This window comes from Papaver somniferum, unplaced genomic scaffold (assembly GCF_003573695.1).
Source record: "Papaver somniferum cultivar HN1 unplaced genomic scaffold, ASM357369v1 unplaced-scaffold_115, whole genome shotgun sequence".
Taxonomy (NCBI): Eukaryota; Viridiplantae; Streptophyta; class Magnoliopsida; order Ranunculales; family Papaveraceae; genus Papaver; species Papaver somniferum.
The window spans coordinates 2,664,460-2,736,548 of NW_020620492.1; the positions used below are offsets into that span (position 1 = coordinate 2,664,460).

Here is a 72,089-nt window from a genome sequence, read left to right on the forward strand (position 1 = left end):
AGAACAAAAATAATAAAAAAATAAAAAATAAAAATAAAATAAATCTAAAACCCTAAAAACAAGTCCGCGTCGGCGGCGCCAAAAATTGATGTGATTTGTAGATAGTGGTAAAAAATGATTCGATTCTCGAACTTGTGAAGGATAACTTTAGACTTAAATTCAAAACTAAATAGAAAACTCGCTAATAATTATAACAAACACCGACAAAGTTGGTATCAATATTAAAAGAACACTGAGGCTGAGATTCCACTATTTTCCAAGTTCAAAGTGATTTGGTCCAAAAATTTATATTCTTGCAATTTTCTCGTTTAATTTGATTCTAAAATATTGCAACTAATAGATTTTCAAAAATAATAATTGTAAATACCAAGTATGAAGCATCAAGAGTCTATAAATTAAGCATACTCCATCAAAATAGATCACAATCACTCAAATAAAAATCATATTCAATAATAGCTCAAGGCAAATAATCATAATAATAATTGCAATAAATTAAATGAAATAGATTGTACAACTTTTTGTTGGAAATATAGCTTCCTCTATCGCCTCAGCAATGGGGTTTAGCTCATCATATTATTTACGTTCTCAAAATAGGTGTTTATAGCTCAAAAGTGTGAAAGACAAGAGAAAACTAATAAAGCAGACAGTTTGCAACGCTAGAAAGGCGTTACAAACAGACTGTTACAATGGGTTTTGAAATGTTACAGAGAAAAGATGACAAGCTTGTGATATATGAGATATGTTGAACAGCGATACTTCGGTTGTGTTGTTTGAATAAGACTTCCTCTGCGACTGTCCTCCTCTGTCCAATGTTCTTCAGCTTCTCTTCTTCACCAGCAGCAGGTCAATATTCCTGCAACTTCACCTACGCTTCTCTGCTCCGATTCTATCGACCCCAAACTCTAGATTATCCTCTGTGAGACTCGAACATCTCTTTTTTATATCATACATGGCAAAGAAATACCGATTATATCTCTCTTTTTCTTTGAGCAAAAGTCTCGGCAGTTTCTCTCTTTCTCTTTCTTACGCGGCTCCCGTTCAATTACAACTTCCTAACCTTATCAAATCTCACAACATATACTGTCTTTACTGATACTCCACATACTTTCCATTCCAAAAATAACGAAAACCAAACACGAGAAAAACTCTCTTCCCATGTTTCATCGAGATAACTATGGATATTTTCCTTCTTTGATCGACTTAAACACATGTAGACACTCTGTTCTGAGGTAACAAGTTAATAGCAATCTAAATCCCGTGAAACTCTCCTCTCAATTCCCACGTAACTACCATATATAACTCGGAAAATGTATCCCGAGAATCGTTATCCCTGTTTCGTGAAAATCTTCTATCTCTTTGATTCCGAACCTAGTAGAAACCGTGTCTTGATGTACAGGCCCAAAGCGACCCATATCCAATACCGAATCCATGAAAATCTTGATCATAAATTGCCCTGAAAATTTTGCAGAAAACTTAAAATTCAAACTTGCTTTTCCCGCCAAAAAGCTGGGAAGAAGATGTGGCGCCCCCTATCCTATGATGGGGTGCCGATAGTAGTCGCCATGGAAATGAGATGCCTCTTATCCAACTGAGGGGTTCCTTTATCAATTCCTCTTGTGTGCCTTTAGTAATTTTCTCCCACGATCTCAAAAAACACTTTTCAAGCCAATTTCGCCGCAAAAGCTTATTTCTCCAAAAACACCTACGAAGACATAAAAAGCCAAATAAATACAAAATTGATCATTAAAAATACATAGAATTGAGATCATATCAGACACGAAAATGTGTCTATCAGAAGCCTAACAAGCTAAGCTCCAACAATGCACTACTACATAAATTGAACAGGTTGTCGTGCTAACCTACCAGCGAGCCTCATGGGTAATGATGAAAATTTTAATTTTTGTTGTAGTAATTAAGATTCGAACTCTAAGACTTGTGAAGATTAAATTTAAAGATTTAATAATAAAGGGTGAGTTACTGGCTCTAGGATTCAATCAAATTCATATCATAAGGCTCAAATATTTATTCTCAACAATTATCACTCAATAAATAAAATAACATCGACTCTTATTTTTGCCAAGGTAGATTCTCAAAATATTAGTTAAACCGTAAGCATGGGACATCAAACATGTAAGCAAGAATGACCCATCAAATAAAATAATAACTAATTAATTCAAAGTATAATTCTTTTTTACTTAGTGCAAAAGTCATATAGAAAATAAAATAAATTCACCCATGTATGAAGTTCGGCTTCCTCCGTCGACCCAGTGTTCGGGTTTAGATTCTCATGATGAAAACACACTCAAAAATATAATTCATAGCCCAATGGTGTTTTTATTGAAGAAAACTAATAATACAATGAAGATGCAACGCTGTATTGGCGTTACAGAAGTAACCGTTACAAGAAATTGTTGCAAATTCAAAACAAGCATGCCAAACTAATTGTTACGAGTACTGTTAATAAACGACAGTTCTCTGCGGCAGTCAGTAAGCATCAAATGTTCTTCTTCTTCTCTGTATCAGCAGAGAAATCTACTCTGCAACCCTCTGTTCTTCTCCCCAACTCTCGATACCCTCTTCTCTGACTCCCAGCGTTTATTTATAATCAAACATCACATAAATATCACATCATAATTGCATATAGTTCCCTCATTACTCGGAAATGAAGAAATAATATTCTCCCCTTTTTTATCTCCTCCACGAGTTCTGTTGGTATTGATTTACAGTATAGAATCCTTTTATAACTTCTTCATGCAGCTATTTGCAAGATGCACACACCAAGCATGTCACAGATCGAGTCAACATCTTTCCAGCCACACGCCAACCATACTCCCGTATTATTCTTCCTTCCTATTTTACGAGAATAGTTCAATGTTTATCTTGTTCACGCGTCTCTGAGTTTTCCAAACACTCCAAATCTTCCATGACAGAATATATTCTTTTAATCCATACATATCTTCCGAATTTATCCAATGAGAATCAAACACAGTCAGAGAATATTTTCTCTCCTGGTTTATCGATAATCACCGGAAATCTTCTCTTCTTTCCAATTTTAACTCTATTACCATCCCTGTTTTAGTTGAAACTAATACCAATCGTAACTTGCGATTAAATCTCATCAAAACTCGACCACAATCATCATAGAAACTCTCGGGTTTTTTTCATGACTTCCCTGTTGTGTTCAATTCAGTCGATTCGGCCAATTTTATCTGATTCTAAATCCTATACCATTTATGTTAACTCAAAACAAGTCATCCCAAAAAGTTTCAGCCATTGAGCCTCCTTGAATCGCCTTCAAATGCAAACCCTAAATTCTGTTTTTCTGAAGAATCATTTTCCCTCCAAAAACCATAATTTAAAAGGTAGGGGATGACATCCCCCTAACAGAGATGGGGGTGCGAATAGTAGTTTCCGCCCTGGGGTGAAAATAATAAAAAAGGTTCCCTTTATAAATTGAAGTGTCCCTTAGTAATTGAGTTCCCCTTATCCAAAACTGAGAATCCGAATAACACGTGTCCTCCGGGTGCAAATAACTTTTTTCGAGCCAATTTTCCACAAGAGCTTATTCTTCCAAAAACAACTAAAACAAGTTTATTAGTGATAAACTGAGTCCCATCTAATTTATTTATGGGTGAAAATGCGTCACACTTGCGTGCTCATCAAATTCCCCCACACTTATTTGCTAGTCCTCGAGCAAAACGGAAAATTGACCCGCTACACAGCTGGTCATAAAACAAGAGAGAGAGACCCGCTACACAGCTAGTCATTTTTATTTTTTGAAGACCCGCTACACAGCTGGTCATAACATGCAAGAAAAAAAGAAAAGACCCGCTACATAGCTGGTCATAATCCTATCAATAATAATTTTTTTATTTTTATTTTAAGACCCGCTACACAACTGGTCATAATGTATATAAATCTTTTTTTTTGTAGACCCGCTACACGGCTGGTCAACATCTTTCCAGCCTCACGCCAACCATACTCCCGTATTATTCTTCCTTCCTGTTTTACGAGAATAGTACCATGTTTATCTTGTTCACGCGTCTCTAGGGGTGTAAATTGGGCTGAGCCGGGCAGCCCGGCCTATTTATTAAATGGGACGGTATAGGGCGGGCCGGAACATCTCTTATCCATGAAATTAAAAGGGCCGGGCGGGCAGGGTTATTTATCTACAGTAAGTACCCATGGCCTACCCAAGCCTGTTTTGTAATTTGGGCTCGGGCGGGTAGGGCCGGGAGGTCCTTGAATATTACAAGCAAATATATATTATACATATTTATTGTTAAAAATAAAAAGAAAGTAGTAATAATACACAAGTTTTACTTAAAATTAATAATCAAATACGAGAATTGAGATGGGAGTAAGATAAACCAAACTTCCTATAATTTTTCCTGAATTGAATCATCAGAAAAGGAAAGTGCCTTAGATTTTTCTCAATATTTTCTCTATATGGTTAACAAAATTAGACTCCTATGGAATAAAAGTTAAGAAATACATATGAAAACTCTGAGGGTTGACTGTATTAAGTATATGTACCAAGTATATTCTAGGATAAAACAAAATTGGAACAGTCACTTAGGCTAGGTAAATGGATAACACTGGCGGGTAGCATTGACGGGATAATAGGGAGGGTATTGGGCCGGGCAAGAAAATTTGAATTGTGGCATGTGCCCGCCCTCTTATTTAAATGGGCTAGGTCGGGCCATCCCGTAAAGGGCCACGGTCACCCATGCTCTGTCATGGGAAAGGGCGGACGGTACTGGGCCTCAGGCTGCCGGGAAAAATTTACACCCCTACGCGTCTCTGAGTCGTCCAAACACTCCAAATCTTCCATGACAGAATATCTTCTTTTAATCCATACATATCTTCCGAATTTAGCCAATGAGAGTCAAACACAGTCCGAGAATATTTTCTCTCCTGGTTTATCGATAATCACCGGAAATCTCCTCTTCTTTCCAATTTTAACTCTATTACCATCCCTGTTTTAGTCGAAACTAATAACAATCGTAACTTGCGATTAAATCTCATCAAAACTTGACCACAATCATCACAGAAACTCTCGGGTTTTTTTTTTGTAGACCCGCTACACAGCTGGTCATAAAATGCAAGAAAATTACTGAAAAAAAGAAAAATGAAAAGTTAACCACTCATCCACACTTAAACGTTACATTTTCCTCAATGTAATTGAGTCATCCAATGCAAAACTAGATGGGAAATTCATAAGATGCAAAAAAAGTAAACGAAAAAATAAAATAAATATATCTACTGGAATGTACAAAAAGGATCCCCATACACTAATAACCCGAAAATTTGGGGATCGACCCAAAATACAACATTTACAAATGACAGCTTCACACTTGTGTTATAACGATGTAGATACACTGAAACTATCAAAAACAGAGACTTACCTTCAAACAAAGTTTTTACAACACAAGGAAGTGCGTAAAGAACATAATATGGGGATACTACTGGGACTGTGGAAACATCAATTGGTTCATGCACGATTTCGGGAATAGGCAAATCCTCTGGGTATTTAGATGCAAAGTACTCCAACAAAATTTTAGAAGCACACAATTCTAACCCTAATTTAGGTAAGTTTTGGAAGTCTAGGGGATTAGAAACAACCTCTAAGTTCGGTGAAATATCTCGTGAGATAGATTCGTCTATGGAATTAGGCAAATCATCCACACAATCATCCGCAGGGTCATCTACAAATTTTGTCTGGAACAGAGAGTCACTACAAAACTGATCATCATCATTATTAAATAATTTTTGGCATTCTAGAATTCTCAATCTTTGTTCCAAACTAGGTGGTGTGTATTTGTAATACTTCTCATATATCATTAGAGGAGATTCTTCACTTACCATTTGTGGAGCAGAAACTCCATACCGTTGCCTATGCATATATTCACCAAGCGTCATCTCAGATGAGGTTGCCTGATAATTTGATTTTCTACGCTTATATTCCTCCAGTGTCATCTTAGGTGACGTCTCCTCTAAAGAAGTCATAATCCTCAAAAAGTTCATGAAAAAATACAAAAAGAAACACATAAAAAGGAAAAAGAAAATATGAAAAATAAATAAATGACAATACGGTACAAAATAAAAATAAACCCAAAAATTAATCTAAAACCAAGTCCGCGTCGGCGGCGCCAAAATGATGAAATTTTTAATTTTTGTCGTAGTAATTAAGATTCGAACTATAAGACTTGTGAAGATTAAATTTAAAGATTTAATAATAAAGAGAGAGTTACTGGGTCTAGGATTCCATCGAATTCATATCATAAGGCTCAATTATTTATTCTCAACTATTATCGCTCAATAAATAAAATAACATCGACTCTTATTTTTGCCAAGGTAGATTTTCAAAATATTAGTTATAAATCGTAAGCATGGGACATCAAACATGTAAGAAAGAATGACCCATCAAATAAAATAATAACTAATTAATTCAAACCATAATTGGTTTTTACTTAGTGCAAAAGTCATATAGAAAATAAAATAAATTCACCCATGTATGAAGTTCGGATTCCTCCGACAACCCAGTGTTGGGGTTTAGCTTCTCATGATGAAAACACACTCAAAAATGTAATTCATAGCTAAAATGGTGTTTTTATTGATGAAAACTAATAATACAATGAAGCTGCAATGCTGTATTGGCGTTACAGAAGCCACCGTTACAAGAAATTGTTGCAAATTCAAAACAAGCGTGCCAAACTGACTGTTACGAGTACTATTAATAAACGAAAGTTCTCTGCGACAGTCAGTAGGCGTCAAATGTTCTTCTTCTTCTCTGCAGCAGCAGATAACCCTATGTTCTTCTCCCCAACTCTCGATACCCTCTTCTATGACTCCCATCGTCTATTTATAATCAAACAACACATAAATATCACATCATAATTGCATATAGTTCTCCCATTAGTCGGCAATGAAGAAAGAATATTCTCCCCTTTTTTATCTCCTCCACGAGTTCTGTTGGTATTGGTTTACAATATAGAATACTTTTATAACTTCTTCACGCTGCTATTTGCAAGCTGCACACACCAAGCATGTCACAGATCGAGTCAACATCTTTCCAGCCACACACCAACCATACTCCTGTATTATTCTTCCTTTTTGTTTTACGAGAATAGTCCCATGTTTATCTTCTTCACACGTCTCTGAGTTGTCCAAACACTCCAAATCTTCCATGACAGCATATCTTCGTTTAATCCATACATATCTTCTGAATTTAACCAATGCGAGTCAAACACAGTCCGAGAATATTTTATCTCCTGGTTTATCGATAAACACCGGAAATCTTCTCTTCTTTCCAATTTTAACTCTGTACCATCCTTGTTTTAGTCGAAACTTATACCAAACGTAACTTGCGATTAAATCTCATCAAAACTCGACCACAATCATCACAGAAACTCTCGGGTTTTTTTCATGACTTCCCTGTTGTGTTCAATTCAGTCGATTCGGCCAATTTTAACTGATTCTAAAGCCCATACCATTTATGTTAACTCAAAACAAGTCATTCCAAAAAGTTTCAGCCATTGAGTCTCCTTGAATCGCCTTCAAATGCAAACCCTAAATTCTGTTTTTCTGAAGAATCATTTTCCCGCCAAAAACCATAATTTAAAAGGTAGGGGATGAATCCCCCTAACAGAGATGGGGGTGCGAATAGTATTTGCCGCCCTGGAGTGAAAATAGTAAAAAAGGTGCCCCTTATAAATTGAGGAGTCCCTTAGTAATTGAGTGCCCCTTATCCAAAACTGAGAATCCGAATAACACGTGTCCTCCGGGTGCAAATAACATTTTTCGAGCCAATTTTCCACAAGAGCTTATTCTTCCAAAAACAATTAAAACAAGTTTATTAGTGATAAGATGAGTCCCAACTAATGTATTTATGGGTGAAAATGCGTCGCACTTGCGTGATCATCAGGTAACCTAGCAAAGAGAGCCGAAGCGGGAGGGGGCTGAGATTGTGTCACAAGGGGGGCAAGCTAACTCTACCATCCATGTTAACTTGCCCCATGGAGGATAGAGTTAGCTTGAACCTCCATCCATGTTAATTCCTGCAATATTACGTCATTAGGGGCTTTAACCTGGGACCTCCTGGAGCGCATGAATCTTTGGGAAACGGGAATGACCAACTAATCTAGGGGCCCGTTCTTAGAATATTAATAAATTAGATGTTTTTTTTAAATACTTAATCTTTTTAAAATATTTAATTTTTTTAAAACTTAAATATATATATATATAAGGTCAGTTTTGACATTAAGTAAAATATATGGATAAAGGACTTTTAAAATTACTATCTAATAGCCCATTTTGTCTTTATATAATATCCCTTAAATTTTTTAGGTATTGCCCTAAAACATGATTCCTCATTATCCATCAACGAAATGTTACATTTACCAAGTGTTAGAAGTTATCTGACTAACATTCAAACAAAGTTGGCCTTCCATCTCAAACTTGTAAGAATGGAACAAGAAAGTATGACTATTGCCAGATTAAAAAGGGAAATCTTCCTTCGTAATATGAAGAATGTACTGACATCCAGAAACAGAAAAGGATTCATTCTGAAAAGCAAGAGTACCAGGCTTAACCTCAAGGACTTGGAAAGATACATGGTGAAGGTCCCATTTCGAGGTGTCTTTGTGACAAATGGCTGTGGCTTTGATCTTCATTCCGTCCACACCGACCAAAGGCACATCATAAGCTAGTGTTGTATGTGTTGAAGTTGCATGACAAAAGAAAACTGCATACGGATAAGGCAGGCTATGGCAAGCAACCAAGTTATCACTAACAATTTGTCTTACTCCCGAGCTCACTACACATTGTTGCTTCTGTTAAAATACGATCAAGATATCATATATCTTGATATTATTGTGTTGTTATTTAGTTGTAATTGCATATATATTCTTGCTATATATATCCTAAATATTGTTAGGTGTATCTTTTATTTATCTTATCTAGTTGTGTAAAGTTATATAAATTAGGCCATTGCCTATCATGCTCATGTTTATCATGGCATCAGAGCTATGAAAGATCTGAGAACCAGTTTCCGCTGCAATACAATCCAGAGAAAATACAACCCAAAGAAAACATAGTAATCATGTCAAGAGAAGATTCTCAACCTATCACTGTTCGTTTTGATGGAACCAACTACAATTACTGGTCATTCCTTATGAGAAGTTTTCATAAAGGAAAGAGTATGTGGAAGTATGTCGATGGTACAGAAAAAGCTCCTACAACAAGAAGTTATATTGACAAAGTAAAAAAAGTACAAACAAAGGATCCAAAAGAAGAATGGGAGATTAACAATAACAGGATTCTTACTTGGATTGGAAATACTGTTATTCCTTCTATAAGCATGCAACTCACCAGTTTTGAGGTAGCGAAAGATGCATGGGATTTTCTTTCAAAAAGGTACACTCAAGTAAACTTTTCTTAGAGATATAAACTTGAACAAGATACTAGATCTATGAAGCAACCACATGATCAGACTGTTTCTGTTTTTCATTCTGAGTTGTCTATAGTCTGGAATCAATTAGCACTTATGGAACCAAAATGGACTGTAGATTTGGAACTGTGGCAGAAATATAGAGAGGAAACACGTTTAGTTCAACTTCTAATGGCTTTACATGATGAGTTTGAGTCTGTTAGAGCATCTATTCTTCATCGATCACCTCTTCCAACTGTGGAAGCTGCTTTGTCTGAACTTATTGCAGAAGAAACGAGAAAAAGAATCACACCAGAGATATCAGGAGTGTTTGTTGTGCCTACACGTTCAAGTTCAAATAACTTTTCAAGAAACTCAATTGCTTCAGTTCAACGTGACATGTCTCAAGTACAATGTCACAATTGCAATACTTTTGGACATTTTTCAAGGAGTTGCAATATTCCATCAGCAAATTCCTCACCTTCTCCAATAATACTTGACACACCCACAACACAGTGTGGGTACTGTAAGGAACTTGGTCATTCATCCAGATTTTGCACCTCACCAACTTCAAGAAACATGAGAAGAATCAATGCTAATGGAGGAAACAAATCCAGTGCACCAACCAGATTTATGGCAACCCCAGTCTCACCTGCATCAACATCAAACTCATCTGCATTAGATGTACCTGGTGGTAGTTCTGCACCAAATCTTGATGATATTCAAGAGATGATTAAACAAGCACTCTCAATTGGTAACAATCCTACAACTGCATCTGCCTTCTCTATCTCCTCAGGTATTTATTCAACTGAATAGTTTCTCGACTCAGGAGCATCAAACCATATTACTTTTAATCAAAAGTTTTTTGAAAGTCTTGATCCTATCATCACCCCTAAGATTCATACTGCTGATGGATCAACTGTAACTACAAGTCATATAGGCTTGGTCAACAATTCAAATAACTCTTATGTACCAGATGTTCTTCTTGTACCAAATAGTACAATGAATCTTATTTCAGTTGGTCAACTGTGTGATCAAGGTTGTAACACATATTGTTTTCCTTTTGGTTGTGCTATTCAGGATTTCAAAACCGGGAAGCTAGTTGGGATAGGCCGTAGAGTTGTTCGGTTGTATCTCCTTCAATCTCTTGTTCTCTCAACAGAATCTAAAAGTCATGTCGTAGATGCTACTCCCACTGCACCTGTGTCAATATCTCCCTTTATGTCTTGGCATTCTAGGTTAGGTCATGTTTCCTTTTCTCGTCTTTCATATATGATCAATAAGGGTTTACTAGGAGATACTCAGTTAGATAAAGAACCAAATTGCATCTCTTGTAAACTGGCAAAACAACCAGCTCTTTGTTTTAATCTTAGCACTTCTATCTTAACTAAACCTTTTGTTGTTATACATTCTGATGTCTGGGGAAAATCTCCAATTATGTCAAAGGGAGGTGCTTTGTATTATGCCAGTTTTATTGATGATTATTCGCGTTATACATGGGTATATCTATTCATCTCTAGAGAAGATATTCTAAAGTTATATGTTGATTTCTCAACCATGATAAAAACTCAAATTGATAAAGTGATCAAAGTTTTTCGTGCTGATCAGGGTGGGGAATATATTTCCAATCCATTCAAAGAATTTCTTAAAACCCAAGGCACCATTCTTCAACTGTCATGTACTGAAACTCCAGAACAAAATGGAGTTGCAGAACGTAAACACATATTATAGAGACAGCTAGAACCAGTTAATTTCTGTCAGTTCCTTCAATTTTGGGGAGAATCAGTCCTTACTGCAGTCTACACCATCAATAGAGTCCCAACAACTGTCATAGGAGGAATCACCTTATGAGCGTCTCTATGGTAAGAAACCAAACTATTCTGAGCTTCGAGTCTTTGGTTCAACTTGTTTTGTACTCCTTCCAGAACGTGAACGTCATAAACTTGGTCAAAAGAATGTCTTGTGTGTTTCCTTGGTTATGGTATTGAACAAAAGGGTACGTTGTTATGATCCAGTTAATAGAAAGCTTCGTGTCTCTCGTCATGTCACATTCTGGGAGAAAGTTCCATTCTGGTCACTTCCAAGCAGCAAATCATCATCTTTTGAGTCTTTCACTTATTCTGATCCATTTCCTAGTGAATCCAATCCTAGCACTTTTCCTATATCTACTCCTGAAAGTCCATCTCTCTAGTTGTTGATCCACCAAATACGGATGACCAACCACTCTACGACTCAACCTACAGTGCAACTCAGGAACGAGATCCTGATTCTGAAGAAAATTCTTTGCCACCTCGCAATCGAAGACCACCAGCTAAGTATGCAGACTATCATTTCCTTGTCTTCTATTTTGTCATTTTATGAACCAAAAACATACAGAGAAGCTGCAGCCATTCCAGAATGGCAAGATTCAATGGATGATGAATTGGAAGCACATGCAGAGGCAGGACATGGGAAATGGTGGACCTTCCTCCTGGAAAATCAGTTGTTGGAAGCAGATGGGTCTATAAATTAAGACCAAGTCAGATGGTGAGTTTGAACGATAAATCACGAGTTGTTCAAAAGGTTATACACAAGAGTATGGTGTTGACTATGAAGAAACATTTGCACCAGTGGCAGAATGGTTACAGTTCGTATATTACTTGTTGTTGTTGCAGCACGACAATGGGGGCTTCATCAAATGGACGTAAAAAACGCTTTTCTTCATGGTGAGTTACAAGAACAGGTTTACATGCAACCTCCTCCTGGTTTGCCTCATGAACCTAATCAAGTATGTAGGCTTCGAAGGGCATTATATGAACTCAAACAAGCACCCCGTGCTTGGTTTGAGAAGTTTACAAATGCAATTCTCCAGTATGGATTTACACAAAGCTTCTGTGATTCAGCTATGTTTGTCAGATCGTCAGAAAAAGGAATTTTCATTCTTCTCTTGTATGTTGACGACATGGTTATTACTGGTAGTGACCTACAAGGTATTACTGAACTCAAATCATAGCTCAGTGATTGTTTTAAGATGAAAGATCTTGGATCTTTAAGTTACTTTCTTGGCATTGAAGTTGGCATGTCACCCACTGGTTATTTCATATCACAAGTCAAATATGCATCTGAGATTCTACAGCGTGCAGGGGTGTCTGACAATAAGGTAACTGACACACCTCTTGAATTGAATTTAAAATACAGTCCTACAGATGGGACTCTATTGTCTAATCTAATACTGTATCGTCAACTAGTAGGGAGTCTAAATTACTTGACCATTACGAGACCAGACACAAGTCATACAGTTCACATAGTCAGTCAGTTTATGTCTGCTCCAAGGTCTACTCATTATGCAGCTGTTCTTAGAATTCTAAGATATATCAAGGGGTCTCTTCATCAAGGTCTGTGTTTCTCATCCAAGTCTGATCTCACTCTTCAAGCTTACTCAGACTACGATTGGGCTGGGGATATTACGGACATAAAATATATTACAGGCTACTGTATATTCTTGGGAGACTCGTTGATTTCATGGATAAGTAAGAAGCAAAGTGTGGTTTCTCGTTCAAGTGCTGAAGCAGAGTACAAATCTCTTGCTCACACCACTTCTGAACTCATTTGGTTACGATGGCTTCTTTGTGATATGGGAGTTCTAATTTCTGCTCCTACACCACTGTATTGTGATAACAAGGCTACTATTCAAATTACACACAATGATGTCTTTCATGAACGTACAAAACATATCGAGATAGATTGTTATTTTACTCGTCATCATTTTAAGAAAGGTACAATCACTCTTCTACATGTCAAATCAAAATTTCAAGTGGCTGATCTTTTCACCAAGACTCACTCTGCAGCTCGTCTTCGATTCTTAATTTCCAGACTCAAGATGTGTACTCCACCACCTTGAGTCTGAGGAGGGGTGGTGGTGGGGGTGGGGGTGGTGGTGGTGGTGGTGGGGTGGTGTTAAGATATGGTCAACATATTATATATCTTGACATTATTGTGTTGTTATTTAGTTGTAACTGCATATATATTCTTGCTGTATATATCATAGATATTGTTAGGTGTATCTTTTATTTGCCTTATCTAATTATGTAAAGTTGCATAAATTAGGCCATTGCCCATCAATGAATACACAGAGAATTATTCTCACAATTACATTGGAATCTCTATTCTCATGTTTATCATCTTCCTGATTCATGTTTTCTGCGCTTTATCACTGGAAATTTCAGTGGTCAATACACTAACATTTTCCCCGAATTTGGAAATACCGTATTCAACCAGTGATTCCAATGAAGTTGCGAAATACTTCTCTTCATTTTCTACAGCTGGTTCTTCACAATCCATGATTATTTCGTTCATAATTTCAGCTTCTTCTGAGTTTGGCTGATAACAAACTGATTCAATATTTCTGGCAACTTACTAGAGGAGAATGGGGTCTCCATAGCTAGGTTTCTGGGTAGGAAAGTAGTCCCGCTAGCAGTAGTTACAACAAAGTGCAAGTTCATTTTTGCTGTAGGATATAAATCATTTTTTAAGAAAAAGAGAGATGCGCCTAGACTATCTAAGAGTTGTCTATTTGTTGCAGCATTGTCATTTGGAATGGTTAACTGTCGAGAAGATGTGGTTTTTATGTATTTGCTGATGCTTAGTTGTTGCAAAGGCGGCTTTTGAAGTATTTCTGGAAGTTTGCATGTGCCGAAATAGTGTTTGTGCGCGTTGATGGATTTCCTTGTTGATCTGTTATCAAACCAAAAACACATTTCAAGAATATTAAGAACTCATGATAGACTGAAGTAGTGGGCGAAGTAATTTTGTTTTTTGACGCAACCAGTAACCAAACCAGCTGCAGGATGCAAGAGATCATGAAGTATGTAGTTGCAGAAAATCCTACAACCACACCCATACAAGATTCTAAACAATACTCTAAGAAATCATTCATTTATTTACTCATTAAGATCTTAAGTTTGATTCAAGATGATACAAAGACTCTATTTGTTTCTAAAATAGACTTTCTCTCTCCTACTTTCTTGTCTAACACACTCTCTGAGATCTCTCCCATTACATGATAACCTTTCTCTTTATATAGAACATTACATAGTGGATGATAGCTAATAGATCCCCTAATTTCGGAATCACTGTGCGTTACAATCGCTCATACACATTCACTCAACTTCGCACAGTTTATACTTCACACAGATCATCACACTTTACTCGTGACTATGCTGACATCATTAAATACGTCATCTCAATTTTGCTATGTGCGATGATCTTCCCTTATATTACATGACCTTTACTTCGCATACATAATGAATGTGCGATATTTCACTCCTACATTTTGCCTCTTCTCATTTCGTTCTCTTTATAGAGTGAGCGATATGAGAAATATCCATCCTATAATATCGCACATGTTCAACTTTTCATATTCTGCTTTGTCGACACATTTCAGGAATTCCAGCTTATCTGTCTGCACGTGTCAATTCTTCTACTTTTTACTGATATAGCCTGTTTCTGACCGGTCATCTCTTTTACCTATTTATCGATTTATTTTAGAGAAATAACTTCTTGTTCTCTTTCGATTTCGTTTCTTCTTTCCAGCTTCTTCGAGATTATCTTATCTTCCTACTACTGCTTCTCTGATTCATTGTTGCTATTGCTGCTGTTCTTTCACTATTATGTTCATGGATCTTAAACCAAGGTTTGCATATTCTATAAAAATTAACCCCTCGTTCTTCTGATAATTATTATGGTTGATCTTATGATTAACTTAATTCCCATACTGTTTCTAGGAAAAATTCTCCCTCAGGTGACCTCAAAATAACCGTTTCCAACCCTAAATCCTCTTCAGACACCAAAGGAGAAGAATCTCTCAAGAAGAAGACTTCGCACAACAAAGGAGTAAGAAATATCTTATATTTTATCAAACAATATTGTTGCCTCTATTTCTTATCTGCGTTGTTTTCGCAGGATTCAGATTGTGAAATGGGTGGCGGAAAAGGACCGAAGCTTAAGAGAATTCGCAAACCTATAGCTCTTAAATCAAATATTGCTATTCCTGAATTTCGTGTTGCGAATGTCACCCCTCCAACTGCTTTCGAAAATAAAGCTCAAACTAATACTCACCCTGCTCATGCGAACCTTTCCGTTACTCTCGAAGAAATCTTTCCTCCCGAAGAGAAAATTGTTGATTAAGCAATAAAAGATACCCATGTTTCTTCCTCTGCGATTTTTTTGGAGTCTATTCAAACTATTTCAACTCTTGCGAACAATGATATTATACAGAATAATAGGGATATTCCTCACTCTGCGAATTTCACCATTCCTTCTCCTTCTATTTCTGTTTCCCCTTCTTCATCTTCCTCTTTCTTATTGGAACCCCTTTCTCTCGATAAGAAAGCTCTGGATAGTGTAATATTTGCTTCTCAGACTTTACTTGGCATCATCAATTCTGCTCACTCGTCTACTAATGATCCTCACCAACTTCGTATTTGCTCTGCTTTGAGTTATGCGGGTTTCCTTCTGACAAAAGCTACCAGGGACGAGATCCATTCTCAAATTGATCCAATATTTCATACCGCTCTAGATGTCTTGGTAAGTGCCTTTTGTATATGTTTTCTTAACCATAATATCCTTATTACTTATCCTTATCTTCTTTCCTTTTCAGGAATCTCATCGTCGAATGATTTTAGCTGAAGGTCGTTTTGAATCTAGCTGCTCCCAATTAGACCTTTCGCACCAGAACACTCTTTTACAGAAGGAAGTCAGTAGGTTGAAAGGAGAGCTCCAGGTCTCAATTCTTTACTCCGAAGAAGTTCGTAACGAAACCAAAAACTTAGAGGTATTCTTTCTCTTTATTTATGGTATCTTATAATGCATTTCTTCACTTATTCACCCTTTTTAAACTTATTCATGCATTTATTAAGATTTAGACCAGAAACGAGTTGCGGAGAAATTCACTTTTCAATTTCTTGCTGAAGATACCCGTGCGAATAATGAGAAGTTGCAGATCCAATTAAATCAATTAAATAACGAACATTCATACTCGCTCGACCAGATTAACAATCTAACTCATGAAAATAGTCATCTTACTCGAGAGATTGAAATTTTAGACGCTCAGATTTCCCACTCATCTAAATTGTTGTATAGCGCTGATTTAAGATATCAAACTTTGTTAGAAGAAAACTATAGTCTTTCTATGGAGAAGCGCTCCTTTCTAAAGAAGGAAGCAATGTTTTCACATCAGTACTTAATTCTTCAGAAAATAAATGATGATCAAGAACAAGCTCTTCGTTCACTAGAAGTTCAGCACGAAGCATCATTTAAGGAATTAAATACCCAGAACGAAAAAATCATCCAAAGTAAAATACACTTGACTGTGAAGATGAACCATCTTCAAGAACAATATGATCAATTGAAGCATTCTCATGACGTCTTTAAGAAAAAGAATAATTCCCTCTATGCTGATGGAAAGAAGATTCGATCTCGTCTCAATGGTCTAGTTGGTGATGATTTTGATAAAGCTATGGAAAAATATGAAGAATAACACTCTTGCCTTTTCTAAAATCTGCGAAGGTAGTCAGATAGAGTTGACTGCCTTATTTTCTTGTCTTATTTATTTATTTATTTTAACTTTTTTAATGCGAATTTTGTTTCCAAATTATGATCCTATATTACTCTTTGCAGACTCCGAAAAGTCGAATCAATCCACTATTTCCCAGTTGAGGTCTGACTTAGCTAAAGTTCGCAAAAATCGTGAGAATTTGGAGATATCTTATACAAATCTTGAGGTTTCTTTCACTGCTTCTCTGGATTGGGCGCGAAGAAGATTCGCATATCTTCAAAATTTCATGGAAATTAATGCCAGAAATATTGAGAAAGAAGTTATTCGCAAGGCTCATGTTAAGGCTCAGACTCTAGTTAACCAGATCCTTATGAGCAACTCTCTCTCTCCAGTAACCGTCCCTCCACTTACTATAAGCGAGGACGAGAAGTATCCTGAGGCAGATAGTGACTATGAGTTTGTAAGAGATGATGAAAAGGATCATGAAGATGATATTGATGAAGAAGATCAACTTGAGAAGAACAAATCTGGCGATGTGGACTCTGTTGATAATACTGGTGCTGAAGTTAAAGACCCGAATCCAAGCCACAAGATTGATGTTGAAAAGTCTTTAATTGAACAAGATGTACCTTCTGTCAATGTTTAACCTTGGTACTTTTTAACTATCCATATTCCCCTCTTATATTTTGACATACTTTGAACTTGTTTCTTGATCAAGAAGGATAATATCTTTTTATTTTAATTCCCATACTTCCCCTTGTTATACTTCTTATAAGAAACAAGTGTGCAAATTTAATTGTCGTATCATCGTTCTCTGATTCCCTGCGAAACAACATTAATTTTTATGTAACTTTGCTCATGAGGTCTTATTTTGCCTTCCTAAGTAAAGGTCTTATTTTGCGTGAATGTATCTTATATATCTGTGCGACAAGATCGTAGGCGGTCATTACACCTAAATGTAAAAACCCATTGATCTCGCCTTATCATATTCTTGTATTATTACCTCTGCAGGTTTCTTATGTGCGTAAATATGACAAGTCTTAATACTTCCATGAGTAAAAAGCCTCATGACATTTACGTATTTTGATACAATTCATCTCCCTAATGGAGGGTGCCGTCCTTATATCCCCCCTGGTTTCCCCTTCAAGGAAGCTTACCTCTACCGGGTTAAGGTTGGCGCCTCCCATCCGGTAATACAACAACCAGTTTATTTCGCAGTCTTTTATCCCTCCACCGACGAGGCTTATGGTTACGATACCACACCCTAAGTGGGGTATTTTCGGACCGAGTGCATCATAGTCAGGACTTGTCAAGAGTGGCAAGGTACGCTCCAGACGCTCCGGGCACTCTTGACTCAACCGTATACCTCGGCGCCCTGATCGAGTTTCTTCACTCCTTAGGAAAGATCTTATTACCCCAATCTTTCGATTTAGGTTCCTTTCTTGGATGGGAATTTTCGTTTTTCTCACCCCAAATCTTCATGACTCAAGTTCCAGGGTCGATGTAGCTTTTCCTTGAGTCATGCTTACCAGGTTTTCCCCGACTATGACGTGCGATAGGTCTTACTTTTTGCCTCTTGCATTTATGCGAACTAGGTTGCACGCCACATTAGGATGCCTAGCCTCCCTAATTAGAGTTTTTATTTCTATTGCCTTCTATTAAGGTCTTACTTCAAGGTCTTACATTTTCCTTTTTCTTATTAAAGAAGAATTCCATGAAGCTGAACGAAATCTTCAAATTGTTCATTGAATTGAATTTTACACCCATGCTCAAAATGTGAACTCGCATGTGTAACTTCGCATCATTTTCACCTGTGCGATTTATATCGCAAATATTCATGGATAATACTTCTTCAAGTATAACCTATTCCAAGGACGATCTAACTTGTGTCCTACATCTCTTCCTTCAGGATCCCTCAACTTATAAGCTCCATTACCAACTATTCTTTTGATTATATATGGTCCTTCCCATATCTTTTCTAACTTCCCATCTCCTCCTTTCTGATAAATTGGTATTTCTCGCAGCACCAATTATCCTGGTTGAAAATCTCTTATCTTAACTCAGTTGTTGTATTCTCGAGCTAATCTTCTTTCATAATTTTCCATATGTTGTAGAGCGACCTCCCTAGCTTCTTCCAGATCATCAAGTTTTGTTAAAATTAAATCTGCACTTAGATTTTTCTCCCAAGCTTCTTTCTTTGTTGTAGGTATAATGACCTCTGTGGGTAACACTGCTTTTACCCCATATGTTAAACAGAATGGTGACATTCATGTTGCTTCTCTTCTTGTTGTTCTGTATGCCCATGCTACATTAGGTACTTGCTCGCACCACCCTTTATTGTACCCTTCCAACTTCTTCTTCAATGTGTCTGCGATTGTTTTATTAGTTGCTTCTGCCTGTCCATTACTATGTGGATATAGAGGGGTAGACTCCCCACTTTGAATTTTGAACGCATTGAGTAACATCTCTATATTCTCACCCTTAAATTTCTTTCCATTATCAGATACTAACTGTGCCGGGATGCCAAATCTACATATGATATTCTCAAAAATAAACGTGAATATGTCTTTATCACGAATATGTTGAACTGCTTTTACTTCTACCCACTTTGTGAAATAGTCTGTTGCGACGATTAAATATCTTCTTTGTCCTGTACCTGGGATAAATGGACCAACAATATTAATACTCCATTTTCCAAATGGCCATGCATTCGCTGACGTATTTAGCATTGCTCCGGGTGCGTGTATTTTCTTCCCATGACGTTGACATTCTTCGCATCGCCTTGATACTTGTTTCGCATCTTCATGCATGTACGACAAATAATATCCATGTACCTCTGCTCTGTATGAGAGTGACCTTCCGCCACTGTGATTTCCATCATCCCCATAATGTAATGCTTTTAAAATTTCCATTCCTTCTTTTCGCACAAGACATCTAAATGAAGGTCCGAGAAATGATCTTCTATACAAAATATCATCCCTTAATTCATAATTCGTCGCACGACTTTTTAACTTGTGTGCTTCTAACCGTTTTCTTGGTACCTCTCCCTTCTCCAGATATAAATGAAGCTCAGTTCTCCAATCTTCGTATTCGTTCACTTGTTCTTCTTCCTTGTCTTCTATTATCATCACATCTGCTTCTGATTCTTCTTCTTTCTTTATAGATGGTAAAAATAGTGTTTGTATCTTTATGTCTCGCTCAACTGGATCCACTAACAAGGAAAGTATAAAAGCCAATGCATCTGTGAATCTATTGTCCTTTCTGCATATGTGTCTCCAACTTATTTTTGGAATTCACTCTGCTAACTCCATGACCAACTTTTTGTATTTCTGCAAAGATGGTTCATTTGTACTATATTTACCTTCTATCTGACGAATTACAAACTGCGAGTCACTGGTTATTCGCGCATCTTTTATCTTCATTTCGATAGCTAACTTTAATGCATGTATCACTGCCTCGTACTCAGTTTCATTATTTGTGGATGCGAACTCCAATCTAAATGAGTAAGCCATTCGCGCTCATGTTGGTGAAATAAAGACAATACCAATTGCATTTCCTTCTCCATTAGACGATCCGTATACTAGTATCTCCCATCTATTTTTGAATTATGATATGTCAATAAATCTTTAAGAGTCCCATGTTCTTCATCTACATCCATCATGTCTTCTAAATATTCATCTCCTTCTAATAGAAATTCTGCTAGGAACTCTGCGATAACCTGTAACTTAGGTGAAGATAAAATCTCATAGCTAATCTCAGAATTCCCCACTTGAGCATTCCATATTTCAATTCTCCCTGATATTTTTGAATTCTTCATTGTAGGTTTAATTGGCACCTTTGTGAACACCTTAATCTTATGAGCTTGGAAGTATATGCAAAGTCTGAAGGATGCATAAACCAGTGCGAGAATTAGTTTTTCAATCTTGGAATGGTTTTTCTCTGCAGAATTGAACGTTTTACTTATATAATATATAGGCTTTTCTACTCCTTGATCCGAACGTAACAAAACAACACTTAACGCATACGGTGTTGATGCCAAATATAGCAACAGATCCTCTCTTGGCTTTTCTTTATGCATAATTGATAGATTCATCAAGTAATTTTTTATATGTTGCAGAGCTTTGTCACATTCCTCTGTCCATTCAAACTTTGTTCCTTTCTTTAATATATTGAAAAAGTGTTTGCACTTATCAGAAGGACGTGAATAAATCTCCCCAGCGAAGCTATTAAACCATTTCAGGATCAACTTCAATTCCTTTTCAGGACCAACTTCAATTCCTTCTTTTGATACTATGTATCCTAAAATTTTTCCCGACGACACTCCAAAAACACACTTTTCTGGGTATTCCTTTATATTGAACTTTCGCATCTGTTCTAATATTTCTTTCAGGTTATCTACATGATCCCCTGCTTATTTGCTCTTTACTAGCATATCATCCACATAGACTTCCAATGTTGTATGTATCCACTTCGCAAACACTTTCTCTACCATTCTCTGATACGTCGCACCCGCATTTTTCAATCCAAATGGCATTTTCGTATAACAGTACAATCGTCTTGGTGCGAAAAAGGCAGTATGTTCTTGGGCTTCTTCAGCTAAAGGAATTTGATTATAACCTTTATATCCATCAAACAACGAGAGTCTATCATTTCCTGATGCTGATTCCACCTTCTGCGGGATGTCTGGTAAAGGAAAACTATCTTTCGGGCACGCTTTGTTTAATTCATTGAAGTCTATACAAATCCTGATCCCCCTATTCTTCTTTTGCACCACGACCATGTTTGCTATCCATTCTGGATATTTTGTCGGTCTTATAATCCCTGCCTTCAACATTTTTTGTAACTCTGCTTCTATTTGGGAATGATATGTTATTGCGATCTTCCTTATTCTTTGCTTAAATGGCTTTGCATTCTTTTTAATATCCAATTTATGGCATGCGACAATCAGATCTATTCTTGTCATCTCCTCCATACTCCATGCGAAGATGTCAGTATACTCTCGCAAAATATTTATCGTTCCTTCTTCTTCTTTTTCTTCTTTATCCATCGTGGTTCCTATTTTTAGTATTTTTGGTTCTTCTTCTTTTCCAACATTTATTTCTTTTGTTGATTCTGCTGCAGTGAAATGCGCTCTTGGTTCTCCCATTGGTGTTGACTCCTTAATCTCTTGAATTGGTTCACCTTCCTTTACTGGTATCTCGCTTGGTATTCCTTTTCCTTCCTTCGCTCTAATCATGTATATCCGAAATTCTTTTTCCTTTTTCAATTCTTTCGCTTTTCTCCATCTATCCTTTCGCTTCTTTGCACGTCCTTCATAATTTCTTACATCTACTTGATGGCAGGTCTTCGCACTCGTAACATCTCCTTTCATTTCTCCTATTCCACTTGGAATTGGGAATCTAATGCATTGATGTAGTGTTGACGCTACAGCGTTTATCGTATGCACCCATGGTCTTCCCAATAACATGTTATATGGTGATTCTATATCAATCACACATAGTGTTATCTCCGTTTCTATTTCTCCCAACAGTATTCGCATCGTTATCTCACCTTTTGGCTTTGTCACTGTTTTATGAAATCCATGTATATTGTAGGTTGTACATGTCATATCTGCATCTTTGTATCCCATGGATTTGAATGCACGATAAAATAAGATATCAACATCACTTCCTGTATCCACCAACGTTCTATTAATCGCCCATTCTTCCGATTCTTTTGTCTTTTCACTATTCTTGCTTCGCTCAGCCGTTACTGTAATCACTAACGGATCTGTTCGTTTTAAATTTTCTTCCGTAATTTCATCTGCTGCAAATGTTATCTTCTCTTTCTCCCAGTCCTTTAGTGGAGATTCCTTTTCTATTGTTCGTTGTGATCTCGTTTGTGTATTCTTCCTGTTATCCCTGTTTTAAATTCCGCATCGGAGATTGACGTTTTAGTTATGGAATTACACTGTATACTCCTTCCTCTTCCTCGTACCGTTATGATTCTCGCTTTGTCTAGAAATTCTTCACCTTTCATCTTTATCTTCTCCAAAATTTCCAGATCTAATTTTTCAAGATTCTATAAACTAACCAACAGGATTTATCACCATAAGCTGTTTCTAGCGCCAAAATATAGTTGCAGAAAAACCTACAACCGCACCCATACAATAATCTAAACAATACTCTAAGAAATCATTCATTTATTTACTCATTAAGATCTTAAGTTTGATTCAAGATGATACAAAGACTCTATTTTTTTCCCAAATAGACTTTCTGTCTCCTAGTTTCTTGTCTAACACACTCTCTGAGATCTCTCCCATTACATGATAGCCTTTCCCTTTATATAACACATTACATAGTGGATGATAGCTAATAGTTCCCCTATTTTCGGAATCACCGTGCGTTACAATCGCTCATACACATTCACTCAACTTCGCACAGTTTATATACTTCGCACAGATCATCACACTTTACTCGTGACTATGCTAACATCATTAAATACGTCATCTCAATTTTGCTATGTGCGATGATCTTCGCTTATATTACATGACCTTTACTTCACATACATAATGAATGTGCAATATTTCACTCCTACAAAGTATAGCTGTCATAGGGGTGTTTGGCAACTTTTGTTTCCAGAAGATTTCAGAAGGAAGAGGAGGAGCAGCAGGATTTCCTACAACTCCAACCTGCGCGCAACACCGATACAGGCATACACCTCAATATAAGAAATAACAAAAAAGAAAAAAAAAACACCTATGAAATTCTAGTTCTAGATGTATTGTATCAAAATAAAAATGGATGTAAGTAAGTAAACTCCTCAAGAGATAAGGAGCAGAAATGAGTAGAAGGAAGAGCAATTCATTACAAAACAAGTAGCTTCTAGGGACGGCTGTTTTGGAAAAACCGTCCCTAAAGAAGGATATTTGGGACGGTGATGGCCTGACCGTCCCTAATAGTCACAAAATATTTAAATCAAGGCTAAAATATGTCCGTGCCAAAAAGAAAACACGGCCAAATAGTATTAGTGACGGTGGAACAGGGGACGGTACATAAACCGTCCCTAATACCTCTTGGGACGGTTTTTTGTCCTCTTGGGACGTTTTTTGACCTTCCCAAGAGGCCTTCTGTTTTGTAGTGATATTCCATAACGTTATTAAACCTCTGAAAGACAGTTATTGACGGAATGGTGATTTGAGATGAGAGATTAAGAATTTGTAGGTCTTACCGAGTTGTATTTATCGAAACAATATCAATTAAGTGCAAACTATTTTAAAGAGTGTGATTTATTTATTTTTTATGTCTTTTTAATGGAAAAAAGAGTGAATTTTAACATGTCCATTTGTTAAAATACTTACTGATTTCGGATGAAAACCAGAACATGTTTATATGAACTTTAAAAATTTACAATGACAACACAACACGTGAAGGACCTAATAAAAAGCTCCTTTTATTCTTGCAGGAAAGGTAATGAATATCTCATGGATGGGTTCATTGGCAAAAACTCTTTTCATAACATCTTTGAGGAAGCTAGAGTGAGTTCTACGGAAATCCTAGAACGGAAAAGGAACCGTCTAGATCGCCATAGAATGGAGACGATAATAATAGGGGCTTCGAGAGGGGGGAAATAAATAATAGATGCTCTTCTATCTGGTTATCTTTTCCTTAGTCTTTGTACTTGTGTTAGGCAGGTAATTAAGGCTGTTTTTGCTCCGGTGCGCTTTTGTGCACGGTTCTGTCTTTGCACTAGTTAAAGTGCTTTGTTTTCTATTCTTATAGTTTTTTCTTTTCAATAAATAATATGATAACTTTTGCTAAAGCAGATGCTTCAAGACAATTTGAGGAAGTGTGGGACGGAAATCTTCCAAGTTTTTTAGTTTCTTTATTTCAAAAAAAAAAAAAAAAGAACTCCCAAAGAAAAACTCTAAACATAATTTATTTCATTAGTTACCTTAATTTAGCCTAACGTAGAGTTTTTGATCATCCTAAGTTTTCTTAGTTCTTGCCAACCCAGACAAAATTATCCCCACTAAGGAAGTGACAGATTTGAACAGTACCGGGCTTAACCTTGAGAACCTGGAAAGCTACGTGGTCAGGGTCCCATTTCGAGGTGTCTTGGTGACAAACGGCAGTGGCGTTGATCTTTGTTCCGTCTGTACCGACCAAAGGCACGTCGTAAGCTCGTGTCGTATGTGCTGAAGTTGCATGGCAGAAGAAAACTGCATATGGATAAGGCAGGATATGGCACGCAACTAACTTGTCGCTAACGATTTTTCTTACTCCTGAGCTTACAACATATTGTTGTTTCCTCATTCGTGTTCTCTGCCCTTTATCAGCGTCGATTACTGTGGTCAATACACTTACATTTTTCCCGATCTTGGAAGTACCATATTCGACAAGGGATTCCAATGAAGTTGCACAGTACTTGTCTTCATTTTCTATAGCTGGCTATTAAGGAAAGTGGTAATACTTTCCAAGACCGTAGTGGTCAGTCTATGGAAAGTATTGTCCATATCAGTCACGAACTTGAGACTGATAAGGTAAGTGGTATATATGGAAAGTATTGTCCATATCAGTCACGAACTTGAGACTGATAAGGTAAGTGGTATATATGGAAAGTATTGTCCATATCAGTCACGAACTTGAGACTGATAAGGTAAGTGGTATATATTAGGAAAGGATTGTTTATGTAAGTCATGATTGTGAGACTTATAAGGAAAGTCTCAAATCAGTGTCTTAGGTAAGTTTTGAGAACCGTAATGTATAAATATCTATGAAAGTATCATGAATAAAATTAAGAAAAGAATTACCAAAGTTTTGTCATGGCATCACGAGCCAGTTGATTGAAAAAAAAAAAAAAAAAAAAGAAAAGAAGAATGGGTGGTGATGAAGAATCAAGCAAAGACAAGAATATAGAATATGATACGCAAAAGAAGAATCCAGTATATCATCTAGGATCAAGTGATGGTCCAGGTATAATTATCACACGGTTGTTCTAAAGGACATAACTATGATGAATGGGCTAGAGCCATAAGAAGATCATTAATAGCTAAGAGGAAGTTTGGTTTCATTGATGGAACAATCAAAGAACCGAAAGAAAGTGAACAGTTGGAAGAATGGGTGGCAATTCAGTCGATGCTTGTTTCTTGGATCAGCAACACATTGGAGCCGTCACTTAGATCAGTTTGGGAGACTTTGATGATGCCAACTTGTTATGGAACCACTTGAAGAGACGGTTTTGTGTTGTAAGTGGAACACGGACATGCCAGCTGAAGACATCTTTAAGTGAATGTAAACAAAAGCAAACAGAAAGTGTGGTTGCTTATTTTGGAAGATTGAATAAGATATGGGATGAGATGATCACATATATGAAGGTACCAACGTGCAAGTGTGGCAAGTGCGAATGTGATATTGCAACACAGGTTAGTACTTTGAGAGAAGAAGATTTATTACATTATTTCTTAATTGGACTAGATGTGTCTATGGTTCCTTGCGTGAACAATTGTTGGCAAGAGATCCACTACCTTCAATAGATGTAGCATATCAAACAATGATAAACTCGGAACGTCTTAGGAAAGGAGATGTAGCCGCCACACCGGAAGTTCATGACAATGTGATGGCGTTCAAGGTACAATCTGATCAACGTCCTCTCAATAACACTTATGATCCAAATAAATATTGCAAGCACTGTAGCAGACAAGGACACTCGATGAAGGTTGTTTTCAGCTTATTGGATACCCTGAATGGTGGGGAGATAAACCGAGAAGTGGAAGAGGATATGGTGAGGTGGAAGAACTGGTGGTAGAGGACGTGGTGGTTTTGCGAATGGAAGAGGAGTAGAGGACAAGGAACGGGAAATCAGGTTCGAGCACATAATCTAAATATATCAGAGACAAAGCAGTCAAATAACACATATTCCTCAGACGGCTCAGATTTGATGGGAGTAACCGCAACACAGCTCAGACAGGTGCTTGAGTTTTTGAATGCAAAGAAAAATACGTCCCAACTGCAAGGTAAGCAAACTAAACCGAATTGGATTATTGACACGGGAGCTACAAATCATGTCACGTGTAGAAGAGATGACATGATTGATGTGAAAGATATTGTGAAGTGTACTGTTGGACTCCCAGATGGGAAATATGCACAATCTGAGAAAATAGGGACTATTCTGCAGGGCGGTTTGAGACTTGATAATGTGCTTTATGTGCCTCAAATAACCTGTAACCTAATTTCTGTCACACAACTTATTGATGAATTAGTATGTACGGTACAATGTACTAACAGTTTTGTCTTATACAGGACCGGTTGACGAGGAAGGTGATTGGAATGGGTGAACGACAAGGTGGACTATACATTTTCTGTGGTGTGCCTCAAGTTGAAGTTATGGCAGTCAGTGGAGCATCATACGAGCTGTGGCATCGACGAATGGGACATCCATCAGAAAAAGTATTGCAAAGGTTGCCGGGTATGAGTAGATTGAGAAGCATAATGAAGTTTGTGATATTTGCCCAAGAGCGAAACAACATAGAAGTAGTTTTGCTAGTAGTCTAAGTAAAGCCAGTTGTATTTTTGAATTGATTCATATAGATCTATGGGGTCCTTATAGGGCTACATCGTCTTGTGGAGCACAGTATTTTTTAACAATAGTAGATGATTTTTCAAGAGGTGTGTGGATTCATTTGCTTCAAAATAAAACTGCAGTTGAACGAACGTTTCTTGATTTCATAGCTCTTGTGAAACGACAATTTGATAAAGATATCAAAATTGTTAGAAGTGATAATGGTACTGAGTTTAATTCATTGCGTGGATATTTTAAGACTAATGGGATAGTTTTTGAAACATCGTGTGTAGGCTCCGCAACAAAATGGAAGAGTGGAGAGAAAGCATCAACATATATTGAATGTGGCAAGGGCTTTGAGATTTCAAGCCAACTTGCCAATACGGTTTTGGGGAGAATGCGCATTGACAGCTGCGTATTTGATTAATCGTACCCTACACCTATTCTGGAAAATAAAACGCCGTATGAAATATTGTTTGGAAAGCAACCTCCGTATAATCAGTTGAAAGTGTTTGGATGCCTGTGTTATGTGCATGATCAAAATAACAAAGGGGATAAATTTGCAAGTAGAGGAAGGCGGTGTGTTTTTCTTGGATATCCATTTGGTAAAAAGGCATGGCAAGTATATGACTTGGATGAAAGAAAATTCTTAGTGTCAAGAGATGTCCAGTTTTATGAGAATAGTTTCCCATATAAGAATGCAACGTCTGTGGTGCAGCAGTCAACAGTTGCAACTCGCACCGAGAGTGATCAGCCTGGTCATTATATTGAGACCGAGGGGATTGGTGTATCAGCTGAGACTGCTCAGTTGAATCGAGCGTTTGATGGAGCGATGATGAAGAGGTAACAACAACACGACAGCAAGTGAGAGTGTGGCAGTACCCCGTAACAGCAACAGCAGGAGACGCTGTAGGCATAACAGCACAGGAGACGCTGTCGGCATACCTGATGCAACTGCGACAAACGGAGATGGTGAAATAGTTCAAGATATGACTGCGACGGAAGAAGAACGTGTAGCAGTCCAAGAGAGATCTGCTGAAGCAGTCAGTCCGGGTAATAGTGTTGCTGTAGAAGGTGATATGGGTAAAGGAAAGCGTATGAAAATTCCATCGAGTAGGCTTAAGGGTTTTGTGACGCACACCACTAGAGAAAATGGTCCATCTCATCTTCATACATCACAATCATCCTCCTCAGGTACGCCGTATCCTTTGACATATTATGTTAGTTGTGAAAAATTTTCTACACCATATAAGAAATTTCTTGCAGCTATAACTGCGAGTTCAGCACCTCGCAATTTTAAAGAAGCAATGAGACATCCAGGATGGCGGAAAGCAATGGAAGAAGAAATACGAGCACTAGAAGAACAAGATACCTGGGTTTTGCAAGAAATGCCGGAGGGGAAGAGAGCACTAGGAAGTAAATGGATATATACAGAGAAGTATGATGAAAATGGGAATTTGGTTCGCTTAAAAGCAAGATTGGTGATCTTTGGAAATCATCAAGTGGAAGGCTTAGACTACAAAGAGACCTTCGCACCGGTAGCAAAAATGACAACAGTGCGCACTTTTCTAGCTGTTGCAGCTGTTAAAAATTGGGAAGTACATCAGATGGATGTACACAATGCGTTTCTACATGGAGATTTGGAGGAAGAGGTGTATATGAAAATACCACCTGGATTTGCGAAAGGCAATCCTAATATGGTATGTAGAATGAAGAAATCATTGTATGGTTTGAAACAGGCTCCACGTTGTTGGTTTGCGAAACTATCAACAGCTTTGAAGAATTATGGTTTTCGGCAATCTTATTCAGACTATTCTCTCTTCACTATGATAAAAGGAAAGGTGCAACTTAATGTTTTGGTGTATGTGGATGATTTGATTGTTGCAGGAGATAATATAGTGGAGCTAAATAAATTTAAAACATACTTGGGACAGTGTTTCAAGATGAAAGATTTGGGAAAATTAAAATATTTTCTGGGCTTGGAGATAGCTCGCAGTAAACAAGGCATTTATGTTTGTCAGCGGAAATATGCATTAGACATTATTATGGAGACGGGGTTATTAGGAGCAAAACCAGCAGAGTTTCCAATGGAAACTAATCATCGTTTGGCTTTAGCAACAGGGCCGTTGTTGAGTGATGCAGAAAGGTATCGACGATTGATCGGAAGATTGATTTATCTGGATGTGACTAGACCGGATCTAGCTTATTCTGTGCATATTTTGTCACAGTTTATGCAGCATCCAAGACAAGAACATTGGGAAGCTGCACTTCGGGTAGTTAGATATTTGAAAAAGAATCCTGGGCAAGGAATTTTGTTGTGCTCTGATAGTAGTTTAAGTTTGAAAGGATGGCGTGATTCTGATTGGGCAAGCTGTCCTTTGACTAGACGATCGTTGACAGGATGGTTTGTGCTTCTTGGAGATTCACCAGTGTCTTGGAAGACTAAAAAGCAGTACACAGTTTCTCGGAGTTCAGCTGAAGCAGAATACAGATCTATGGCTGCAGCTACTTGTGAATTGAAGTGGTTGAAGCAATTACTAGGTGATTTGGGAATTCGTCATACACAGGGAATGAGTCTTCTTTGTGATAGTCAGTCAGCATTGTATATTGCTCAGAATCCCGTATTTCACGAAAGAACTAAACATATAGAAGTGGATTGTCATATCATCAGGGATGCGATAGTACAGAAAATTATTTCTCCCTCGTATACGCCCACAGGAATACAGTTGGCGGATATCTTCACCAAAGCATTAGGCCGAGTTCAGTTTCAAGGTCTTTTGTCCAAGATGGGCATTTGTGACCTGCATGCTCCGTCTTGAGGGGGGTATTAAGGAAAGTGGTAATACTTTCCAAGACCGTAGTGGTCAGTCTATGGAAAGTATTGTCCATATTAGTCACGAACTTGAGACTGATAAGGTAAGTGGTATATATGGAAAGTATTGTCCATATCAGTCACGAACTTGAGACTGATAAGGTAAGTGGTATATATTAGGAAAGGATTGTTTATGTAAGTCATGATTGTGAGACTTATAAGGAAAGTCTCAAATCAGTGTCTTATGTAAGTTTTGAGAACCGTAATGTATAAATATCTATGAAAGTATCATGAATAAAATTAAGAAAAGAATTACCAAAGTTTTGTCACTGGCTCTTCACAGTCCATGATAGTTTGATTTATAACTTCAGCTGCTTCTGATTTTGGGTCGATAGAAAACTGGTTCAAGATGTCTGGCAATTTATTGGAGGAGAATGGGGTCACCATAGCAAGCTTTTGTGGTAAGAAAGTAGTTCCATTAGCAGTACTTACAACAAAGTGCAAGTTCATTTTTGCTCCAGGATAGAAATCCTTCTCTAAGAAGAAGAGAGACGCGCCTGGGCTATCTTGAAGTTGCCTATTTGTTGCAGCATTTTCACTTGGAATGGTGCTTTTACCGCGGGTTTTTTGAGTATTTGCTGAGCTTGAACGCTTGTGCAGGCGGGTATTTTATGTATTTGCTGAGGTTCAACGGTTGTGAATGCGGCTTTTTTGTGTATGTGTATCTTTGGAAGTTTGGCTGTGCTGATATAATGTTTCCCTGAGTTGGGGCGTAAACATTACCGCTTGTTGTTCTGACGTCAGTCAGTGGCTTTCCTTCTTGTTCTGTTATATATCAAACGGAAAATAGACATTTCAAGAATATTAAGATTTAAGAGGACTAGAGGAAACTTAAAGAATTCGTGCATCACTTTTTGAGAAACTTAAGTGAGGTTTTGAATCAAACCCGGAGGATGCAAGAGGTCATGAAGTATAACGGGCATAGGAGTGTTGGGCAACTTGTTTTTCCAGTAGATCTCAGAAGGAAGAAGAGCTGCATTGCTTCCTTCAAGTCCTACCTGCAAACGGAACAGACTTATATAAGGCACTTTATAAGAAGAAAAGTCTATGAAATTTTACATACTGGATGAGAACAAAAATGTATGTATTTAAGTAAGCTCACAAAGAGATAAGTAGCAGAGATGAGTAGAAAAAGAAGCAATTCCATGGTATTAAACTTCTGAAAGAGGGCTTTTGATGGTATGATGATATGAAATGAGAGAAGATATTTGCAGTAATTTATAGGCTTAATATTTTGACATCCATAAATGCAATAACATGGAATGTCTTACTGGGCTGTATTAATTGACGTGTTATGTGAAAGTAAATCATTAGTTCTTATATATAATCGAGTTTACGTATAATATTTGACGGCTTGTTTTGTATTTCAGCGTCACCTTTTAGAAATCAGGAAGATACTGGAAGGAACCCCAATAAATTTTGAAGGACCAATGTAACACAACCTGTGACTTTCAGTCTGAGTTTATTGGTCATTAAATTCAACCTTCAACTCGCCCATCTCTGTCAATGTCATCTGTCACAAGAACAAGTCCGTCCCTGAATTTGCCGTATGGATGCTACCGACAAGAATAATGGAATACTAAACCGAAGCACTTGAAAAGAAATTATATACTGTTTAAGGTAATAATCCGAAACACGTTTATATACCCAAAACATTTACAACACTACACGTGATCACCTAATAAAAAGCTCCATTGAGCGGGAAAAGCAACTCATGTGAGATGCTTGTGGTGCTTAGAAGAGGACATGCACCCATGCACAAGGGAGACATACCATGTGTATCACAATCACCTATAACAATGTTTTGCAAAACGTTGTCTAGAAGTGAGCTTTTCACGACACTTGGTCTAAAAATACATTATCGAATCCCAACAACAGTTAGGGAGAACAATGTTTCCCAGAAAACCAATCAAACTGGCGTTGTAAACTGGGTAGAGGAATACCTTTTTCCTCGTACAACGATATATTACTACTTGTACAGAAACAACATTTTTCTTTTTGTGAATAAAATAGAAATTACTTCAGTACAGAAGTTACTTTAAGACCTCATAATCATTAGTTTTGAAGTTTTGCCAGGAAAGCAGAATTGTGAGCGGTTGAGCCTCACTCCCTTAGTGATTCATTTCAGCATTTCTCAAATAACGTAGAGTTTGCATTGTCGAACAAACATTTCAAGAATTAGGGGCGATTTTATTTCGAGGAACTAATAATTAAATAATAATGGTTTATTTCGAGGAAAACCAAGCTATCAATAATTAATTCGGGTGTAGACAAAATAACCCCAAACATGATTTATTTCATTAGATACGTTAAGTTTACAGCAATCTTGATACTAACAAACACCAGCATAACCACCTAAAGAAACCGATCAACCAGCAAATACAACCCTTCGATTTTCTTTATTCTTGCCAGGCCAAACAATATTATCCTCAGTAAGGAAGTGACAGATTGGATTAATAGTACCAGGCTTAACCTTAAGGACTTGGAAAGCTACATGGTTAGGGTCCCATTTCGAGGTGTCTTTGTGACAAATGGTTGTGGCTTTGATTTTCGTTCCATCCGCACCAACCAAAGACACCACATAAGCTCGTGTTGTATGTGCTGAAGTTGCATGACAGAAGAAAACTGCATTTGGATAAGGCAGGCTATGGCACACAACTAGGTTATCACTATTGATTTGTCTTACTCCTGAGCTTACCACATATTGCTGTTTCCTCATTTTTGTTTTCTGCCCCTTCTCACCAGCTATTACCGTGGTCAATAAGTTAACTTCTTTTTCGAGTTTGGATGTACCGAATTCAACAAGTGATTCCAATGAAGTTGCATAGTACTTTTCTTCATTTTCTATACCTGGGTGTTCACAGGCATCTATACTTTGACTGATAAATTCAGCTTTTTCTGATTTCTAGCTCATAGCAAACTGCAAGTTCATTTTAGCCCCAGGATATAAATCCTTTTGTAGGAAGAAGAGAGACGCGCCTGGGTTATTTTGGAGATGTCTATTTGTTGCAGCATTTTCATTTGGAATGGTGACTCCTGCTCTGACATCAGTCAGCAGCTTTCCTTGTTGATCTGTTATCAAACCAAAAAAGACATTTCAAGAATATTAAGAACAAAGATGAGCTAATCCCAGGCACCATTAATATAAATGTTTAGAAATATCCATAATAATTAATACAAAGGTTTTGATCGATCTATGTGAACTTTTAAGTGAGGTTTTGAATCAAACCATCTGCAGGATGAAAGAGATCATGAAGTATGGCGGGCATAGGAGTGTTTGGCAACTTGTGCTTCCAGTAGACCTCAGCAGGAAGAGGAGCAGAAGGGTTTCCTACAACTCCAACCTGCGCGCAACACCAATTAGAGACGCACATCAAATTATATAATGACAAACCCATGAAATTCTAGATACTTTATCAAAACAAAGATGCAAGTAAGGTTACCAAGATATAAGAAGCAGAGATGAGTAGAAGAAGAAGCAATTCCATGTTATAAAATTTCTTTGAAAGATAGCTATTGATGGAATGGTGATTTGAAATGAGAGATCAAGAATTTAGGAGTAATTTATAGGCTTGATATTTTGGAAGCAAAGAAATTACTGATTAGGACATAAAACGAAATGCATTTATAAGTGTAGATACCTCAAAATTTACAAACACTAGACATGCAGTGACATATACGTAACAAAAAGCACTTGATAGAGATTACTGCATGATTAGGATATACAACCGAAACGTGTTTATACTTTATATGAGTAGATAGTAAATAATCCAAAATATACAACAACCCTACACTTAACCTGGACTGGGAATCATCCCATGTGCATGTGTATAAAAATCGCCTAAAGAGGAAAGCAAATACGTACCAAGTTAGTCCATGACGCCTACACTATAACAGCATTTGTCTCCTAGTCTCGTGCAGGTTGCATGTCTTTTTTATTTTCTTCTCTTCTCATTGAAACAAAATTTATTTTCCCAGCCACTTTGCAAATATCCAACACTATATTCACCATAGCATCTCTATATAAGCAAACAATATTCGCATGCAGGTTTTACATGATTTAATTGAACACGTTACACGTAATTGTAATGAGCTTATCACACAACATGAATATTTGAAGCAATTATTAAGATTTTAGAGTAGAAGATGAGAAAAAATTTATGGGACAAGAAAGGGGACCCCTGAAAGTTTGTCATTTGGCAAATTGGAAGATGGTTTGTAAACCAATAAAGAGGGTGCATTGTATCGGGAATTCGGGATCAGAAGATTGAAAAATGTTATTGTGGCTCCCTTAAGTAAATGGCATTGGACATATATGTTAGACAAAAACGAAACAACTGTGGCATCAAGTCAGGCCCTCCAGATTTATTTTGAGGAGTGGAAAACGACTGTTTTTTTTCTTAAATACATGTTAAGAACAAAATATTTCGTATGAAAACTAATGAGACTGCTTATCTTCCCACATTGTAGCAAAAGAACACAATAGATCCTAGTGTTTTGGATCAAAATCAGATTAAAACTGGTAATTATCCTTATTTGACTGATCCAAAATAAGTTTTCACTCTTATCACTATGCATGCTTTCCTGCAAAGACTCCTGACATGATTAGTGTCAATATGATCAACTAAACCTTTTTATTCTTTTAAATCTCAAATTAAGAGTAATTAAGATTTAACTATGGATATATATATTTTACTAATTTCTTTTACTAAACTTAGGTAAGAATTGTAGATCAAAGCAACTTGTAATAAATTCTTACTTCTTCTAATTGATATAAAACACCAACTAAAATGGGTGAGGTAATAATGATAGTTATCTTTTCAGATAAATCTGATTTCTCCAAATTTTGACACTCTCAATTACGGGAGGGAGTAATTGTTATGTGCTTACATGGGATCATCATTAAAATAACCCATAATGGTTAACTTCATATGTAATCATCAAACTCCCGGTAACTCAAATAATTTATTTCATTAGATACCTTGGTTTTACAGCAATCTTGATACTTATAAACACCGCCATAAGCACCTAAAGAAACCGATCAAACATCAAATACAACCCTCCGATCCCATAGATACAACAAACACAAATACTTATCCAATAGTAGACACATACACGCATTGCACATTTTCATCGTGCATCCTCAATTATTTTTGTTCTCGGCAGCCCAGCCAATATTATCCTCAGTAAGGAAGTGACAGATTGGAACAGTACCAGGTTCAACATTGAGGACTCGGAAAGCTACATGGTCAGGGTTCCATTTCGAGGTATCTTTGTGACAAACGGCTGTGGCTATGATTTTCATTCCATCCGCACCGACCAAAGGCACTATGTAAGGTTGTGCTATATGTGCTAAAGTTGCATGACAATAGAAAACTGCATAGAGATAAGGCAGGCTATGGCACGGCAAAAAGTTATCACTAACAATTTTCCTTACTCCTTGCTGCAGTTTCCTCATTCGTGTTCTCTGCCCTTTATCGCCGAGAATTTCCGTGGTCAATACAGTGACATTTCTTCCGAATTTGGAAGTACCGTAATCAACAAGTGATTCCAATGAAGTTGCACAGTACTTCTCTTGATTTTCCATAGCCGGTTCTTCACAGGCATTAATAGCTCGACTGACAAATTCGGCTTTGTTGGATTTTGGGTTGATAGCAAACTGGTTCAAGATTTCTGGCAACTTATTGGAGGAAAACGGGGTCACCTTGGCTAAGTTTTTTGGCAAGAAAGCAGTTCCACTAGGAGTACCGAGTACCTACAACGAAGTGCACGTTCATTTTTGCTCCAGGATATAAATTCTTTTCTAAGAAGAAGAGAGACGCGCCTGCATTATCTTGGAGTTGTCTCTCGCATGCAGCATTGTCATTTTGGGTTTTTGAGCATTTTTGGGAGTTCGCCTGTTCTAAATTAGTAGTGTTTTTGATCTTTCGAAGCCATGTGAAGTTGTAGGCAATGTAATCAGGTAGTTTGTCGGTCGATCCCTCTCCTTGTTGATCTGTTATTAAGACAAAAAAGACATTTCAAGAATATTAAGAACAAAGACGAGATGGGTGGGGGTAAACTTGTTTGGCGGAACCAGGATTTAATATTAGGGTATTTGAGTTTTCAAGTAAGGTTTTGAATCAAACCAGCTGCAGGAGCAGGATGCAAGAGATCATGAAGTATAGCGGGCATAGGAGTGTTGAGAAGCTTATTTTTCCAGTAAATCTCTGAAGGAAGAGGAGCTGCATTGCTTCCTACAACTCCAACCTGCAACACCAATAAATACATACATTATAAAAATAAAAATAAATGAAACTCCATATATTTTATTAAAACAAATATGTATTTTAATTAGTAAGGACTCACCAAGAGACAAACAGCGAAGATGAGTAGAAGCAGCGATTCCATGTTATAGAACTTCTGAAAGAGAACTATTGATGGTATGATGATATGAAATTAGAGAAGAACTTGGGAGTAATTTATAGGCTTGATGTATGCCATCATTGCCATGTGCACGGAGAGTGTGCAAAAAATGGGACTCCTTACCATTAATTTCTTTTTGGGTCTTTTAATTCTAAACGAGTCTTGCTTGTGGTGGATCTATATGGGAACCTTAAAAGCTCATTTCAGGAGAAAAATAATCATATGTGATGCTTGCAGTGCTACCACGGCGCCCACATACGATATATGTATTATTAAATTTGTCCTATATGCATGGGATGTTACGTACTCATCATAAGAATAGTAAATCGAAACACGTCCATCAGTGAGAGAATTTATATGGGAACACTTGAAAACAAATTGCACGTTTATATGTGTAGATATCTCAAAATTTACGACACTGCACCCAGAGACATACCATGTGCATCACAGATTCACAATCTTTTGGAACAGGAAAGAAAACAATAGCATAGTCCATGATACATACACTTGTTGTAACATTTAAAGTCAGTCCACAACCACAACGTACGCCTCTTGCAAGGGGAGTGTGATAAAGACTAGTTTTGCCTTACCAAATGAACTTGCATAAAATATAAACATTTGAACCAAAATTTTGTTTCCGTAGTGGAAAATTATAAGAGTGAAGATTACTTCTTGTGTTTTTCTTAAATTATACTTTTAACATATAATCAATTAATATGATCAACTAAACCTCATCTAAATCTCAACTAAATGCATTAAGTAATATTTGTCTAATCAAAAAAATTCTTGGTGGAGTCGTGGGCAACAAAAAAAACTCCTCAATAACCGTTCACACTGATAAAGATCATGAGAACCCTGATTACTAATTTATTTTACTAAACTCGGGTAAGATTGCAGATCATATTAATTTGCTGTAACATCCTTTTTTCTTCTTCTTATCCCTTAATTTAAGTTGGTCTTATTGATAACAAAAAACACCTATTAAATTGGGTACTTAAGGAATAATATTAGTTATCTTTTTGGATAGGAAGTGATCTGATTTCTCTCAACTTTGACACTCTCAACGATGAAGATTAGAACAATTCAGTCAGCAATCTCTCCTAATAAATCTACAGTCCGGAACCACATACTTGTATATAGATAGTTATATTTTCACATCTGGTTAAACCTCAAACTAATCTTCTCTAACTGTCACTACTAGACTGTGAGGTTGTGTGTAACTAGATAGAGAAAGATGGTAGTGACCAATGCAGCAGCAGTAGTAGATGAAAGAGGTGTGCAACATAAGAAAGAAGAAGAGTATACAGAAGAAGGTACTGTGGATCTCAAGGGAAGACCTGTTCTTCGATCTAAAGGTGGGAGATGGAAAGCTTGTTATTTCATTGTAGCTTACGAGGCATTCGAGAGGTTGTCATTTTATGGTGTCTCCTCAAATTTAATTATATATTTATCGAAAAATCTCAACCAAGGCACTGTGAGTTCATCGAGTAAATCTATTTAAAATTCAAATATTTTAGATTACTGTAATGTGTACCTTAATACGTGCTTGAGCATCTTCCGGAATCTTATCATCACTTTCGGATGCTTCTTCAATACCGAAAACCTCTTCACCATCTTTTCCAATTTCCTTCATTCCAAATAAATGTAATGTCAGATTAATATCTCTCCTGACTCACGGTTTTACAGTAAAATTACAGTTATAAAATTTTACATCAATATCAGTGATAGACCAATGTGTAGATACATATATTTTCTTTTTCCACAAAATTGGTTAAAAAGACCAAAATCAATAATTTCTGGGTGAAAAAGACAACTAGATTTTTACACAATCATCATTTCTCTTACTTCTGCTAATTCTCTTAAGATTTGTTCATTCACCAATGGTCTTGTTGCATTGGCCTTTTCAACCTTGCTTGTCGTTCTCTATTTTCACGCCTGTTCTGACGTATCGCCTCTTGTAGTTTTTGTTCTTCGGCTGCTTCTCTTCTTCTCCTATGCCTTTCTCTTCCGTCTCTTACATCAATCTGTGCGGTGTTATGTCTCTCAGCTTCATCTGTACGATCACGTTGATGTCTTAGCATTTCCCTTCCGTGCAATATCATTTTCCCTTGTTCCGAGTCATTCACATCATCTTGATCATGATGAACACGATACCAATCTCCTTGTTGTTCATGTCTATTACCTCTGTTACCCTCTTGCGTGCGGTTATCTTCGCCATGTTGTACGTACCGATCATCAATCTATTGTTGTTCTATGCGAAGTTCACCGCATGGATCCTGTAAATCGTCATTTATTTGAAAGTTCTCGGCAATGTAATCAAAAAGTGGTTCTTGTCTAATATCTCTCCTACTAGATCGGCTACGTCTTAATATACTCCTACTTGACCTTGACCTTGAGCGTGTGGTGCTTCTTGATCTTTGCTCTTGTAACCTTAGGTTCTCTTCTCTTAACTCATTACTCTGGCGCGTTAGATTCACACGCTCTTCATCTTCTCTCCTCCTTTCTCCAACCAGTCTCTGTCGAAGTTCTTCGATTGTCATGTTCTCTTCATTTCCTTCTATAAGTCCTTACTCTATAGTCCTTTGTTCTTCTTCTTCTGTTGAATCTGTTTGTGAAGTATGAACGTGGTGGAGTATTCATGGGATGAAAATATGCTTGGATATTTTCATTATTATTTAATATATTTTAATTATCTAGAAAGATATATTGTAATTAATTAAGATGTTTTCATTTATTAATAATCTTTTAGAAATATAATTGTTTATTTAGGGATTTTATATATTAGTTTAGAAATCTCGTATTTTAAGGAATAAGTATTTTGATTATTTGTCTGGAAGTTATCTATATAAAGAGCTCCATGTTTTCATATTAGAGGAGAAGATTTTGATTAATGAAAAGTAGTATTTTCCTTGAGAGTGGTATCTCGGAAATATGTGGTTTTAGATTTTAATTTTATTCAACGCTTCCGCCCTGCATCAGTTGGTTCAGAGACAGGCAACGCTCCTGCATCATGTTTCGAGGAAGAAATTATAATGTTGTTCGAAGAGCCGCTCTCAACGATGAGAAAGAGCAAGCGGTAATAGATGATCTAGAACGGAAGGTTAAGGCGCTCACCCTCCAATTGGCTGAAATGCATCATCAGCAAGAGCCCCATCATGGTCCTAGCCTACAGCGAGTGGAGGAAGTGACCGGTGATGAACAAAAAAACTTCCTTGGCGACAAGGAAGAAGGATTTCAAGGAGTTGCACATGATCCACGAGATTCGTTGGAGTCCGGATTAAAGCTTGAAATCCCAAGGTTTGATGGCATTTTTTCTTTTTCTGTGGTTGAGAAAACTAATGTTGCCGTGGATTGGAATCTACCACAAATTTATGATATTTACCCTGATGATGAGATCATATTATGTTCTAGTTATGTTGATTCATACTCTCTAAAAGCAGTATGTAGTCAGGTGGATCAACGACATCAACTTCACATTTTCAAAGCGCAAATATTTTTGAGTCCAATAGCAATTATGCCAAGATTATTTAAGTCGACGGATTATAAATATTTTCATCGACGAAGTATTTATACAAGAACTAATACTGGCAAAATTCGAGGGCGAATTTTTTCTGAGAAGGGGAGAATGGTGGAGTATTCATGGGATGAAAATATGCTTGGATATTTTCATTATTATTTAATATATTTTAATTATCTAGAAAGATATATTGTAATTAATTAAGATGTTTTCATTTATTAATAATATTTTAGAAATATAATTGTTTATTTAGGGATTTTATAAATTAGTTTAGAAATCTCGTATTTTAAGGAATAAGTATTTTGATTATTTGTCTGGAATTTATCTATATAAAGAGCTCCATGTTTTCATATTAGAGGAGAAGATTTTGATTAATGAAAAGTAGTATTTTCCTTGAGAGTGGTATCTCGGAAATATGTGGTTTTAGATTTTAATTTTATTCAACGCTTCCGCCCTGCATCAGAACGCTTACTCTATCGTAATCTATTCTGCATTGGTTCGTTTTGAGTATGAGTTTAGACTTGATTTCCTCTGTTGTTTCTTTCTCCCATCCTTGACGATTCGGCGATTTCGCTCCTTCTTCTACCAGCGATTCTTCTACTCCTTCTAATTGCTACTGCTTGTTCTGCTGCAATTGCTTGTCTCACCATCTTTTCTTTCCGTAAAAATTTCTTCGCTTTTCAAAGATAAAAATACTTTTTTAAGTACCAAAAGATTTATTAATGATAATTGTTTTTCTCAAACAACAAAGATTGTTCATTGTATCTTTTATATCTAAACTTTCAAACGTTTTCAAGATTATGAATATCTTCTAACTTGTTTTCAAGAAACTCCACCAACAGGGTATATCATCCGAGCTGTATTCTAGCGCCAAAATGTAGTTGCAGGAAATCCTACAACCACATCCTTAATGAAATCTGAAGAACAACTCAAGTAATCATCATAAAATTAATAAGAATATTCATTAGATCTTAAATTTGGATACAAAATTATAAGAAAACTCTAACTTGGAGAACAAACAATTTTTCTCTCTCCTAAATTCCTTATCTAAGCTCTCCAAAAGATCTAACCTAATACAAGGTCGCTCGGTCCCTTATATAGAGATTTACATAGTGGATGACAGCTAATAAAGCCCTTATTTTCAGATCTGGCGTGCGTCATTAACGCACACTTACACTGACTCTTTTCCCACATACTCTACAACACGCACAATCTTCACACTTTACTCATGGTTAAGCTTACGTCATCCAATGTGTCATTCTGAACAAGCTGTATGCGATTATCTTCGCTCAGTCTTGATAATTATTACTTTGCATACGTTATTGGTGTGCGGTATTTTGTATCTACATATATACCTAACTTTTTCCAGTTGTGGTTCAATGTTTATAATGATGCCTGACAACCTGCTTGAATAACATACAAACCACTTCTGCATGTATGCGCAATATCTTTTTCACTTTGATTTTCGAATACATTTTGATATTGCCGCTTGAGAACGCTTTTGGTAGGTTATGTTTACAACAAAAATCTTGTTACGTACCGTGGGTAATTTTCAAATATTGCGTTATAATACAACCACTATATAGCCATTGGTAATTTTCAAAATATAACCATTATTGAAGATAAGTCTAATGTAATAAGCACCGATAAGTAAAAGTAGAAGATCTATCTTTTAAGTTCTAAAATTTTCGAATCAAATGATATTAGCGTGTTCGTTTTTTTTTTTAAAAACGTATCTTGCCGTCTATTTGTTGGTCGTCGCTTTAGTGCAATACGACCTTGCCGATTGACAACAGCCAAATCAGTTCTTTTCATGTGTATGATTGTATAGTTAATCGTCACAGTTTTAAAAACGTATGTTGCCGACTATTTGTTGGTCCCATTTTCGACAACGACGACCATCAACCGTTAAAAAAAAATGTTTTTTTGTCCCATATTTCTTTTTTAGTCCGCATGATACATTTTTAACGAGCATGACGGCTTTTCACGCTTGGAAATCTTGAAAGTGTTAATTTCTTTTGTAATTCGAACAATTAAACCAACAAAAACCTATTCAATTCCATTTTGAGAAGTGTTCGACACTTTGACTAAAGTATTTCATTTTTGTTACAAAATTTTCAAAAACTAATTTTTCTTCTTCTAACAAGATTCGAAAGCTGTACAGTTGTACTACTTCTTGCTTCTTATGCATCTTTCCCATGATGGCTGAAGCCTAGGCTTATGATTTTTGGCAATAAATTGGCATGACAAGTGCAAGCAGCTCAGGTCATCATCGAAGGCGATGCATATGCCATCCCTGTTGCCATCAATAGTCTACAAGAAGACATCCTTGGACGGCCAGCAGATCTAGTACTGATCTTTAGCAAGCCATCAATGCTGAACTGGATCTGATCACAATGAAGTGATCCTGATCCTATCTGGTCGATGCGGCTAACCATGGCTAGACCAGGTGAACATGCAAATCTGGGGTGGAAAAAAGAACAATTGCGTTTATAATCTTGCTATCTTAAGAGAAGTGGAAAAACCCGACTGTTAAAAAAAATATTAGCCGATAATTTCACCATTACATATTAATTGAGACACAATTACAGGAAAGGTTTCAGAGGTGCTAGTGCTTCCAAGTTACAGTACTGAATTCAAAACATTTAGGTTCAGTGTCAGTTAGACAACACCAAGTTAAACACAACAATAATCTAACAACACCCATCCACACGTCTAATTCCACCAACAACACCTCCCCAAAAAAAAAATAAAATCCGGACTTCTAAGTCAGTGTTCAAGTTACCTTCATATCTATGTAGCATGAGAAATTAAGTCGGTGTCGGATCTTACCCGAAGCATCATTACCAGGTAGCCTATGGCTTCTTTCAGAGAAGCTACCCTATCCTCTTTCATGTTCCAAAGCTCTTGGTCGTCACCTCCGATTTTCTTTAATCCGATAACGCTATCTGCATCTACAACTTCCGACTCCCATTTCTATATCAATTAAGAATCGCAGGTATAATTGCACATCGGTATCAATCAAGATAAGCTAACAATCAAACAACTTAAGTACTTTCACTTTCCTTGAAAATTAAGTATTTTAATTTACTGCAGGTATATACCTTAATATGCCGAACCACTTCTGGATTCTCTTCATCACTGTTGGCAGGCACCTTGGTATCTTTCAGAAACTGTTCAAACATGATTGCAAGAGACTCCATTACTTTCATCTTTTCTTTCTCAACCTTGCTGATTGCTCTGTACATGTGTGCTTCTAAGTCGTAACACACTATCAGCTTCTCATTCGCAATTTTTACCTTTATAACAACAATACTGAAATCTTGTAATTGCTCAACAAATCTAGACAGGAATGCTGACGATTCTCATAAAGAGAATGTTTTATCTAATATTCCTAGTGGTGTTGCGATAAGCCAAAAGCAGCTTAGACGGACGTCTTTCTTATGCATTGAGACCTCTACTTATGCAGATTCTGAATCTTGTACAAATCCTAACGGATGATAGATAATAACCAAACTAGTTTATCAACTCCAGCAGAATTTCTCGGGATGAGAAGTTCGGAAGTTCGCGGATTGAGTTCGTGGACTGAGTTCACGGACTTGGCATTATGCCATATTTCTTCCGGTTTCTCTTGATCAACAAAGTTCGCAAACTTTGGTTCAAGGAATAGGACTTATACATAAATGTGTTTCCACAACAATGTTTATGTCCACCATTGGTTATGTAATCTAAACTCTCATTTCAATAATTGAAACATTCTTAGAGGACGTTATACAGTTGTTACACTATTTCTCGTCAAAGCAATTTTCAAGATGATTGAAACATATCATGACTTTCGTCACATGGTAAAGATAAACTTGATCGAAGCGAAAAGCTTACCAACACATATTTCGAGATATAGATAAGGGAGGTATACTCGGCTCGAAATACCAAATGTGTATAATCCAAGTCTATATATATAGCATACGAATTCTTGTCTCAAAGAGTAGAAGATAGAGTAGATATACTTTTGAGTGACAGATAAGTTCAAGTTTTCACATACATTTTTGTCGAGAAGTTCCACCGGTTCCTTGAGTAGTTCTTCTACTTGTATTATGAATTTCCATGAAGTCCTTGAGCTCAACTACACTTTCTATCCTAGTCCGAGACTTAGCTATAATAGACTAAAAATCAAGACTTATAGTTTTGATCACTAACATTGACAAACATGTTTGATATAGAAACGCATGCGAGTTCGACCGAGCAATGCTCTAACAATCTCCCCCTTTGTCAATTTTAGTGACAAAACTATCAATACATGTGGAATACAAAAAAGATAAAGAAACTTTAGTAGATCCTATTCCACATGTCTAATCTTCAACATTCCTCGAAATCTTCGTCACTTCCAAATACTCCAATGATCCCAAAGGTTGTAAGTTAAGCATCACCGTTGTTGAAGATCCGTAGCTATAACAATGAGAAAACATCGGTCTCTATCATTGTTATACAGTATCATAGTATTATTACACAGCGTCAAAGTTCAATTGTATCATAACTTAAACAATAATACTATGGTGATATGTATCACTCTCCCTTAGTCACTACTCCATCTAACATGGAAACCACTACCCCTTACATAATGATCCGAAAATCATATGTATTTGTAGTATGAATTACATATTAATTCTCCCCCTATTTGTAACATCGGTCTCTATCATTGTTATACAGTATCATAGTATTATTACACAGCGTCAAAGTTCAATTGTATCATAACTTAAACAATAATACTATGGTGATATGTATCACTCTCCCTTAGTCACTACTCCATCTAACATGGAAACCACTACCCCTTACATAATGATCCGAAAATCATATGTATTTGTAGTATGAACTACATATTAATTCTCCCCCTTTTTGTCAATAAAATTGGCAAAAGTACAAGAACGGGATCATAATGAAATTTCCGAAAGAGACATTTCATGACAAAAGGAAGAAAATACATACCAACTAATTTAGATGCAATCATAAATTAAGCCGAAGCTAAATGCATTCATCAAGGAGTTTAAAGATACAAGATTACCCCTCTAATATTCCACAGCCGCACACCCCTCAAGATATGACCATTAAGCACAAGTTCAAAAGAACTCTCCTCCATTTGATGTCATTCCCGAAAGAACAAGAGCGACCTTAATTTCAAAAGAAAAGAAGAATTTTATTGGACACCAAAAACCATGGGAATAATTTTCTATATCCAAAAACTCAATCAAATTAATCACAAGAGGTGATCAATTCAATTGAATGTGCTCAACATAAGAGAACTTATGGAGACACGAAAAAAAACTCAACTTAGATTAATTACAAGAGAACCCATAATTAATCTAATTGGAATACACAATCAAATTAATCACAAAAGTAATCAATTTAATTGTCAATTGTTTTTCTCGACATAAGAAAACTTACGGAGCAATAACTAAATAACCAAACAAGATGATTAATTTAGTTCAATATGCTCGACATAACATATATCACGGAACACCAACTAAAATAATAAATCAACTTGGTTGTATAGTGCTCAACATCAGATGTATTACGGAGCCTCACAGTAATACATAAAAATATGGATCAGGGATGATCAATACTGCGGAATACACAAGGATTCATTATATCTTCAATCACTAATTGCATAACGACATTAATAGACATAATCCTTAAAAACAAAATATTTTAACCTATCTTCCATCAAAAGTTTGACAATATAGGCTTAACTTTTGTATTTTTCAATAGTCTATTCATTCTTTTACAGTACGTGAATACCGATCACAAACGACTTTACTTTTGACAGAGTATGGGACAAACATAGTTCACGGACTTAAACACAAATATCCCATAACATATTGTAATATATAAAATCATAAAGATTAATACTGCAAAAACATCATCCTCAAAATATTTTTAGAATTTAAACCAGAAACCTAAAAACGAACAAGAAGATAAAAAATAATAGCTATGTGTAGTCACAATCATTGCTATTCAAAGTACTAGTTATTCTTCCAACTAAGCCAAAAAGAAGACATACAGACAAATATGCAAACCTCAGTTTTCCTTGATGATTTCATACCTCAGAAATGGTCCATCGAAATAGGAATCACTGATATCCTTGATCTTGTTGACTGTAAAGACCCCATGTTCATGAGTAAGAACATAAATTTTTCGATCAACAATGCGAACATAGTGTCTAGCCTTCGCACAATCAAGGATAACTTTCTTCTGATTCCTAATCAAGATATTTTGAGTACCAAGGATCTTTGTCTGTCCATCAATGAGTTGGTTGATCTGCAGTTTAAGGTTAGCAAGTTCGTTCTTCACTTCATTCTGAACGAGAAGTAAATCCTTGACATATTCTTCAATCCAAGAGTTATACTATTTCCTTTCAAGCATATTCTTCAGAATAACCTCTTGAGTAGGATCACTTCCTTTGAGATCATCCTCTACAGTAGGATTAACATCTTCTTTAGGGACAGTTTCCATCGAGTTCCTTTATGAAGATTAATGAACGCATATATGAGATATATATATATATGTTCAAGTGTATACTCTAGATAAAAACCCTAGAGTTCCTTGAGGAGATATGGACGTTCGTGGACTAAGCCAAACGTCATCAAATATGAACCCAACCAGGGAAACTGCATATTGTGTTCCTTTCAAGATTTCATTAGCCCTAAAAAGAAAGGTCACAGTGATGAAAGAAAGAAATACTAAAAACTCACATCATAAGATATCAAACATACAAACCGAGGAAAATCATCTAATTACTTCAGCATCTCTCAAACATCATCCTTGTATCTCTCAAGTTAGATACAAGAACGGAACTTTTTTCTACTAGGTAGCAGAGGGAGACATAGTCTCACCATGGGTTTTGAGAGAGTAGATGTGATTTCTACCAGGATATCTGACCTCAGCATTTCTTGTTTTCCCTTGGAAGTTTCCAAATATAGGAAAACTTCTCACAGCCCTTCCCGGAGGTTCAATAATAGAGGCTTTTTGATTACTGAGTCTAGGACCTCTAGAGATCGGTTCTAGAGGATTTTCCGAAATGGTTCTCCATACTTTAGACTTAGATTTACCAAAGTTGTTCTTATAAGCACAGGACATGCTTTCATTAGCAGCACAAGAGTTTATACCACTAGAATACACCAAAGTCCTGTAATGATTTCTAGGAAAGAAATCAATTTTATAAGATGCCTGGTTTCCTGTGAACATGAGGTTCACTGCAGCGCTCGACTGACTAGTTACTCCATTGACAGTGGAAAGAAGGAAATTACGAAGTTTAGAAATTTGTTTCTTCCTGGAAAAACAACGGATAGCAAAGTGATTTCCTTTTCCACATAAGGTACAGGTTCGTGGAGAAGACGCAACAGAAGGTATATGTTTTAACTTTACAGCCCTGTGAGAAGATTGTAAGTTATATAAACTTTTCTCGACACAATCTTCTTTTGAAGAATATTTCTTCATGTATTGTATGTCAAGAGGAACAGTTGGAACAGAAGAATTTTTCCTTAAGACAGAGTTTTCCTTTTCCAAGGTTATACACTGTTCATGAGCTAGTGAAAGTGATGCTTCTAACTTCTGTTTTTCAACACGAAATCTGTCAAGATCAGATGAATGCGTCTTGATCAAACGTTTTTCTCTAATTGAGCCTTCTTTGACAATCTTTTCAAGATCACAAATCTTTTCACGCTGTAGATTATTTTCTTGAAGAAGTTTCTCAATATCCTAAGAGAAGGACTCAATAATGTTATAGATTACACGTTCTCGATCAATAGACTTTTCAAATTCATCGATGAGCTGATCATGATTATGAAGATCAACAAACTAAGTAGAATTTTTCGCGATTCTGGTGAGATCCATTTCAGCTTTTGCCATTGTGTCCAATGTCTCATGGAGGAAGATTGATCAACACAAGATGAGACAATCTTCCTACCTCGGGATTCGGAAGAATCAACTAAGGAGCAATCCTTTGAGGTATTCCCGAGACAGCTGACATAGTTGAAAGCTTTATGAGGCATTTAGGTATGCGTAAGAGATTCTTTCCTCAGACTCAGATTGCTACAAACACAGACTTGTAAGGTCTTGAACGTGTTTTCCTGCTTTGATACCAATTGAAAAAGTGGGGTTCTAACAACACCATCCAATATTTCGCTTAGCGTGCAATTTGTATGAACTAACTTCAATATACTTTAATAGAGAATAAACTAGACAGTCAGACTCAATCTAGACTAAAGTATATCGAGGAGTTAATATCTCTCTCTTGTTTTGATTTACTCAAGCTAATAGAAATCAGCGAGTCTTTAATCAAACACAAGGAATAACTTGGATGGTACCAAAGACCAATATCCAAGGATCAATCAATGACAATCAACAACCAAAGGTTGGATTACTCTAATTGATGATCCAACGCACAACCTGTATTATTTCAATTATAAAGATAAAAAAATATAATGCGGAAATTGAAATAACACAGACACCAGAAATTTTGTTAACGAGGAAACCGCAAATGCAGAAAAACCCCGGAACCTAGTCCAGATTGAACACACATTGTATTAAGCCGCTACAGACACTAGCCTACTCCAAGCTAACTTTGAGCTGGACTGTAGTTGAACCCCAATCAATCTCCCAATGATCCAAGGTACAGTTATGATCCTACGCCTCTGATTCCAGCTGGATACTTCGCACTTGATTCCCTTAGCTGATCTCACCCACAAATAAGAGTTTCTACGACCAAAAATCGCAGGCTTTGAAAATAAAAAAATCTGTCTCACACAGACAAGTCTATCAAAGGATTATTCTGTCTCCAACAGATAAACCCTAAAGGTTTTGTTCCGTCTTTTGATAATAATAATAAAGGTGAACAGGAACCAATTGATAATCTGGTCTTATATTCCCGAAGAACATCCTAGAGTTATCAATCACCTCACAACAATCTTAATCGTATGGTAGCGAAACAAGATGTTGCGGAATCACAAACAATGGGACGAAGGTGTTTGTGATTACTTTTTATATCTTGCCTATCAGAGATATCAATCTCAAGACAATCAATTTGATTGTACTCGTACGATAGAAGATGCAAGATCAGATCACACAACTACAGATAAAAGTAGTATCGGTCTAGCTTCACAATCCCAATGAAGTCTTTAAGTCATTAACCTGGTTTTAGAAGAAGAGAACCAAAGGTTAAAGGAGAAACGACTCTAGCACGCAAACTAGTATCACACGTAAGGTGTGGGGATTAGTTTTGCACAATACTAGATGTCTCCTTTATATAGTCTTTGAAATCAGGGTTTTCAATAAATGTTAGCTTAGTAACAAAGCATTCAATAATCACCGTTAGATGAAAACCTGATTTAAATTCAAGATAGTATTTCTCAACCGTTAGATCAAAAACTTAGCTTGTTCTACACACTTGACAATGCACGCTTCTAGGTGTGTTAACTGTACCCAAACGTATGCACTTGTTGGTTCAACAATAGTTAACCAAATGGTTAGCCATATGAGAATTTCATATCAACCATGTTCTTCTTCACCATAACAAGTTCAAATGAACTAGTTAGAGAGTTGTTCAATTGCAAGGAAATCTTATGTACTACACAAGATACAATTGAAGCAAAGATGATTTGATTCACTTGAATCGGTTCATGAACTTTATAGCCACGGTTTGCATGCTGCATTCCGTATTCTTTATAAGTTTAAGTTCAGAGATCATCTTTAGATACATAACCTTTCTCAAGTTCGCACACTGGGTTCGCGGAGTTAAGCAACCGGGCAGAGTTTCCAAACTCCAGCAGAGAATCTCGGCAAGAGACGTTCCGCCGGTTCGCGGACTGGTACTCACGCAACTAGTTTTTCAACTCCAGCAGAATTTATCGGGATGAGAAGTTCGGCAGTTCACGGACTGAGTTCGCAGACTTGGCATTATGCCATTCTTCCAATTTCTCTTGATCAACAAAGTTCGCAAACTTTGGTTCAAGGAATAGGACTGATACATAAATGTGTTTCCACAACAATGTTTTTGTCCACCATTGGTTATGTAATCTAAACTCTCATTTCAATCATTGGAACATTCTTAGAGGACTTTATATAGTTGTTACGTTATTTCTCGTCAAAACAATTTTCAAGATGATTGAAACATATCATGACTTTCGTCACATGGTAAAGATAAACTTGATCGAAGCGAAAATCTTACCAACACATATTTCGAGATATAGATAGCCAAGGTATACTCAGCTCGAAATACTAAATGTGTATAATCCAAATATATATATATATATAGCATACGACTTCTTGTCTCAAAGAGTAGGAGATAGAGTAGATAGACTTTTGAGTGACAGACAAGTTCAAGTCTTCACATACCTTTTTGTCGAGAAGTTCGACCGGTTCCTTGAGCAGTTCTTCTACTTGTATGATGAATTTCCATGAAGTTCTTGAGCTCAACTACACTTTCTATCCTAGTCCGAGACTTAGCTATAATATACTAGAAATCAAGACTTATAGTTTTGGTCACTAACATTGACAAACGTGCTTGATATAGCAATGCATGCGAGTTCGACCGAGCAATGCTCTAACAAAAACTGATAGGACCGAACCCGAGCAAAATTTGTTGCCTCGTGAAAACCTTGCCATAAAAATCCAACTGGGACAAAAACTGGTCGAAGGAAAAATAGAGTACAACATCGGTAGCTTTAAGGTGATGATGGTGGTCACACATTTTCTCCTGTCTCCGAATATGTGTCAGGAAAACCATTTAGAAAAAAATTGAACTTGGAGTGATATTGGTCATTGGCATGACTTCCGTGAAAATTGCATCAGGAAAAACCACTTGGGAAAAAACCTGAGTGCCAGGAAATACTTCCTCCGAAATATTGTGTCAGGAAAACCACTAGGGACAAAACCTGCACGCATGCGCCAGGAAAATCACTTGGGACAAAACTTGAGCGCCTAGAATTCAAAATAATGTCGACGTCAAAAGGGCATGTTGCCTCGTTAAAAACCACGTCTGGAAAACCACTTGGGAAAAACCAGGCTAAAGCAAAAGAGTACAACGGACGTCTCCAGATAACGGTGTTGGACACGCATATGCTGCCTCATTAAAACCTTGGCAAGGAAAAACCCAACGGGAAAAAACCTTAGGGAAGGAAAAAGAGTACATCGCGTTTAAGTCCAGCGAATGATTCTACGAGTTTACTCCCCCTGGAGCATGCATGGATTCTTGAAGGGGTTGGTGGTGTAAATATTATACATCTATCAAGAAACTTCTTTACTATTCGCAGTTTATGGAGGATTGACTGCAGGTCTTGCGTCGGGTGCATCGCTAACAATGTACACCTCGCATTTAAATCCTTCATCCTTTGCACACCAAATTCGGTTTTCCTCTTTAACTTCAGGAATAACAACGAAAGGCCTTTTGTAAACTCATTTACACCGTAGAATCAATTTTAGACTTTAAAAGTTTAACCTGCAACACAAAAGTTAGAACAACAACAAGATAACGCATGCATTATATTCGTGTATGGTACTCCTGGACCATAAATTCAACGTACGTATCAGATAGATCGATCACTTCCCTATTTTGGGAATCACGTAGTAATAGTGTTAATTTAATAGAAAACAAGTATCATGAGTACCAAAATTGGATACTCTGGTCTATACAGGAAGGCTATGTTAGCATAATCTCGAACTTCAGGTCGAGAAACTGTTTCACTTTTCAATGAGATCTCATATTTTAGTTCAAGCATGGATTTTACCGCTACTAAGGGCCCTTAAAGAAGCCAAAAATTATATCATCAATTCATTCGTATTTTAACCTTATGCCAAGAACATAAAACACATACAAGGATTTCTCACGAATTTCTCCTATGTGGTGATAATGATTTATTTCAAGCCTGACATAGTTCACAAAGTCAGGTGGCTTCCTGAGTTAGAAACTCGAATTCTTGAGGGATTCATTACAACCACTACTCATAAAAAGATGCAATATGAGTCCTTCGGGGACTACCACACTAAAGTGCATCTATATTAGGAGAATACTTTTCTTTTCACAGAGCCAATCCTGGGGGTTCAGCAGGAAAACCCTCAAGTTGCACTTTAAATGGGTCTTTAAAATTAGAAACAAATAGGTCTCTAAAATTAAACGCAAGGAAGATGGTTCAATCCAAAAATACAAATATCGTTTAGTGGCAAAAGGATGTACTCATCAATAGGGTATAAACTATGAGAAAACCTTTTCTTCTGTACTAAGGTGTTTTCCTCAATTCACCTCATGCTACAGTTGCACATTTGTATTTAGAATTGTTCCAAAGGGATGTTAAAACTACATTCCTCAGCGGAGGACTAGATGACGAGATTTTGTGTCTTTACCTACGAGATTTGAGGTCAAGGAATAAGAACGCAAAGTTTAGCGTCTCAAATATCCTTTTGTTATCCTTAAATAATCGTATAGACAATGGCATATGTGTTTCCATCACTCTATCACCTATGTTGGTTACGAGATGATTGATGAAGACCATTGTGTGTACGTTAAACGATCCAAGGAAATATTCTTGTCATAACATTGTATGTAGATTCTACTAGCAGTTAATGATCTTGAACGTGTTTTCTCCACTAAGGAATGGTTGTCCTCTAATTTTTGGAATGACGGACATGGGTATGACTAATTATGTATTGTGTGTTTGAGATCACACGAGATCTCTCAAGAAAGATTCTTAGTTTGTCTCAAGAGACTTACATAAAAGAATATTCCTGAACCCATTGACACTCCTATGGGAGGATCATTTTCTTAAGGATATAAAAGAAAGAATTATATGTCCAAAGTACCGTATGCCTCTGCAGTCATGAGTCTTATGTGCGCTATGTTGTGTACTATGCCTGACATAAGTTTGGAAGTGGATTTGGTAAATCGTTACCTTAAGGGACCTAGATACAACTCAGTGGAAACGATCAACGGGATATACGTTATCTTGAAAGAACTTTTAGGAAGATCAGTTTACGAATACTTCAGGATATGCTCTTGGAGGACATGCATACAGTCAGTTGGTATAGTCATAAGCGGAAGTGCATTTCTCTGTTTTCACTTGAAGTAGAATATGTTGCACTCTTAGAAGATTTCTGGTTAAGGAGACTTCTTATGAGACTTGGTGTCTCAGAACATGCAAAAGACGCGGTGTTGCTTCACAGTGATAGCACACGAGATGTTGCATGTGTGAAAGATAGACCTTGAATACCATGGAAATTCAAAAACATAAGTATGTGATCCCACGTTATACGTAATATGGTTGCATGAATAAAGGTTGTTCTTAGACATATCTCCACGATATTTTATTTCTAATCTTATGCAGAGAACATGAGATTATGCAGGATTCGATATGAAGAGCGTTTGATGACATTATTATTAGGTGAATGAGTTTTTAGTGTTAAATAAGATTTTGACAGTCTCTATGAATACTCTTCATATGTACATGGATGATTAAGTTGTCGGAAGGAAAGAATCGTCCTACTCACACAGGTGATTCGCCTTGGCGCTTAGTATAGCGAGCAAGATGAGACAAAAGAAGAGATATTTTTCGGAAGATATGTTTTTCGAAAAACCACGTGATTTTGTGGCAGACTTTTCTATACTTGTATAAGTCTCCTTAATATGTTTAAGATGAAATATCACAAAGAGATCGATCATTAAATATGACCACCATTTAATGAAGCCTGTTATAAAGCCAGGTGTGATTTTCTGAACTGTTACTATGTGAATGATTGTTGGAACAGAAAGTCAAGTTCGGCGCTTAAATGGCGACTAGACTAAGATCTGTATGGCGTATGCTTTTTATGCTGGACATGCCCATTTGAGTGGGATAAATGCCATAGCATACACTTTGTGATGTATGTGCTAAGTCGACCGATTGTGAGAGCGATGAATGATTCCCTGCTTCATTGCTTGTGAGCCACTGGATTAATATACAATTCATTTACCTCTTTGACTTGAGTTTATATCATGAAGAGGATACTTAATGATGCTACTTTAGCATGTTTTCTAATACGATGCAACTTCCCGTATGATGACACATGTCTAGGAAAGCTGTTAAGTTGAATTGGAACGATATGAATTTCTTGAAAGAAAATTTGATGATACACCATGAATTGTGACTCATAGCTGGACAGCGTTTTTCGTTTGTTGAAAATCATGAGTACAATTGATAAAAGTGTACATGGGTGCAATAATGCTTGCTAGAGGGATTAAGAGTATTGTGTCAGGTGTAGTCAAATTATCTGAGGTAATGAGATACGAACATTATTTGTGAAGGGTTGATGTCTCCATGCTGACCCGTAATGAGGTTCTAGTATGGAGCTCCCAAAATGAAGGTATCTCGGCGGTCGCACAAACTATTTACCAATATGAACGTTTTTCTCTCAGGACTGTGATTGGGAAGCATGTTGGCGCTGCACATACTATGTGTGAGTGGGAGATGTTATAAATTGGGCACTCATTGTGTGTGTGCATGCCCAAAGTCCATCTTGGGTGGTTATATAAAGTCATGTGCTTGACTTTGTCATTAGAAGAATCCTTCTCCAAATAACCAAGCCATTGTGAAACATGTGTCTTGTTTCTTGCCACCATGTGTTTGCATGATGCTAACAAGTGTTTAATCACTTACTCCATGTGTTTAATCCATGCTAAACAAGTGTTAGAACTTTCTCCAAGTGTTTGATTCTTCCTTGACACTAGCAAAGAGATGATACTTGAAGTTTAAGTATAAATAGACTTCTAGTTTCATTTGTAGAAACATAAGAAGCAGAAGAAAACACTACAACTCAATAGTAGTGAGTTTAGCAAGAGATAAACCAAGTATGGAGATTAAGCTAGAGAGTTCTAAGTGAGCATTCAAGTTAGTGAGAAAGTCTTCTAGTATTCAAACATTAGTTGATAAGAATTACCCAAATCCCTTAGTGTCCTTTGGAGAGAAAATTGAGTTTCTACAAGGTATTTAGTTTGTGGAAATATAGTTTGTTCTCATTTTTGTGGCACCTACTCACCGCCGAGTTTGAAGGTTCAAGAACGTGAAACGCAAGTGATCCACCGGTTCTAATTCATCCGCATTTGGAATGATAACAAGGTATGAATTAAAAACCCGCTTCCGCATTTGATTTGTTCAACTTACATATATATATATATATATCAGTTATATATGACTAATAGTTGGGAACTGAAGAGAAGAGAATGAAAGAGACCGAATAGGTAGACGAAGAACTGTCATTTTGTTCTTCCTTCAAAAATTAGGGTTCTTGATTTATTTATTTATTTTTATTTTTATTGGTATATGGGTTCTTGATTGAAAAATTACGTAGTGTTTTCTAAATGTTTATCGACACTTGGAAAGTTGCTGGGCCGAAGGAAGCCAAGGGCCCATCGCTATACGTCCATAGTAAATCGGTAAAAAATCATATGGTACGGCGTAGCAGTGCAGTGAATTCCCATCGCCTCGCCTGCTGATCCAAATTCTGGGGGTATTGTCCATGGTGTAAAATACAAGACAAAGTTGGAAGTTTGCATTACGGTTTTTAAGCGCACTGGCGATGACATTTGAATGTTAAAGTTCAAAACTGATGATACTATCGAGCATTACGCGGTTCATCATGTCGCCAAACTATTTATATTTATACAACAAGAGGGTGTGGACTTTCATGATACATTGGCACTTGCTAGCAAACTTGTTACTAGCAAGACTATTGCCGCAATCAAAGCTTTGTCCCTCGAGATGAACCAAGATGAAGAAAGTATGGAAATGTGTTCCCACTTGTTGATTGCAAGCCTCCGTGCATTCGGATCACAAAAAGAACAACAAGAGCACAACAAGTCAATCGACATGTAGGTATCCTTTTATATCTTTGGGGGTAATCTTATATCCTTTTCTTATCTCTACCCATTTTGTGTTTATTTATCTTACATGAAATTTAGTATTCTTCCCACCTGATCCAATCATGGCCGCAACCAATACGTTCGGCTTTCACGCTCATGTGGTCAATGTGTATTATGAGCAGTGGCAAGTTCATGCTAGCTCAGATCCTAATTGTCGGAGAGAGCCAATGCCAAGGGCATTTTCAGATGTGTAATCGAAAAAAATCATTAGAAAAGGTTCATTGAAGGGACATTAATGTTCACTTTTCCTCTTCCCCCTTTCCTTGAAATTCCTTACATTATTTTATTTTTCATTTTTTGTTCTTAAATTCCTATCAAGGCAACCTAGAGTAGCAGTCGAGTGACTTGAATCCAATGAATTCTGAGTTAAAAACAAAAAAAAATTCAAGGGCCACCAAATGTAATGCTCAAACACGAAATTTCATTGAAATTAAATAACTCAGATATCTAACCACCAAATTGAATTATGTTGTTCTTATTACCAGCAGAGGAAGGATCCACTCACACGGTGATTCTCTTGGAAGGAAATACATACTTATGCACATGACAGGTTGGTGTACGTATAGAAAGTTATAAGAACCTTAGTTAAATATCTCCTATGTATCTCCATCTGTAATATCAGTGTATAAATATGTGATCACTGAAACAATAAGCTAACTAAGCAGTTCAAACCAAGTTCAGAAAATCTTTAGAAGCAGCAATGGACGCTTATATTAGTGGTTGGTGTGGGTTATAAAATGAAATCAGTGGCGTTAGATAGATAATTATATATGGTTTTTGATCGGCCAAGATGGATTACTATACCTCCTCCTCCTACTGTAACTATTGCTGATGACAAGATGGATTACTATATATTTTTATAAATTAACAGGAATAGTTCAGTAGGAGGAGGAGGAGGTAATGCGCGGAATCGGATCTTCAACAGAGAGTCTTACAACCGAGTCAAGTGGTATCTCATTAGTCATTGCATTATTACTCAACTTTTTCGATTAATTAGAAGGTTGTGTTGTGACATGCCACAACCATCCAATGCACCGAAGGAAGTTGCGTAACAATGTAATGACTCAGTAAACGAATCCATATTTGCTTCTTTTTCCAAGAAGCAGGAAATCACTGACAACTTAATATCAGCTGAAGATGAAGAAGATTTTGGGCAGTCATCAAGCATTAATGATCCCAGCAAAACCTGTATTCTAAAAATTGGATCGGCCTATCACATGGAAAACCTGTATTCTAAAAATTGGATTGGCCTATCTTGGTAAAGTCATCAAGCATTGATGATCCCAGCAAAAATTCTGAAGCTAATGCACGCATGAGATGCTTGTTCCGATTTTTGAGTTAATCAACTAATAACAATAATGTGTCGATTCGCATATAACCATGTAACCATCAATCAATGTGATGATCAAGAATATAGAATCTTATTTCATCTGTGTTTCCTTTTACTTAATTTCTTCGATTTGCATTTGGGTTTGCGTAAACGAAGACATTGCATTTGTCGCGTTGGGAGACTACTTTCCTTACTATTGTGAGTAATAATATTAAGGGATTCCGGGTGAACACATTTTTGTGCAGAAACGAGGACTTAGGTGATGCAAGTTTGGTTCGTTGACTAAAAGGAAAATTTCATATTTACTTCTTGCCAAAAGAAATTTTCTTAAAGGGCTATAAGCCAATAACCTGGTCGTGGATGTCAGTATTTCGGCTTATGGTAGGTTTTTTCTTATTCTTACCGTTTTATGCCCGTTTTGGTTATGCCATAGTGTCGTAGGAACATGAACTGGAGCACTCTCTTCGAACTAAAAAAATCTCCCACCTAAGTTTATTTTCTTCTATCCTAGTGCGAGCTACTATCTTCTACACTCTTCTTGTTTTTTCCTTCTTCTTGTGTGCGAACTTTCTTTTTTACTCCATGTGTTTGGATGCCAAACTTTAGACGGTAAATTGTGTGTGTGTGGCATTTATATTTTGCAACCAACAGTTGTCTCTTGGAAACGCTTGTTATGTGAGTCGTTGTCATTGCTATTTTGCGGTGTGGGGGACAATATTGTGTTCAGGACGATTTGGCCAACTAGATAATGTTTAAGCAATAACATGGTCTTTATTTTTCGACTTTTTTTTTCTCTAATAAACAATAACAAAGATAATCTTTCCCTCTCCAACTAGCCTCAGACTGTTATAAACTGGTGGTGCCCTGGTGGCATGCGCATGACTCCATGCTGAGCACGCACTTGATAGAGACGTTATTTTTTGTATTTATATTTTTGGCGATCCTTATTTATTTTTTTTTATTTTTTTTACATCTCTATGAAATGCGTGCTCGGTGCTTGATTGCTTACACGCGCAAGCTCACTGTGTTGTTATGTACTGGGTGCATGCTAGCACGACTCTAGTCTTATGTGTAGTTTATCCGCACCATGATGTGGAATAGACGGGAGACTAGCTACTAAAAGGGGCCCTTCTTATATTTCATCCTTGGGATTGTATTTTGTATGCATCATCAAAAACTTGTATGGATGGGTGCGACTTGCGAGGACTTGTTCACTTAATGCCTCCCAACTGTATGTTCTCCGAAGGATGGTATTATCGAGTGGTACACGGCTCGTTTTTTTTTTTTCGCCTGTAGCGATGCAAGTTATGCGAAGAAAAGAAGATATAATGTGTGTGAATATGATCGCACACAGTTAAGTCAAGATGACGTATCAGATGAAGTCAGCACAATCACGAGTAAAATGTGAGAATCTGTGCTTAGTATGGAAGATCTACGATGTTAGCAGGTATACGTGTGCAATAATAGCGCACGGTCATTCTGAAATAAGGCGATATTTTAACTGTCATCCACTATGTAATACCCTATATAAAGGGTAGACTAGCCTTGTGAGAGAGAGAGATACTTTTAGAATCCTTGATCAAGAAATTAGGAGAGAGAGTTTGTGTAAAGGAAACTTAGGGTTTCATCCCACTTTGTAATCGATTTTGAGATCTAGATATAATAAAAAAATAATTTCTATCATGATTACTTAGTAGTTCATAGATTCTTATATTGTGTAGTTGTAGGATTTCCTGCAACTACATCTGGCGCTAGAAACAGGGATTGAGTGATATATCCTGTTGATGAACTTGTTGAGAAATTCAATTCCAGAAAATTAAAATCTAGGTTTTTTGAATTGTTAATTCGAAGAAACGGTGATGGTACGACTTGAATCTGTGGTTGAGCAAATAGCAGCAAGAAGAAGTAAAAGAATTGTTGAACGAAGAATAGGCGATATTCCAGATCAGCCAGAGATGGAAGAAAAGAATGATCAAAGAAATGAAGTTCCAATTGGACCTCAGCGTACACAGGCGCAGAACAATGATATTGACTACGACAGAGTAAGTATTCATACTGCACACACAAATTCAACTGAAGAGGAAGAACAAAGAACTGTGGAGGAGGGAATGATAGAAGATGATGAAGGAAATATGACAATTGAGGAATTGAAGCAAAGGTTGATTGCGGAGAGACGAAGAGAAGATGAAATGCGTGCGAATTTAATACGACAAAATGATGATTTAAGGGAAGAAAATCTTAGATTGCAAGATCGGAGATCGAGAAGCACAACGTGTACAAGATCAAGATCAAGGACTAGTAGGAGTTCGTCAATACAAAGCCAATCTATCCAGAGACGCGCAAGAAGATAGCAAAATCTAGAGGTTATTGATGAAAATTTGCAAACACATGGTAACTTGCAAAATCGGCTCGAAGATAGACGCATGGAACAAGAAGTAGAATATAACAGATACGATCAACCACACGAACCAGATAGTAGAGTTGAAATTCAAAGGAACGATAGATACCAACATACAGGAGAACGTCATCGCACGCGTCATGAGCAAAATAATGAAGAGAATGATGCAGAACAACGGAGATTACTATTACATGAAAGAAAAATGTTGAGAAATCAACGTGAACAGGAAGAGGCAGCTGCACGTGAGAGAATTGACAGGGAAAGGCGTAGGAGACGAAGAGAAGAAACTGAAGAAAGAGAAATTCAAGAGGATATGCGTCAAAACAATCAAGAAAATAGAATAAGACAAGCAAGACTAAAAAGACCAATGCAGCAAGATTTAGACCAAACAATGAGCGAAAATATGCTTAGAGAAATGGCGGAGTTGAGAGAAATGATGAAGATACGAAAAGATGGCGGAAGGAGACACTACACCATATTAAAGTTTTTGTTATATAATAAATCCATCACTTCAAATATTTATTATGGATTATAAATGTGTAAAATATGATGTTATAATTAGTGTTACAGTTCTAATATAACAACTAATATTCATTATAGAAAATAATTAATATATAATTAATATTATAACTAAATCCATCACATTAAGTTTGTTATGGTTAAACCAAAAATGATATATTATGCTTATCATTAACTTTCTAATGGTTGTAATTGTTAATAAAAAAAATTGTTACAGGTGTAACTGACCATTAAGGAGATGACATGTGTCCTTTTTAATTATGGTTGTAGTTGTCATAATTTTTTATAACAGATTTTATAAAATTTAACTGACCAATAAAATTATGACACGTGGCTTTTTTTGTCATGGTTGTTATTGTCATAGAATAGTTTGCAACGATTCTAACACAATTTAACTGGCCATTAAGAAAATGACATGTGTCTTCTTGTTAGTGTTACAAATTTTCTCACGCACATCTGAAATTACAAAATACAATACCCGCAAATGAAAAGAAGTTGGATTTCAGGTGGCCCGCAGTTGCAGATATGGTGCAGTTTTAGACCATCCTGATCCAACAGTTAATAATGTTAAACTAACGGATTTGCATTAGGCCCAGCGGAAGGAACTAGTAGTGTCAGTTGCCGTGCCTGGGAGGGAGCATTCACAGCTGGTGCTGTTGTTGGTGGTTGGGCCATAGGTGGAACTACTGCTTGCTCCAAAATACCCTGAGGTAGAAAAGGAAACAAACACGATGTATTATGAGACGAACAGTAAATACACGCTTGACTTACGTTAATGCTAGAACGCTAATAATGCACCACGGGTAAATAATGCTAATAATAGGTTACAGAAGAAAAGGAAATTCTAATTCTCAGGCTGAGTCTAATCGTGGTGCAAGATTCAACTTTCTTGTTGAATCCACGTCACCAAAAACCAACGCCCAGCTGCAGTGAGGATCCAAGATTCTACGTCCATACGCAGTTTGAAACTGCGCAGCACGCAATTAGAAACGGCGCATCATTTATCAACCATCAGATCTCCAATAAAATTAGGAATCCAACGGTGTATGGTACTGATAATTGAGTTTCGATAAAGTAGTGACAATACGTATTTAGGAACTGTGTTTGAGGCTTTTTTAATACGCAGTTTCCAACAATGTGCCCGGATTACTTCCATCTCGGATCCAAGCAAAACGCTGCACTCTCTGGGAATCAAGAGAACAGTGCTCGAATAAACGACACATCAACAGTCCCAATCTTGAATCTTGGGTGCCGTTAGACCCAGCCTCATGCATATTGTGTTCTCCGACAGAGAACCAACTTACTAAGTATAGATAGTCAACAGCTCCCTCTGGATGATTAAATGCAGCCCGTAGAGCACGGATTACAATATCCTTGTCCCAACTACCCCCTCCCATGTCAAGGATTCGTTGAATGGCTGCCTCAAAGTTATCTCAAGCGACAAGATTGGATGCACCTTGCCCATAGACATCTTCCTCAGTGCTACTTTAACAAATTAAAGTAAAATGCCATTTAATCATTGATTACAACAAGATCCCGAGGAAACATGCTGTAAAAATAAGCCACAAACTGATCAGCATCACCCTAGCATCAAAAGACAGAATGGTCAATAGAAGAAAAATTATATCAATGACAAAGAAATGCGAAAAAGATGGCACCTATGAACTATATCGAAAAAAATCATATCGATGAATCTATGAAATGTTCGTTTAGGGTCATTCACAATGTTTTTTCATATAACACCTAAACCGTTTGACATTTCTCCCCTTTAAAAGAATTAAATTGTGATCAGACAAGACATGAAACGAACTACGTACAGAGCAGTTGAAGGGAGAAGTAAATGCACCTTTGTAAACAAGATATCTCTGTCGTTCAAATGCACCATGCCATCCTCAAGAATACTTTCCATTTGCTCTTGGTTCTACTTACCTGTAAGAAATGACAGTACAATATCTAAGCTTATTAACTAAAACTTGAAAAGCTACATGTAATTCTAACATGACGACCTTAGATTTCCTATCTCATCCAATGATGGATTACAAAAATCAGTGTACCTTTTCAATCTGAGCCAATACCAAATGACTTATGCTAGGCTCTTCATCTTTCTGGTCCAGATCATCCAAGTCGTCATCATCATCTTCATTCAGAGGTGGCTCCTCATCATCTTCTCCTTCTGGTTTTCCTAGCTTAGGGGTTTCCGCATCTGGTGTGTTAACAGGATCTGCAACATGAGAATCTTACTGGGTTATACTTTTTCTGATTTGAATTCTCATTAAGACCCGTAATGCACCACAGAGCAAATTAAAAAGAAATAACAACAAATAATAAATTAATAGAAGTTTACCATAACTTGATGGCGTATTCTAGTCTTTAACACGTACACCCTATCCACCATATTAATTGGAAATGAAAAGATATCATTATTTGAACGCACATATAATAGCAAGTCTACTATAACATTAAACAAAAAACTATTCATATGATCCTACACCAAATACTGGATTTGAGGAGTTTCTTAATCTCATGCTTGGTTGTCCACTAGACTGAAGCTATTAAAGAGGAGAAAGTGAGAAACAATGTTAAACTACCTCTTCACATAAACCAGACGGGGACTCAATTTTTCGATCCAAACGACCTGAACGCATGAGGGCGGGAACCAGGACGTCAGCTCGGTTTGTTGCTGCTATCACCTGCATTTAACCATGACATATATTTGAGCACTACTCACTGGTACTAATGCTCAAATGTACATATAAAGCAACGATATTCATCATCCCAACTAGGAACCTCTAAAATCGTTTCCTACATACTCACTGAGACCGTTCAACATTTCAAGTTTATCATGACAGAGCCAACAAACAGAATTTAAAAATAAACTTTTGCCATTTTGCAACAGAACTTTAGTGAGAGGTTTGCTTTGACTAATTATCTAGACGGACTCTGCATGAAAGAGCATCTCAAACATTATACTGTATATCTCACAGCAGAACACAACCAACTGATATTACTGTACATATGAGAACAGATACTGACTTTTATACGGTCATCACTGCTGAAACCATCAAGCAGATTCAGCAACTCCAACATAGTCCTTTGCACTTCCCTATCTCCACTCACTTCACTGCAATGATATGGCTACTATGTTATACACACACAATATAGTGCAGAAAAAATGGTTCACAAATTTATGTTTTCAACCATTTGGCACAAGTAAAATAAAGGTAAGGAACACATAATTATGCAAGAACTAATATATGAATAAATTTACTCCACTCAGATGTATAGCAACTTTGATTATGTTACAATTTCTGAATCCTACCGCAGGGAGTTCTAGTTTTCACCACACAAGTAGTACATACACATAACAAAATCTCTCAGGTAAATTGGTTAGTTGTTCAGGTGTTCAAGGAAGGTTGCATATCTCAGTCGCAATATGTGTGAATATACACACCCACAAACATATAACCGTAAATACATGTCCTCATGATATCCGTCTGTTCTAAGCTTTTGCACTCTATGTACTGCAAAAAAATAGACACGCAGATCATACGCAAATAAAAGAACAAATTTCCCTATGCCTAAATCAAAAATATGCATTAAACACATTGACACCAATCAATAACATCAAGGATTTTTACGACAGCTGGATAATCTACAAACAAGAAAGCTAAAATCATCATTTTCCAATACTCTAAATTCTAAATCATCGTTTTAGACTTTTGGGACATTTTGACTTTGGGTCCCATAAAATGGTATACCTTTGCATTTGGAGCCTAACTTTGTCCAGCTTTGAGTTTGGGTCCCGGTCAAAGATTGACTATTCTCGACCATCCAACAATCAGTTAAACCAAGGAACTTAATTCAACTGAAGAAATAAAAATGGAAGAACAAGAAAGAAAACCCTTTCAATTGATTTTAATGTTCTACCAAAACCTAGAAAAAAAATTAAACCATCATTAGAATTTTCATCCAATTGATTATATGTCCGAAGATGGAAAACCCTCTTTCTCAGTAATTAATTTTAGTCTATTGAGACAGATTAAAACAAAAACATCTTTTCAATTGATTATATGTCAAAATATGAAAACCCCCTTTCCCAGTAATTGGTTTTAATCTATTGAGACAGCTTAAAACCAAAACATCTTTTCGAGGAAAAAAAAAACTAATAAAAAACATCAGGAACCCTAAAAATAAAAATCAAAAACAAACTAAGGGTTTAATGAAAGTACCTTAACAAAAGAAACTTCTTTTTCAAAGACAATGAAAACCATTGTGTTAAGGCCTCTTTTATAAGCAAACTTCTAATTTTGGAATTAAATTTTGGTAAAAATTAGGAGCGGGAGATGAAAAAAGAGAGGGAATTTTGGATCTCAGTTTGTTGAATTTTTTTGAGAGTGATAAGTTTCTGTTATTGAGACCTAATCTTCAGGAAAGAAAATTTTCTGTGAGCGGGAGATGAAAAATATGAGGGGGTGTTTTTGAAGGTTCATCAGGATTGAAATCTGAGGCGGGAGAGATAAAAGAAAAGGGGGAATCTTTTTTTTTTTTTTGGAGGTGAGCTCGATCCGAGTAATTTTTCAGAGAAAATTTATTTTTAGAAACCCTTGATTGTTGGGATTTGATCAATTTGACTCCGTCAAAAATTTGAACATGTTTTTTCACGTGTAAATGGGTATTTAAAATTTGTATTTGTCAAAAATTTAGTCGATAATAAAATTTGTGGATGGTATCCCGAAGAGGAGAGATAGCTGAAGAAAATTGAGTGAGTTGGCTTGCAATGGTTTAATCCAACTTCACAATTATTGATTCCAAATAGAAAAATTAACATTGTATTGTATCATTGTCGAGAACGATGATTGAAGAACCGAATGATTTGGCTAGGATTAAACGAATTGAATTCCGCGATCGATCATTTAAATTCACATATTTTTGTCAAAACTTAAGTTTGATACTAATAAATTTTGAGGATCTTTTCATGAAATAGTGAATCATGTGTTTTTTGTTATGAGACGTTCGAATACGACCATCAATCTTGAACTTTCGATAGTTAGCCTAACTTATCTTACTTCTATCGAGAATGATAATCAAAGAGTGATTTGGATTGAATCGATTGTATTGAATTATGCAATGATCATGTCCAAGGGTACAAGTTCATATCTTTTCGTCAAAATTTAAGTTTGATGATAAATTTTGTGGATTCTATTCAAGAAATCGTCAATCACGTGTTATTTTTTACGAATCAGACGAATATGACTATTAATCTTGAATATTCGAGAGTTATCATAAATTATGTTACTTCTTCCTCCGTGCTCTCTCTCTCTATCTTGATTTTTCATCAGTTACTGTGTAGTGTTATCAAAGAACTGCCATTTCGTTCTTACTTAGATTCAGACTTATAGGGTACTTAATTGAAAAATCATGCAGTGTTCATTGGCATCCAACCGGAAGGTTGGAAATTAGCTCAACCACAAGATTATTATGCGGCCTATAATGATTAGATGTCTATATTTGGTTAGTATGTTCAAACTAATCAAAGTTAGTCTAATTATAACTGCTCGATAACTAATTCAAATATGTTTGTTAAAACTATCCAAAATTAGATATTCCAAAAGACTTATAAATACTTCATGTAAGTCTCCATCTAATCCTCAACCAGCACTTTTTAATTATTTTCTCTCTTTGTAAAGCTTCTTCATCAATCAATAAGAGCTAATATCTATATATCTAAAGAGAAAGAGAGAAAATGGCTGGTTGCACTAAGTTTATGTTGATCTCAATGTTGATTATGGGTATGTTGTTGATCAGTACTACTAATAATGTCGTTGCGGATATGGATTGCGATTACTGCTTGCAATCATGCACAAAAATGTATCCAATGCAAAAATGTTTGGATGATTCTGAGTGGTGCCATGATATCTGTCAGGGTGAGAACGCTAATGGTCACGCCAGTACTCATATCAGAAAAAATTAAGAAGCAACTAATATATATCTTTGCATGGGGTGATCTCATTAGCCATCAATTATTAACAATAATGTCGTTTCGCCAACCATGTAACCATAAATCAATGTGATGATCAATAAAACGAAATCTTATTCTATTTGCATTTCTCTTTTTATAATTTCTTCCATTTGCATTTGCATTGACCATTGTGATTCCCTTTTTACCGTTGTCTTCTCTTTAGTTTATTGCTGAAATAATTCACAATTGATTTTAGATAAACCGTTCAAAAACAACATCAAAACCATCTTTCTTAACTAAACCTTAAAAGAGGAGAACGGAAAAGAGTTATAATATCCTCTAATTCCACAATTTGTCTTCATTCTGGTACTCTAATATCCTTTTGGCATGATAAATGGATTGGAGATGAGTGTTTGGCTGATTCTTTTCAAGCTTTAATCTGAAACTTGCAAGTATAGCTGAACATATTTCAGTTGATGCCTCTTGGAAATTCGAGTTTAAAAGAATACTCTACAACAATGAAGTTAATAATTTGGCGGCTTTATTCTCTATCATTGGTTCGTCTCCTCCAGCAGGAGATAATTGACCTGATACTCGAAGATGGTCCATTCATTCATCTGGTATCTTCGGGGTAAAATCTTTATATTCTTCTACGACAGCAGATTATCGGTATCCAACACTTCCCACACAACTTTGACTGGCAGAATGAAGTCCCTCCCAAGAGCACTTTAGTGTGGAGCTGAACCTAGACAAGAACACTATGATTAGTGTGGGAGATGAAGACGTGATTGGCGATCTTGCCAAATAATTAGGATGCAAGACAGAGAAGTTTCCTTTCACATATCTTGGCATGTCAATTGGAGCTCATTGGCGTAACACTTCATTGTGGGATCATATTTTGCTCAGAATGGAACAAAAGTTGGCCTCGTGGAAGAAAAGTCAACTAAATAAAACAGTTAGGTTAATTCTTATCAAGGGTTGTCTTGTGAGTTTACCTATCTATTATATTTCGCTTTTTCATCTTCCGGTGAGTGTGGAAAAGAGAACGGTTAAGATTATGCGTAACTTCTTGTGGGGCGCGGTGGAAGGTAGAAGGAAAATGGTATGGGTTTCTTGGAAGAAACTTTGTATACCGAAGATGAATGGAGGTCTAGGCGTGAAGAATCTGAGGAAAACAAACCAATCCTTGCTAATCAAGTGAATTTGGAGATTTCCGAACAACAAAAATATCCTTTGAAGATCACACACACAAGAGTGTATTCCAGAATAATGCATCTTTTGACTTCTACCAACTATTACATAAATGTCGATTTTCGTAGGAATTACATAGATATCTAAGGAGAGTAAAATCCAGGATTACATAGATAACAGCTGACTCAAGTCGTCGGATCTATCAAATGGTACGCCTGTTAAACCCCATCCATGTTTCCCCTATTTTAACAATGAGGGTCTACCTAATTCTTTTGTCTAGTAGGAGAGAAGAGAGTGTAAACAGCTGTCAATCAACAGGTGATAAGTTGTCATGCATGCACCTCTGTTAAAAGAGGCATACATAGCATGGTAAAGATTATTTTCCAAAACAAACACCATAAATATGCAGCGTTAATAATTATGATAAAGATTATTTTCTTAAAATCACGTAAATCTTAAATGACAAAAGCATGAATCCTTCTGAAACCATATTAAAGATAATATTCCTAAAATAGTGGGTCTTAATTAGCATCTTATCACAAACAAATTATTTAAGGGATCATTTTTGTTCAATGGATTGCAAGAACAAGATAACTTAGGCAATGGAGTAATCAAATGTTAGTCTTATTGTGTTCTTGGTCCTAATCTTTTCTAATCTCATCACGGAAAGACAATTTGTTTATGGAGAAAAATCAAGCATAGAAAGAGAAAGAGAAGTTTGGAACTGGAAAAACAACTAAAAATTCTAAACAAAAAACCAATCAAAACTATTATGGTAGGTGTTATGTTAATTTCCCTTTTTTGTATTCAGCTTAACATAGTTTCTAACATATTTCGTTGTTATGCTCTGAGACCAAATTCGGAGATACAGTAGATTGCATCGACATTTATAAGCAACCTGCGTTTGATCACCCGTTGCTCAAAGATCATAAAATACAAATGGTTCCAAGTCCAATTCCAGAAGAAACAACTAATAAAAACATTTCATCATCTATTTTTCGGAGTTTAAATATTGATAGCGGGTTTCAAAATGAAAGATGTCCACCGAGAACGGTACCTATCCGCAGGACAAAAAAAAGAAGATTTAATTAATGCTCGAAAGCTTTTACAATATACCGTTCCGATCCATCCAAACGCTTACACTCTCTCGCCTATGGACAGCCGTGTAAGCATTGCCCTTGATTCCTTTTATGCATGATGGCACTTTTTATCTGTTGGATTTTACATGCCCATGACTTTCCAAAATTATTTTATACACTCACATTTTGCTTTTCCATCTCAATTTTTTGGACCTAGACGTCCTGAAAAATTCCTCCTTAACACAAAATCATACCCTTTTAATTGGGGATGTCAACTCGTACGCTTCAAATAATATATCATAGGGATCAAAATTGGTTATTTGAGCCGCATCCTAGGTGGTTAAAAATTAATGGATTTAGAATTGATAATAAACCCGGATAAAAAATTTAAACTTCTTAATAAAGTTTCTTAATATTTCTCTTAAATCAAATACTATATTTTAATGTTATTATTAAATGTAAAGTTATTTGTTAATGGTCTAGTTAGTGAATTATTAAATGTAAAAGAATGGAAAAGAGTACAGCTCACGACCGCAATTAAATAGTTTTAGTAAAATTAAACTTGCATATATTCCGTTACATGGTGCTTGACGGGTAAACAGATTCGTAACCTTAATTTATTGCCATATTAGTTCCGAAATTGCTAACACTGCTATTATGGACCAGAATTGAAACCACGTCAAACAAGTTTTGATATGGCTTAAAAAAATAGTTTTGATGGAACTGACCATAAACCAAAAAAATCACCTTTAATGTGGGATATAATATTGTTTGGTTATTGATTGATTAATAGACTTTTACCAAGAAAATTTGTTTAGGAATTTACAAGATATATGTTGTATTTTTGGTGTTTGTAGGTTGTCTCTGTTGTAGAATTTAGCGAAACGAAGGCATTTTTTGGAGCTTCAGCTCATATAAGTGTACATGGGCTTGAACTAGATAACAACCAATTCAGCACTTCACAAATTTGGATAAAAAATGGTCCAGATGAAGAAATAAATAGCATTGAATTTGGTTGGATGGTAAATCATCTATTTACTATACTTATTTGTATTATCTTCTATTAATAATATTTTTCTCTTACTTTTAGGTATATCCTGCGCTCTTTGGCGATAGCCGCACTCGACTATTCGGTTATTCGACGGTAACTTTCGACATTAACATGTTTTTATTTTCTATTAGATCTAACATACATGGTTTTCTTTTAGACTAATACAAAATTTTATGTATGCCTTTAGTTTTTAGTTTTTTGTTTTTTTGTTTGTTTTGAAGCAGCATACCTTCAATTGTTTTGGCGTATATTTTTCTACTAGTTTAACATACATGTTATTTTCTTTAGAAATTAATACATAGATTTTATGTATGCTGATACTAATATTAACTATGTTGATGCTAATGGCTTGAGATCGAATCCCGAATTCTTACATACTGATTGAATCATGATTTCTCACACGGTAATTAATTTTCTAAATCCTAAATGACAGGCTGACAATCAGAAACGAACAGGTTGCTTCAACATGCTTTGTTCTGGGTTTGTTCAAATCGATAATGGCATATCTCTTGGTGCAGCTATAAAACCATTATCAACCTATGACAAAGATACATGGTCACTGCATGTCAAAGTATACCGGGTAAGTGTGACCTTTACATTTAAGAAGTTGAGTACATACAAGATTTGTAACAACTTAATGGCACGATGCTTATATTTACATATAATGTGCATGAAGAGATTTTCTTAGGTTATCTAATTATAAATATATAGGCAGGACCCACAAACCGGTAACTGGTGGTTGATCACTACCAGAACTATAGGATACTAGCCAAAAGAAATCTTTACACATTTAACGAACAATGCTTCAATTATACGATACGGAGGGGTTGCAGGGGCTAAACCTCAAACACCATTTCCTCCGATGGGAAATGGATATCTACCTCAACTTCAAGACTATTTGAAGACAGCATAAATGAGGAAAATGAAGTTTGTTGACGAAAAAGGCCACTCTGTTAACCTAAACCCCTATGGACTACCAATCAAGCATGATACGATCCTGGATTGCTACAAAATTTTGTTTGATGGTAATATAGGAGGGGATTGGGAGATAACGACGGCGTTTGGAGGACCTGGATTGGGAGATAACGACGGCGTTTGGGGATTGGGAGATAAAACGCATGAATAATATTTAAGTGTCCTAATTTTCTTGTATTCAAACATTTTTGGTTATTTCAAGTGTTATTTTCTTGATATACAATGGTTATTTCAAATTTTATTTTTTGGATGTACAAATTTGTTTTGAAGAGCTCAGAGAAATGTTACATGCTTACCTAAATTTTCGTGTTGGTTCTGTTTTGTTTTCATAAATATGAAGTTCATGTTCCTAATACATAGCCTAGAGAAGGAAACAAGAAGAAAGGGATAGCTCTTTTCTCAACGAAAAACTCTTTCCTCTCGTGGTTGTAGTGGCGGAACTATGAAGAGACTTGGGAGCGGAGCCAGCCCACGACAAGGGTGGGCAGTGGCCTACCATGCTGGGTTGGCTCCCAAGCCTAAATTCCCCCAACTTTCATGTAAAGAAATAAGTCCAAGTCTTTTTATGCCTAGTTGCCTATCCTCGAAAAATTTTGCCTGCCCATAGCAAAATTCTTGTCTCCGTCCCTGCTTGGGATGGTTTAAGCCAGCCCAAAATCCAGAAAAATGTACATTTTTATAGTGTAATTGGGTTTGGCTAAGAAAAATGAAGCCCAAACGATAGGCTTAAGCCAGCCCAAGCCAAACCAATTTGTTTTCAAGTTATCCCAACATTGATTTTCTAGCTCCGTCACTGTTTGGGTGATAAAACGTCATTTTTTGTTGCGATTGACTAGAGATTGAAACTATTCTTGTTCGCGTAAGGGAGGAAACCAGTAGATGCATGTGGGGTTTACCAGGGACGGACCCAAGAAGTCTTCATTCTTTTTTAGGCTGTTGGACTATGATGGCTACCTGGGCTAAAGCCCAGGTTAGCGCAGCTGTAGATTCGTCAGTGGGGTTTACGAACTTTGTAAGATTTCAGAATTACGGAGGCTTGGGTTTACCGATTAAAATAATTTTAATAGCTTGTGGGTGCAAACATATATGGTAGAATTGAAATGTTGTGTTGTTGATGGGATAATCTAGAATGCAAAACAAAGCTTGACTAAGTTAGTCTAGATCAGCCGAGATTTGTTTGGAAGGGATAAATGTACGGCCGTGGTTTTTTCAAATAACCATTATAAATATTTTATTAATTAGTGTCATATTAATTTTTCATGATGAATGATTCATTAATTTTTCATGATAAATATTCATTTAATGAATATATTAGATACATATTTTTATTAATAAATAAGTTTATTAAAAATT

The 72,089-nt window shown here is 36.5% G+C and overlaps 4 protein-coding genes and 1 long non-coding RNA gene across 10 annotated transcripts; all 5 read right to left on the reverse strand.

Annotated features, from left to right (window-relative positions):
* Positions 1–30,870: 30,870 nt before the first annotated feature.
* On the reverse strand, positions 30,871–31,545 carry LOC113329022 (BURP domain-containing protein 7-like). The gene is made up of 3 exons (XM_026575992.1): positions 31,478–31,545; positions 31,262–31,373; positions 30,871–31,140 (listed from the first exon to the last, which is right to left on the reverse strand). Exons 1-3 carry the CDS (start codon positions 31,520–31,522, stop codon positions 30,929–30,931), a joined length of 369 nt encoding a protein of 122 aa, XP_026431777.1. The 5' UTR covers positions 31,523–31,545; the 3' UTR covers positions 30,871–30,928.
* A 1,565-nt stretch (positions 31,546–33,110) lies between these two features.
* Positions 33,111–33,894, reverse strand: LOC113329020 (BURP domain-containing protein 7-like). The gene is made up of 3 exons (XM_026575990.1): positions 33,819–33,894; positions 33,605–33,719; positions 33,111–33,447 (listed from the first exon to the last, which is right to left on the reverse strand). The coding sequence occupies exons 1-3, from the start codon at positions 33,861–33,863 to the stop codon at positions 33,281–33,283; spliced, it is 327 nt and encodes a 108-aa protein (XP_026431775.1). The 5' UTR covers positions 33,864–33,894; the 3' UTR covers positions 33,111–33,280.
* Positions 33,895–35,518: 1,624 nt separating this feature from the next.
* LOC113329163 (BURP domain protein RD22-like) lies at positions 35,519–35,962 on the reverse strand. Its single transcript, XM_026576129.1, has one exon. It carries the CDS (start codon positions 35,960–35,962, stop codon positions 35,519–35,521), a length of 444 nt encoding a protein of 147 aa, XP_026431914.1.
* Positions 35,963–35,969: 7 nt separating this feature from the next.
* Positions 35,970–36,783, reverse strand: LOC113329030 (BURP domain-containing protein 2-like). Its single transcript, XM_026575998.1, has 3 exons — positions 36,724–36,783; positions 36,504–36,624; positions 35,970–36,370 (listed from the first exon to the last, which is right to left on the reverse strand). Exons 1-3 carry the CDS (start codon positions 36,763–36,765, stop codon positions 36,114–36,116), a joined length of 420 nt encoding a protein of 139 aa, XP_026431783.1. The 5' UTR covers positions 36,766–36,783; the 3' UTR covers positions 35,970–36,113.
* A 24,094-nt stretch (positions 36,784–60,877) lies between these two features.
* LOC113329276 lies at positions 60,878–64,979 on the reverse strand. Of its 6 annotated transcripts, XR_003349792.1 has the most exons (9): positions 64,711–64,979; positions 64,240–64,414; positions 63,515–63,602; positions 63,070–63,171; positions 62,826–62,865; positions 62,536–62,702; positions 62,328–62,410; positions 61,786–62,030; positions 60,878–61,186 (listed from the first exon to the last, which is right to left on the reverse strand). It is a non-coding gene; the product is annotated as an uncharacterized LOC113329276 (long non-coding RNA). The 6 variants fall into 6 exon arrangements; XR_003349791.1 differs by having other exon boundaries at positions 60,878–62,030; XR_003349793.1 differs by having other exon boundaries at positions 60,878–62,065.
* Between the last annotated feature and the right edge of the window lie 7,110 nt (positions 64,980–72,089).

Bases quoted from the DNA above. Each gene is read 5' to 3' on its own strand.
- LOC113329022 (XM_026575992.1), bottom strand. From the start codon at position 31,522: ATGGAATTGCTTCTTTTTCTACTCATCTCTGCTACTTATCTCTTT. The intron at 31,374-31,477 runs GTGAGCTTACTT...TTCCGTTTGCAG, and splicing joins TCTCTGCTACTTATCTCTTT to GTAGGACTTGAAGGAAGCAA. The intron at 31,141-31,261 runs GTTTGATTCAAA...GATATATAACAG, and splicing joins TGACCTCTTGCATCCTCCGG to AACAAGAAGGAAAGCCACTG.
- LOC113329020 (XM_026575990.1), bottom strand. From the start codon at position 33,863: ATGGAATTGCTTCTTCTTCTACTCATCTCTGCTTCTTATATCTTG. The intron at 33,720-33,818 runs GTAACCTTACTT...TGTTGCGCGCAG, and splicing joins TCTCTGCTTCTTATATCTTG to GTTGGAGTTGTAGGAAACCC. The intron at 33,448-33,604 runs GTTTGATTCAAA...GTTTGATAACAG, and splicing joins TCTCTTTCATCCTGCAGATG to ATCAACAAGGAAAGCTGCTG.
- LOC113329163 (XM_026576129.1), bottom strand. From the start codon at position 35,962: ATGGAAAATCAAGAGAAGTACTGTGCAACTTCATTGGAATCACTTGTT.
- LOC113329030 (XM_026575998.1), bottom strand. From the start codon at position 36,765: ATGGAATCGCTGCTTCTACTCATCTTCGCTGTTTGTCTCTTG. The intron at 36,625-36,723 runs GTGAGTCCTTAC...TTGGTGTTGCAG, and splicing joins TCTTCGCTGTTTGTCTCTTG to GTTGGAGTTGTAGGAAGCAA. The intron at 36,371-36,503 runs GTTTGATTCAAA...TCTTAATAACAG, and splicing joins GCATCCTGCTCCTGCAGCTG to ATCAACAAGGAGAGGGATCG.